Source organism: Arachis ipaensis, chromosome B6 (genome assembly GCF_059453495.1).
Source record: "Arachis ipaensis isolate K30076 ecotype BB chromosome B6, ASM5945349v1, whole genome shotgun sequence".
NCBI classification, from domain to species: domain Eukaryota; kingdom Viridiplantae; phylum Streptophyta; class Magnoliopsida; order Fabales; family Fabaceae; genus Arachis; species Arachis ipaensis.
The window spans coordinates 7651877-7723965 of record NC_142441.1 but is presented as its reverse complement, the minus strand read 5'-3'; the positions used below and the strand labels follow the sequence as shown (position 1 = coordinate 7723965).

The window sequence follows — 72089 nt, the reverse complement described above, 5'->3', positions numbered from 1 at the left end:
TTGTAAGAAGTGGTAATGACGTACTACGGTGGTAAAGACAATCCTCAATGTTAATGACGTACCACAGTGGTAAGGACAATTTTCAATGCATGTAAAATTCTTATAATTTCTATTATTCTTATTACTTTATAACATAGCAAACTTTATGTCGTGCCATTTAAAATCATGAAATAACAGAATAGACGTACAAAAGGGGAGAAAAAGGGGAGGGAGAATGAGGAAGTAAGGGCACGTTCTACGTTTATGGAATTTCAATATTTTATTTGTACTATTACTTTTTATATTGTAGCCGCCAATAAAAGGATAAATACAATCCTTCAAAGGCAAAAATAAAATAAAAATTATATAAATTCCTTCTACTGTTCTACACATAAAAATTTGAGTTAAATAAAAAATCTTTTAATAATAATTTTTAATTTTAAATTAATTTTTCTGAAAATCAAAGTTGTTTCCAAGATTTTTTTGTAGGTTTTTGTATTCAATATGTAGTAACACAGAGATGAGAAAAATAAAGAAGATAGTAGCTGAGTAAATAAGTAAAAAATAGAAGGGATCAAAATTTTATAGGGGAATTTTTGGGGATGTATTGTACGAGTAGTGAGTGTGAGAGTGGCTGTATTTGAGATAGTGGTGGTGTTGTAGGAAGTGGTAATGACGTACCATGATGGTAAGGACAATTCTCAATGGTAATGACGTACCACGATGGTAAGGACAATCCTCAATGCATGCAAAATTCTTATAATTTCTGTTATTCTTATTAATTTATAACATAGCAAACTTTATGTCATGCCATTTAAAATCCTGAAATAACAGAAGAGACATAAAAAAAAGGAGAAAAAGAGGAGGAAAAATGAGGAAGTAAGGACACGTTCTACGTTCATGGAATTCCAATGTTTTATATGTATAGAAGGGATCAAAATTTTATACGAAAATTTTTGGGAATGTATTGTACAAGTATGTGAGTGTGGCTGTATTTGAGATAGTGGTGGTGTTGTAGGAAGTGGTAATGACGTACTACAGTGGTAAGGACAATCCTCAATGGTAATGACGTACCACGGTGGTAAGTACAATCTTCAATGCATGCAAAATTCTTATAATTTCTGTTATTCTTATTGCTTTATAACATAACAAACTTTATGTTGTGCCATTTAAAATCCTGAAATAACAGAATAGACGTACAAAAGGGGAGAAAAAAGGGAAGGAGAATGAGGAAGTAAGGGCACGTTCTACGTTTATGGAATTCCAATCTTTTATATGTTCTAATAATTTTTATCTTGTAGCCGCCAATAAAAGGATAAATACAATCCTTCAAAGATAAAAATAAAATAAAAATTATATAAATTTCTTATACTGTTCTACACATAAAAATTTGAGTTAAATAGAAAATCTTTTAATAATAATTTTTAATTTTAAATTAATTTTTGTGAAAATCAAAATCATTCCCAAGATTTTTTTGTAGGTTTTTGTATTCAATATGTAGTAACACAGTGAAGAGAAAAATAAAGAAGAGAGTAGCTGAGGAAATAAGTAAAAAACAGAAAGGATCAAAATTTTATAGGGGAATTTTTGGGAATGTATTGTACGATTAGTGAATGTGAGAGTGGTTGTATTTGAGATAGTGGTGGTGTTGTAGGAAGTGGTAATGACGTACCACGGTGATAAGGAAAATTCTCAATGGTAATGACGTACCACGATGGTAAGGACCATCCTCAATGCATGCAAAATTCTTATAATTTCTGTTATTCTTATTACTTTATAACATAGCAAACTTTATGTCGTGCCATTTAAAATTCTGAAATAACAGAATAGACGTACAAAAGGGGAGAAAAAGGGGAGGGGTAATGAGGAAGCAAGGGCACGTTCTACGTTTATGGAATTCCAATATTTTATATGTACAGAAGGGATCAAAATTTTATAGGAAAATTTTTGGGAATGTATTGTACGAGTATGTGAGTGTGGCTGTATTTGAGATAGTGGTGGTGTTATAGGAAGTGGTAATGACGTACTACGGTGGTAAGGACAATCCTCAATGGTAATGACGTACCACGGTGGTAAGGACAATCTTCAATGCATGCAAAATTCTTATAATTTCTGTTATTCTTATTACTTTATAACATAGCAAACTTTATGTCGTGCCATTTAAAATCCTGAAATAATAGAATAGACGTACAAAACGGGAGAAAAAGTGGAGGGGAATGAGGAAGTAAGGGCACGTTCTACGTTTATGGAATTCCAATCTTTTATATGTACTATTAATTTTTATCTTGTAGCCGCCAATAAAAGGATAAATACAATCCTTCAAAGACAATAATAAATTAAAAATTATATAAATTCCTTCTACTGTTCTACACATAAAAAATTGAGTCAAATAGAAAATCTTTTAATAATAGTTTTTAATTTTAAATTAAATTTTGTGAAAATCAAAATCCTTTCCAAGATTTTTTTGTAGGTTTTTGTATTCAATATGTAGTAACACAGTGAAGAGAAAAATAAAGAAGAGAGAAGTTGAGGAAATAAGTAAAAAAAGAAAGGATCAAAATTTTATAGGAGAATTTTTAGAAATGTATTGTACGAGTAGTGAGTGTGAGAGTGGTTGTATTTGAGATAGTGGTGGTGTTGTAGGAAGTGGTAATGACGTACCACGGTGATAAGGACAATTCTCAATGATAATGACGTACCACGATGGTAAGCACAATCCTAAATGCATGCAAAATTCTTATAATTTCTGTTATTCTTATTATTTTATAACATAGCAAACTTTATGTCGTGCCATTTAAAATCCTGAAATAACAGAATAGACGTACAAAATGGGAGAAAAAGGGGAGGGGAAATGAGGAAGCAAGGGCACGTTCTACGTTTATGGAATTCCAATGTTTTATATGTACAGAAGAGATCAAAATTTTATAGGAAAATTTTTAGGAATGTATTGTACGAGTATGTGAGTGTGGCTGTATTTGAGACAGTGGTGGTGTTGTAGGAAGTGGTAATGACGTACTACGGTGGTAAGGACAATCCTCAATGGTAATGACGTACCACGGTGGTAAGAACAATCTTCAATGCATACAAAATTCTTATAATTTCTGTTATTCTTATTGCTTTATAACATAACAAACTTTATGTCGTGCCATTTAAAATCCTGAAATAACAGAATAGACGTACAAAAAGGGAGAAAAAGGGGAGGGAGAATGAGGAAGTAAGGGCACGTTCTACGTTTATGGAATTTCAATCTTTTATATGTACTAATAATTTTTATCTTGTAACCGCTAATAAAAGGATAAATACAATCCTTCAAAGATAAAAATAAAATAAAAATTATATAAATTCCTTATACTGTTCTACACAAAAATTTGAGTTAAATAGAAAATCTTTTAATAATAATTTTTAATTTTAAATTAATTTTTGTGAAAATCAAAATCATTCCCAAAATTTTTTTTTGTAGGTTTTTGTATTCAATATGTAGTAACACAGTGAAGAGAAAAATAAAGATAGAGTAGCTGAGGAAATAAGTAAAAAACAGAAATGATCAAAATTTTATAGGAGAATTTTTGGAAATGTATTGTACGATTAGTGAGTGTGAGAGTGGTTGTATTTGAGATAGTGGTGGTGTTGTAGGAAGTGGTAATGACGTACCACGGTGATAAGGACAATTCTCAATGGTAATGACGTACCACGATGGTAAGGACAATCCTCAATGCATGCAAAATTCTTATAATTTCTGTTATTCTTATTACGTTATAACATAGCAAACTTTATGTCGTGCCATTTAAAATCCTGAAATAACAGAATAGACGTACAAAAGGGGAGAAAAAGGGGAGGGGTAATGAGGAAGCAAGGGCACGTTCTACGTTTATGGAATTCCAATATTTTATATGTACAGACGGGATCAAAATTTTATAGGAAAATTTTTGGGAATGTATTGTACGAGTATGTGAGTGTGGCTGTATTTGAGATAGTGGTGGTGTTGTAGGAAGTGGTAATGACGTACTACGGTGGTAAGGACAATCCTCAATAGTAATGACGTACCACGGTGGTAAGGACAATCTTCAATGCATGCAAAATTCTTATAATTTCTGTTATTCTTATTACTTTATAACATAGCAAACTTTATATTGTGCCATTTAAAATCCTGAAATAACAGAATAGACGTACAAAATGGGTGAAAAAGCGGAGGGAGAATGAGGAAGTAAGGGCACGTTCTACGTTTATGGAAATCCAATCTTTTATATGTACTATTACTTTTTATCTTGTAACCCCCAATAAAAGGATAAATACAATCCTTCGAAGACAATAATAAATTAAAAATTATATAAATTCCTTCTACTGTTCTACACATCAAAAATTGAGTTAAATAGAAAATCTTTTAATAATAGTTTTTAATTTTAAATTAAATTTTGTGAAAATCAAAATCCTTCCCAAGATTTTTTTTGTAGGTTTTTGTATTCAATATGTAGTAACACAGTTAAGAGAAAAATAAAGAAGATAGTAGCTGAGGAAATAAGTAAAAAACAGAAAGGATCAAAATTTTATAGGAGAATTTTTGGAAATGTATTGTACGAGTAGTGAGTGTGAGAGTGGTTGTATTTGAGATAGTGGTGGTGTTGTAGGAAGTGGTAATGACGTACCACGGTGATAAGGACAATTCTCAATGGTAATGACATACCACGATGGTAAGCACAATCCTAAATGCATGCAAAATTCTTATAATTTCTGTTATTCTTATTACTTTATAACAATGCAAACTTTATGTCGTGCCATTTAAAATCTTGAAATAACAAAATAGACGTACAAAATGAGAGAAAAAGGGGAGGGAGAATGAGAAAGCAAGGGCACGTTCTACGTTTATGGAATTCCAATGTTTTATATGTACAGAAGGGATCAAAATTTTATAGGAGAATTTTTGGGAATGTATTGTACGAGTATGCGAGTGTGGCTGTATTTGAGATAGTGGTGGTTTTGTAGGAAGTGGTAATGACGTACTACGGTGGTAAGGACAATCCTCAATGGTAATGACGTACCACGGTGGTAAGGACAATCTTCAATGCATGCAAAATTCTTATAATTTCTGTTATTCTTATTACTTTATAACATAGCAAACTTTATGTCGTGCCATTTAAAATCCTGAAATAACAGAATAGACGTACAAAACGGGAGAAAAAGGGGAGGAGGAATGAGGAAGTAAGGGCACGCTCTACGTTTATGAAATTCCAATCTTTTATATGTACTATTACTTTTTATCTTGTAGCCGCCAATAAAAGGATAAATACAATCCATCAAAGAAAATAATAAAATAAAAATTATATAAATTCCTTCTACTGTTTTACACATAAAAATTTGAATTAAATAAAAATCTGTTAATAATAATTTTTAATTTTAAATTAATTTTATGAAAATCAAAATCGTTCCCAAGATTTTTTTGTAGGTTTTTGTATTCAATATGTAGTAACACAATGATGAGAAAAATAAAGAAGAGAGTAGCTGAGGAAATAAGTAAAAAATAGAAGGGATCAAAATTTTATAGGGGAATTTTTTGGAATGTATTGTACGAGTAGTGAGTGTGAAAGTGGTTGTATTTGAGATAGTGGTGGTGTTGTAGGAAGTGGTAATGACGTACCACGGTGATAAGGACAATTCTCAATTGTAATGACGTACCACGATGGTAAGGACAATCCTCAATGCATGCAAAATTCTTATAATTTCTGTTATTCTTATTAATTTATAACATAGCAAACTTTATGTCGTGCCATTTAAAATCCTGAAATAACAGAATAGACGTAAAAAAGGGGAGGGAAAACGAGGAAGCAAAGGCACGTTCTACGTTTATGGAATTCAAATATTTTATATGTACAGAAGGGATCAAAATTTTATAGGAGAATTTTTGGGGATGTATTGTACGAGTATATGAGTGTGGCTGTATTTGAGATAGTGGTGGTGTTGTAGGAAGTGGTAATGACGTATTACGGTGGTAAGGACAATCCTCAATGGTAATGACGTACCACGGTGGTAAGGACAATCTTCAATGCATGCAAAATTCTTATAATTTCTGTTATTCTTATTACTTTATAATATAGCAAACTTTATGTCGTGCCATTTAAAATCCTGAAATAACAGAATAGACGTACAAAACGGGAGAAAAAGGCGAGGGTGGATGAGGAAGTAAGGGCATGCTCTACGTTTATGGAATTCCAATCTTTTATATTTACTATTACTTTTTATCTTGTAGCTGCCAATAAAAGGATAAATACAATCCTTCAAAGACAATAATAAAATAAAAATTATATAAATTCCTTCTACTGTTCTACACATAAAAATTTGAGTTAAATAAAAATCTTTTATTAATAATTTTAAATTTTAAATTAATTTTATGAAAATAAAAAACGTTCCCAAGATTTTTTTGTAGGTTTTTGTATTCAATATGTAGTAATACAGTGATGAAAAAAATAAAGAAGAGAGAAGCTGAGGAAATAAGTAAAAGACAGAAGGGATCAAAATTTTATAGGAAAAATTTTGGGGATGTATTGTACGAGTAGTGAGTGTGAGAGTGGCTGTATTTGAGATAGTGGAGGTGTTGTAGGATGTGGTAATAACGTACCATGATGGTAAGGACAATTCTCAATGGTAACGACGTATCACGAGAGTAAGGACAATCCTAAATGCATGCAAAATTCTTATAATTTCTGTTATTCTTATTAATTTATAACATAGCAAACTTTATGTCGTGCCATTTAAAATCATGAAATAACAGAATGGACGTAAAAAAGGGGAGGGAAAATGAGGAAGCAAAGGCACGTTCTACGTTTATGGAATTCAAATATTTTATATGTACAGAAGGGATCAAAATTTTATAGGAGAATTTTTGGGGATGTATTGTACGAGTATGTGAGTGTGGCTGTATTTGAGATAGTGGTGGTGTTGTAGAAAGTGGTAATGATGTACTACGATGGTAAGGACAATCCTCAATGGTAATGACGTACCACGGTGGTAAGGACAATCTTCAATACATACAAAATTCTTATAATTTTTATTATTCTTATTACTTTATAACATAGCAAACTTTATGTCGTACTATTTAAAATCCTGAAATAACAGAATAGACGTACAAAAGGGGAGAAAAAGTGGAGGGGGAACGAGGAAGTAAGGGCACGTTCTACGTTTATGGAATTCTAATCTTTTATATGTATTATTACTTTTTATCTTGTAGCCGCCAATAAAAGGATAAATACAATCCTTCAAAGACAATAATAAAATAAAAATTATATAAATTCCTTCTAATGTTCAACACATAAAAATTTGAGTTAAATAGAAAATCTTTTAATAATAATTTTTAATTTTAAATTAATTTTTCTGAAAATCAAAATTGTTCCCAAGATTTTTTTGTAGGTTTTTATATTCAATATGTAGTAACACAGTGATGAGAAAAATAAAGAAGAGAGTAGCTGAGGAAATAAGTAAAAAATAGAAGGGATCAAAACTTTATAGGGGAATTTTTGGGGATGTATTGTACGAGTAGTGAGTGTGAGAGTGGCTGTATTTGAGATAGTGGTGGTGTTGTAGGAAGTGGTAATGACGTACCATGATATTAAGGACAGTTCTCAATGGTAATGACGTACCACGATGGTAAGGACAATCCTCAATGCATGCAAAATTCTTATAATTTCTGTTATTCTTATTAATTTATAACATAGCAAACTTTATGTCATGCCATTTAAAATCCTGAAATAATAGAATAGACGTAAAAAAGGGGAGAAAAAGTGGAGGGAAAATGAGGAAGTTAGGGCACGTTCTACGTTTATGGAATTTCAATATTTTATATGTACAGAAGGGATCAAAATTTTATAGGAGAATTTTTGGGGATGTATTGTACGAGTATGTGAGTGTGGCTGTATTTGAGATGGTGGTTGTGTTGTAGGAAGTGGTAATGACGTACTACAGTGGTATAGACAATCCTCAATGGTGATGACGTACCACAGTGGTAAAGACAATCTTCAATGCATGCAAAATTCTTATAATTTCTGTTATTCTTATTGCTTTATAACATAACAAGCTTTATGTCGTGCCATTTAAAATCTTGAAATAACAGAATAGACGTACAAAAGGGGAGAAAAAGGGGAGGGGAAATGAGGAAGTAAGGGCACGTTTTATGTTTATGGAATTCCAATTTTTTATATGTACTATTACTTTTTATCTTGTAGCCGCCAATAAAAGGATAAATACAATCCTTCAAAGATAAAAATAAAATAAAAATTATATAAATTTCTTATACTGTTGTTCTACACATAAAAATTTGAGTTAAGTAGAAAATCTTTTAATAGTAATTTTTAATTTTAAATTAATTTTTGTGAAAATCAAAATCATTCCCAAGATTTTTTGTAGGTTTTTGTAATTAATATGTAGTAACACGGTGAAGAGAAAAATAAAGAAGAGAGTAGCTGAGGAAATAAGTAAAAAACAGAAAGGATCAAAATTTTATAGGGAAATTTTTGGGAATGTATTGTACGATTAGTGAATGTGAGAGTGGTTGTATTTGAGATAGTGGTGGTGTTGTAGGAAGTGGTAATGACGTACCACGGTGATAAGGACAATTCTGAATGGTAATGACGTACCACGATGGTAAGGACAATCTTCAATGCATGCAAAATTCTTATAATTTCTGTTATTCTTATTACTTTATAACATAGCAAACTTTATGTCGTGCCATTTAAAATCCTGAAATAACAGAATAGACGTACAAAAGGGGAGAAAAATGGGAGGGCTAATGAGGAAGCAAGGGCACGTTCTACGTTTATGGAATTCCAATGTTTTATATGTACAAAAGGGATCAAATTTTTATAGGGGAATTTTTGGGAATGTATTGTACGAGTATGTGAGTGTGGCTGTATTTGAGATAGTGGTGGTGTTGTAGGAAGTGGTAATAACGTACTACGGTGGTAAGGACAATCCTCAATGGTAATGACGTACCACGGTGGTAAGGACAATCTTCAATGCATGCAAAATTCTTATAATTTCTGTTATTCTTATTGCTTTATAACATAACAAACTTTATGTCGTGCCATTTAAAATCCTGAAATAACAGAATAGACGTACAAAAGGGGAGAAAAAGGGGAGGGGGAATGAGGAAGTAAGGGCACGTTCTACGTTTATGGAATTCCAATCTTTTATATGTACTAATAATTTTTATCTTGTAGCCGCCAATAAAAGGATAAATACAATCCTTCAAAGATAAAAATAAAATAAAAATTATATAAATTTCTTATACTGTTCTACACATAAAAATTTGAGTTAAGTAGAAAATCTTTTAATAGTAATTTTTAATTTTAAATTAATTTTTGTGAAAATCAAAATCATTCCCAAGATTTTTTTGTAGGTTTTTGTATTCAATATGTAGTAACACAGTGAAGAGAAAAATAAAGAAGAGAGTAGCTGAGGAAATAAGTAAAAAATAGAAAGGATCAAAATTTTATAGGGAAATTTTTGGGAATGTATTGTACGATTAGTAAGTGTGAGAGTGGTTGTATTTGAGATAGTGGTGGTGTTTTAGGAAGTGGTAATGACGTACCACGGTGATAAGGACAATTCTCAATACATGCAAAATTCTTATAATTTCTGTTATTCTTATTACTTTATAACATAGCAAACTTTATGTCGTGCCATTTAAAATCCTGAAATAACAGAATAGATGTACAAAAGGGGAGAAAAAGGGGAGGGCTAATGAGGAAGCAAGGGCACGTTCTACGTTTACAGAATTCCAATATTTTATATGTTCAGAAGGGATCAAAATTTTATAGAAGAATTTTTGGGGATGTATTGTACGAGTATGTGAGTGTGGCTGTATTTGAGATAGTGGTGGTGTTGTAGGAAGTGGTAATGACGTACCACGGTGGTAAGGCCAATCCTCAATGGTAATGACGTACCATGGTGGTAAGGACAATCCTCAATGCATGTAAAATTCTTATAATTTTTGTTATTCTTATTACTTTATAACATAGCAAACTTTATGTCGTGCTTTTTAAAATCTTGAAATAACAGAATAGACATACAAAAGGAGAGAAAAAGGGGAGGGGAAATGAGGAAGCAAGGGCACGTTCTACGTTTATAGAATTCCAATATTTTTTATGTGCAAAAGGGATCAAAATTTTATCGGAAAATTTTTGGGGATGTATTGTACGAGTAGTGAGTGTGAGTGTGACTATATTTGAGATAGTGGTGGTGTTGTAGGAAGTGGTAATAACGTACCACGGTGGTAAGGACAATCCTCAAGGCATGCAAAATTCTTCTAATTTCTGTTATTCTTATTACTTTATAACATAGCAAACTTTATGTCGTGTCATTTAAAATCCTGAAATAACAGAATAGACGAACAAAAGGGGAGAAAAAGGGGAGGGGGAATGAGGAAGCAAGGCCACGTTCTACGTTTATAAAATTTCAATGTTTTATATGTACTATTACTTTTTATCTTGTAGCCGCCAATAAAAGGATAAATACAATCCTTCAAAGACAAAAATAATATAAAAATTATATAAATTCCTTCTACTGTTCTACACATAAAAATTTGAGTTAAATAGAAAATCTTTTAATAATAATTTTAAATTTTAAATTAATTTTTGTGAAAATCAAAATCGTTCCCAAGATTTTTTTGTAGGTTTTTGTATTCAATATGTAGTAACACAGTGATGAGAAAAATAAAGAAGAGAGTAGCTGAGAAAATAAATAAAAAATAGAAGGGATCAAAATTTTGTAGGGGAATTTTTGGAGATGTATTGTACGAGTAGTGAGTGTGAGAGTGGCTGTATTTGAGATAGTGGTGGTGTTGTAGGAAGTGATAATGATGTACCACGGTGGTAAGGACAATTCTCAATGGTAATGACGTACCACGATGGTATGGACAATCCTCAATGCATGCAAAATTCTTATAATTTCTGTTAGTCTTATTAATTTATAACATAGCAAACTTTATATCGTGCCATTTAAAATTCTGAAATAATAGAATAGACGTATAAAAGGGGAGAAAAAGGGGAGGGGGAATGAGGAAGCAAGGGCACGTTCTACGTTTATGAAATTCTAATGTTTTATACGTACAGAAGGGATCAAAATTTTATCAGGGAATTTTTGGGGATGAATTGTACGAGTATGTTAGTGTGGCTGTATTTGAGATAGTGGTAGTGTTGTAGGAAGTGGTAATGACGTACCACGGTGGTAAGGACAATCCTCAATGGTAACGACGTACCACGGTGGTAAGGACAATCTTCAATACATGCAAAATTCTTATAATTTCTGTTATTCTTATTACTTTATAACATAGCAAACTTTATGTCGTGCCATTTAAAATCCTGAAATAACAGAATAGACGTACAAAAGTGGAGAAAAAGAGAAGGAGGGAATGAGGAAGCAAGGGCATGTTCTACGTTTATGGAATTTCAATGTTTTATATGTACTATTACTTTTTATCTTGTAGCCGCCAATAAAAGGATGAATACAATCCTTCAAAGACAAAAATAAAATAAAAATTATATAAATTCCTTCTACTAAAAATTTGAGTTAAATAGAAAATTTTTTAATAATAATTTTTAATTTTAAATTAATTTTTGTGAAAACCAAAATCGTTCCCAAGATTTTTGTAGGTTTTTGTATTCAATATGTAGTAACACAGTGGTGAGAAAAATAAAGAAGAGAGTAGCTGAGGAAATAAGTAAAAAACAGAAGGAATCAAAATTTTATACGAGAATTTTTGGGGATGTATTGTACGAGTAGTGAGTGTGAGTAGTATTTGAGATAGTGGTGGTGTTGTAAGAAGTGGTAATGACGTACCACGGTGATAAGGACAATTCTCAATGGTAATGACGTACCATGATGGTAAGGACAATCCTCAATGCATGCAAAATTCTTATAATTTCTGTTATTCTTATTACTTTATAACATAGCAAACTTTATGTCGTGCCATTTAAAATCCTGAAATAACAGAATAGACGTACAAAATGGGAGAAAAGGGGGGGGGGGGGAGGTGGGGAATGAGGAAGCAAGGGCACGTTCTATGTTTATGGAATTCCAATGTTTTATATGTACTATTACTTTTTATCTTGTAGCCGCCAATAAAAGGATGAATACAATCCTTCAAAGACAAAAATAAAATAAAAATTATATAAATTCCTTCTACTGTTCTACACATAAAAATTTGAGTTAAATAGAAAATCTTTTAATAATAATTTTTAATTTTAAATTAAAGTCAATGTAAATATATTTTTTCTTTATTTAAAAATTTATGAAGCAGACATTTCATTGAGTTCCTGAGTTCTCGTGTCAGACACATTTCAAACACGACACTCATCGATACTCATCCGACACACGTGTTTGTCGTGTCCAACCATATATTAATAAAATATAAAAAATATTCTCCAAACATACTTGAACACAGCTAAATATTATCACATGTCAGCGTGTCCAGCTTTATTTTTAATATGTATTCTTGAAATGAGTTTAAAAATATTATATATTATTATTTATTAAAACAAAATTATTTAAATACTTTATACAATTGAAAAAACATATTAAAAATAGTTAAAAAAATTAATTTATATATATATTGATATCAATAAAATATCAAAATATCATTATAATTTATCTAAAAAATACTTTATATTTTATTTATATGTCGTATCCCCATGTCACATAAGATTTTTAATATGGTATGTCAGCGTGCCTCGTGTCATGTCGTGTCCTGTGTTCATGCATTATAGTTAATTTTTTTATTTAAGTGCTAGAATAAAATCTTTCCTAAAAGACTATATAATTAAAATAATTAATTTTGCATAAAATTTGTGAAATTAGCATGCAAAATTCTTATAATTTTGACTTACTGGCTACTAGTTTAAATTACATAAGCACAATAAAAAATGCTAGATGAACATATATATTGTATATTATAATTCTTTTGTTAACTGTTATTTTTAGGCATAGTTATCAAAATCGAATCGGTAATCGACCCGGTGAAGTTATTGAGTCACTGGGTTAGTGGTTCAACCGATGAGTCAGTAGTCAAACCGTTTAACTCGATAATAATTAAATAAATATATAAAATTATAATACAATATTTATTAAAAAATAAAATATTATTTAAATTTAAATAAATTATATATAAATTTCATTAGCTTATTACTTTAATATGATATATATATATATATATATATATATATATATATATATATATATATAAATTATTAGCCTTTAATTTAATGGGTTTAATATAAAAAAAAGTTACATATAAATAAAATTAATCTTACACATATGGACTAGTGTATGGTTGTAGGTTTAAGCATTCTCATGTGAACTTTGTTATTATATATTTAATTATTAGCCTATAATTTACAAGGAAGACTGTCTGGCTTAGTGGCAAAGTTCAGTCACTAGTGATGAGAAAAATAAAGAAGAGAGTAGCTGAGAAAATAAGTAAAAAACAGAAGGGATCAAAATTTTATAGGAGAATTTTTGGGGATATATTGTACGAGTAGTGAGTGTGAGTGTGACTGTATTTGAGAATTGAGATAGTGGTGGTGTTGTAGGAAGTGGTAATGACGTACCACGGTTGTAAGGATAATCCTCAATGCATGCAAAATTCTTATAATTTATGTTATTCTTGTTACTTTATAACATAGCAAACTTTATGTCGTGCCATTTAAAATTCTGAAATAACAAAATAGACGTACAAAAGGGGAGAAAAAGGGGAGGGAGAATGAGGAAGCAAGGGCACGTTCTACGTTTATGGAATTCTAATATTTTATATGTACTATTACTTTTTATCTTGTAGCCACCAATAAAAGGATGAATACAATCCTTCAAAGACAAAAATAAAATAAAAATTATATAAATTCCTTCTACTGTTCTACACATAAAAATTTGAGGAGTAAACACCCAACCTGGTCCCTGTCCATTTCTAATTAGGACAACGCGATCCCTCACAAAAAAACTAATCCACGCCGATCTCTGTCTATGCAAAAAATTACTCATCGCGCCCCCTCCCGTTTATCCCACGTCCAAAGACAGAAAAAGCTGATGTGTCACTTACTGCCGCTGATCTGGCAGTTAGGCCAAAGTTTAGTGCCAAGGTGGATAAGTGGAAATGGACAGGGGTCGATTTGTTGCTTGTCACATAAAAAAATGACGTCGTTGCTAAGTTAATAAGAAGCAAACGTTTTCTTCATCATTTCATAACCCCCAAGCCCTAACTCAAATTTACAGAATAACCAAAATCCCTCAACCTTCTTTGCGTGATAGGACAGAGAGTGGTGGAAGTGGCAATTGTTGGTGCTGACAAGGGTGCTGACAAGTCCGCCAGGAAGGACTCGGAGGACTCCTCTAACGCCGCAGTTGACGGAGTGATTGACATCGTGCAGTGGAGGCAGCTTGAGTCGGCATTCAGGTTAGTAATGAATCTGGGCATCAAAAACATCATTCTAATCCAATATTTGTTCCTAAATTGCATGTTGGTGTCTTAATGTTCAGTAGGTTGAAATGGGTTGCCTGGTTGTTTATTATTATAAATGTTGTGATACTGAATGGATTTTGAAGTTTTTTAGTTAATTTGTTAAATTATTCATGTTAATTTCAGTAGTTTAGATGATTAGCACAGTGATGTTAAACTCTCATGAAATGGATTTTGATTAGTAAAAATAATTTTCAGATGGATGAGTTTGAAGTAGTTCCTATTTTCCATCATGGAGGAATTTTAAGAGGAATGCACAGGACAAATTAGAATATGTTGATGGAAAAGTCAAGAAGTGGCCAGCTTTAGACATTGATTTGGTGAACTTCTTTGATTTTGAAACGTTGTTGAAGGAGCTAGGTTATAGGGAGTACAAGACGATGTTTTGGTTTGATAGCATGACACCTGACTTGGAATCTGGCTTACATGTAATGATGGGTGATACTGAGATAAATGACATGAGGAATAACAAGATTAAAAAAAACAAGGGGACAAACGATATTTATGTCTACTTTGATCACCCGGTTAGTGTGCCAAAAGTTGTGGATGGGGAGATGCAAGTTGAGGAGGTTATTATGAGTGCCTCATCTTCCTCAGGTGATGGGTATGAAACAACTAAGGACGAGCCATATAAGCCACCTCCTCCGGAATATGAAGAGACTCATAACAGTGATGATAGTGAGGTACAGAAAAAGAAGGAGAGATTGAAGAAAAAGAAGAAGAAAATGGTGTCACCAAGGAAGAGAGCTAGTCAGGGTCCAGCTGGGGAGGGGAAGAGTGGTCCAGCTGGTGAGGTGAAGGATGGACCAGATGGTGGGGTGAAGTTTGGCCCAAATAGGGATTTAAGCAAGGATGGCCCAAAAAATAGGGGATAAGCCTGGACCAAGTAAAGGTGGTCCATCTTATTCTCCAAAGATAGCCAAAAAATGGGCTTCCAAGAGGTATTCAGGTAGGAGGAGAAAACATATTCTGAGGGATGGAAAAATTGTGGCAGAAGGTGCAGTAGTTGATGGGCCTGAAGTAGGTGGTGGTGTAGATGCTAGACATGGATTGGCTGGGAATACAATGGCATCAAGTTCTGATATTGTTGGGGAAGAACTAGACTCAGATTATGACAAGCCTTATGAATATGAGAGTAAAGCATTTAACAGTCTGGTGTCTAATGATGATGAAAACAGGACTGCATTTGATGCTTTCAATGAGGAGACAGAATATGGGAAAGTTGAATTTAAGGTGGGGCAAACATTAATCACAATGGAAAGTTTTAAGAATGCACTAAAGGATTACTTTGTGTATGAAGGAAAGGATGTGATGTATCTAAAGAATGAAAAGAAGAGGGTGAGGGCTGCATGTGCAGGAGAGAACTGTCCTTGGTTGATTCTGACCTCTTGGAACAGTGCTGGAGGGTGTTATCAGGTAAAGACACTGGTTAATGAGCACAACTGTGCTAGAGATTTTGGCAGTAATCTAGCTAGCAGAGAATGTGTGACATCAAAGTTGGTCAAGAGGCTACTGACTCAGCCTGAGTTAAAGCCTAAACAGGCAAAGGAGTATATGATTGAGGAGTACAATGTACATCTTAGTGAGAAAATGATAAGCAGAGGACTGAAGGTTGCCAGAGAAATAGTCATAGGCAATGAACAAGCTCAGTATGGAAAGCTCCGTGACTATCTGATGGAACTTCACAGGAGTAATCCAGGGAGCACAGCTATGATTGATGTCATACCTCAGACAGAGTCGCTGCCACTGTTCGATAAGTTGTATATAAGTTTGGATGCATGTAAAAGGGGTTTTAGAGATGGGTGCAGGCCTCTAATCGGGTTGGACGGGTGCTTCCTCAAAGGTTACTATGGTGGACAGCTATTATCTACAGTGGGCAAGATTCTAACAACCATTTTTTTGTCATTGCGTATGCTGTGGTTTCGAACGAATGTAAAGACACTTGGGGCTGGTTTTTGTCAGTACTAAAGCAGGATCTGGGGGATTGCACTGAGTTGGGGCTGAATTTTATTTCCGATCAACAAAAGGTCAACTCTAAACCCTGGTACTTAGTTACTTGTGTTGACAACTTGTGTATGATATACTCTGTTTTGGATTTGATCATAGACTTGTACTACTCTGCTATGGATTTGATCATAAATATATATAATTCTACGCTCTGATTTGGTTGATAATCTCTGTTCCATTGACATAAAACTTTTTTATTTTTTAGTTTATTAGTTGATGAATTAATTCTTATGTTAGGGAGAAGAATTTGGTTCATTCACCATCAATTGATAATTAAATTTGTTGTATTGCAGCTCCCTGATTATATATTGTATTTAATTTGAGTTACTTTAACTTGAGTCTTAGCATTTGAAGCCATTTTAATTGATTAGTTGATGAATTGATTCTTATGTACTTTGAAGCTACTTTAGTTGGTCTCTTTCAAAGTAGAGTCATGACTCATTAAGTAGCATATACCATTGCCTTTTGAGTGACTTCAAATAAGTAAAAGAAAAAATGATCTGCGTTTTTAGCGCTTAAGCAATACAATAGTCCAAAGTGATATATATATATATATATATATATATATATATATATATATATATATATATATATATATATATATCATTTTATGAAACAGATTGATATGATAATTTTTAGATTTCTTATGAAATGAATGAAGCATTAGTGACTATGCCAAAAAAGAGTTACAATTTTTTTAAGTCTTTCTTATGTTTTTTCATAGCATTAAAAAAAATAGGAGTTACCATAGGAGTTTTAATTAAATATGTTGTATTGCAGCTCCTTAATTAGATATTGTATATAATTTGAGTTACTTTAATTTGAATCACAGCATTTAATATTTTCCATCATTGCTAATTAGAATTTTCTAATCATATCATGTCCTTGGACTGATACAGGGGTTGACATTGGCCTTGAAGGAGATATTTTCGAGAGCTCACCACAGAAATTGTGTACTATATATCTGGAAGAACTTCATCAAGTACTTCAAAGATGAAGAGACGAAGCAATTGGTTTGGGAATGTGCAAGGTACACCACACACACTGAATTAGCTACTGCGATGGAGAAGTTAAAGCGAGTAAGTGCACCAGCATGGGAGTATATGCAAAAATTTGATCTGGCTGTGTGGTGTAAGGCGTACTTTAGTCATGGACCGAAAGTGGACAACATAACTAATAATATGTGTGAAGTATGGAATGCAAAGATTGTGGAGCATAGGAAAAAGCCTATTCTAACCATGTGTGAAGGGCTGTGGTGCTACATAATGAGAAAAATGGCAACGCACAAGAAGAAGTTGGAGGCTCACATTGGACCACTTGCACCAGTCCAACATAAGAAGTTGGATCAATTTATCAAGCCTAAGAGTCATAAATGGAGAGCTATATGGGCTGGTGATTCGGAAAGAGTCCTCTTTGAGGTTCATTCTCAAAACCATAAAGTGGGTGTGAATCTACACAAGAGGACATGTACATGCAATGTATGGCAGTTGCCTGGTAAGTCTGGCTATATAGTTATTGATAATTATTTAGTTGTTATAATTTTTGGTTTATCACTATATGTCCATTGTCTTTTTTTTATTCTACATCAATTTGTTATTGTACATAGGAATGCCTTGTAGACATGCCGTTGCAGCACTAGCTAAAATGGGTTTTAAAGCTGAGGATTTCGTGCATAAGTGGCTAACTATGGAAGCCATCAGAGCAACTTATTCACATTGCATTAAACCAGTCAACAGTGAAGAGTACTGGACACCTACTAATGCACCAAGGCCACTGCCTCCCACTATCAAGAGAGCTGCTCATAGACCTAAGATGAAGAGAAGAGCCGATCCAGTTGAGAGAGAGATGAGCACCACCAAGGCGAAGAAGATATTCGTTGTTACTTGCTCTAAGTGTGGCCAAAAGGGCCATTACTACAAGACATGTCCGAATGCAGCACAAGATCCCAACTGGAAGCCTATGACTAAAAAGGAGAGACGAGCACAGAAGAAGACAACAACCCACAAATCATCAACTGATCTAGCAACAAGCACTGATCCAGCTTCAAACACTGCTCCAGCCCCAAACACTGATCAGGTATAATGTGTTAGCTTTAAGAATTGACTTGTCCTAAACAATAACTTCTTTACTCTATGTTTGAGAATTGAGGTACAATGGCTGTGTTATGTATTGATTAGGTTTATATGTTGCTTGGTTGAGTATGGCTATGTTATGTACTGATTAGGTTTATATGTTGCTTGCTTGAGAAAGGCTGTGTTATGTACTGATTAGGTTTATATGTTGCTTGATTGAGAATGGCTGTGTTATGTATAATGGCTATGTTTGAGAATTGTCTTTTGTTGCTTGCTTTCTATAATATATTGAATTTTGTCACAGAGCAAAGCCAGAAAAGCTAAGAAGAAACTACCCAAAAATCAGAGAGAAGAAATTTTAGTTTCGCAATCTGCACCACCAGCTGAGGAGGTACTTTTTTTTCTATTATTTAAAAAAACAAAGCCTGTTTCATCCAAAAAATTATTACATCTCAATCCCTTAAAGTTTTCATTCATATAGCTGCTAAACCTACATTGTTACAGGCTGCAGGAAAAAATTCCAATGACAACCCTCTAACAGTTAGGGAGAAGCAGCAGATTGTTAGGCCTCTAGCTCCATCTTTTGTGCCTCCACCCATACCAGCACCGGGGCCAACCTTATGGTCAAATCTCAACCTTCCCAAGCCCTAAACCTGATGCCTCGCAGCTCACAGCTCCAATCAAATGACTCAATAGCTGGGAATACTACTCCAGGAACCAGTCATGATGTGATTTCTGAAGAGACGATAGCAGCTGCAAATTCAACTACAGCATCACGACTTTTGAAATTTGTGCCAACACCCGGCTACCGGCCTCCAGGACTTAGGCCTCCTAAGCAGGGGGTGACACTTATAATAGGAATTTAGATATGTGATACTGAGATATGTGATACTGTTATTTTGGTATTTTGAGACTTTAGTTTGAAGGATACAATTATGTCAGCAAATATTTTGCTGTTATTTTGGTATTTTGGTATTTACAAATGTCTAAGTTTTGATTAGGGCCATGTTGCCTCTGCAATGATATTATCACTGTGAACATATGAGTTACATCTTTCTTGACAATATGAATATAATAGTACTTTTTTCTATGCTTTACAAGGTTTACTTCAATCTATGTTACATGCACAAATATTTGCTGCTCTAATTTGCATTAAGTTCAGGTAACAAACTTTAAACACTCATCATAATAATTCATCTTCATATAACTTACATCCAAAATGTTTACATTTCCAATCTCATCTTGCCACACAGTTCTTAGATACCCTAAAGTTATTCATTAGGTTGCATACATAGTTGTCCTAAATAAACAGGCAACCATAACCCCAATCAAAATTGCAAAAATACTACAACTTAACCCCAAGCATCTACTTTCACCCATTTTTTCCTGCTCTTTTTCAATTGATTTTCTAATCCAATCAACCTCATTTCTAACTCTTCCACTTTGTCATCCACCGCATCACTAAGGCCTTCAAATCGCTGCTGGTTCTTTTGCAATACCCCTTTTGATGTTGTCTTCGAAAAATGCTCATTAAAGGAAGAGACATAATCATCTAGCCATACAAAAAATGAGCAACATCCTTCTGCAGCCTACATATAGACAGATACAAAAAGGTTAAAACCATGAACAGACCTGGAACTAAATATAGAATTTTTGTACATTCAACACAAAATTTTACATAAACATACCTTGAATTTAGGGCACCGTAAGAATAACTTATTCGGATTACTTTTGGTCCCAGACATGAACAGAACAGCATCAGACCCGCAACAGTATTTTGGGAAGACCCATCTCTTCTTCCTTCTACCTACAATACTTTCATTAGAGTTCATGCTATAACTCCAACTATCACCAGCTCGCAGGTTGGAGGATGCACAACGTTCTCCACTTCCAACCATGGTCCCCTAGGGTTTCTTGTTTAGACTATGAATACTTTGTGCAAAGGTTGGGGAATGAAATGATGAATGAAACGTTTGCTTCTTATTAACCTAGCAACGACATCATTTTTTAATGTGACAGGGGGACAAATCGACCCCTGTCCATTTCCACTTATCCACCTTGGCACTTAACTTTGGCCTAACTGCCAGATCAGCGCCAGTAAGTAACACATCAGCTTTTTCCGTCAACTATGGACGGGGGATAAACGGGGGGAGGCGCGATGAGTGATTTTTTGCATAGACAGGGACCGGCGTGGGTTAGTTTTTTGGTGAGGGATCGCGTTGTCCTAATTAGAAATGGACAGGGATTGGGTTTGGTGTTTACTCAAAATTTGAGTTAAATAGAAAATCTTTTAATAATAATTTTTAATTTTAAATTAAAGTCAATGTAAATATATTTTTTCTTTATTTAAAAATTTACGAAGCAGACATTTCGTTGAGTTGCTGAGTTCTCGTGTCAGACACATTTCGAACACGACACTCATCGATACTCGTCCGACATACGTGTCTGTCGTGTCCAACCATGTATTAATAAAAAATAAAAAAATATTTTCCAAACATATTTGAACACACCTAAATATTATCACATGTCAGCGTGTCCAGCCTTATTTTTAATATGTATTCTTGAAATGAGTTTAAAAACATTATATATTATTATTTATTAAAACAAAATTATTTAAATACTTTATACAATTGAAAAAACATATTAAAAATAGTTAAAAAATTAATTTATATATATTTTGATATCAATAAAATATCAAAATATCATTATAATTTATCTAAAAAATACTTTATATTTTATATATATGTCGTATTCCCACGTCACATAAGATTTTTAATATGGTATGTCAGCGTGTCTCGTGTCATGTCGTGTCCTGTGTTCGTACATCATAGTTAATTTTTTTATTTAAGTGCTAGAATAAAATCTTTCCTAAAAAGTATATAATTATAAAATAAAATAATTAATTTTGCATAAAATTTGTGAAATTAGCATGCAAAATTCTTATAATTTTGACTAACTGGCTACTAGTTTAAATTACATAAGCACAATAAAAAATGCTAGATGAAGATATATATTGTATATTATAATTCTTTTGTTAACTGTTATTTTTAGGTATAGTTATCAAAATCGAACCGATAATTGACCCGATAAAGTTATTGTGTCACTGGGCTAGTGGTTCAACCGATGGATCAGTGGTCGAACCGTTTAACTCGGTAATAATTAAATAAATATATAAAATTATAATACAATATTTATTAAAAAATAAAATATTATTTAAATTTAAATAAATTATATATAAATTTCATTAACTTAATACTTTAATATATATATATATATATAAATTATTAGCCTTTAATTTAATGAGTTTAATCTAAAAAAAAATTACATATAAATAAAATTAATCTTACACATATGAACTAGTGTATGATTGTAAATTTAAGCATTCTCATGTGAACTTTGTTATTATATATTTTATTATTAGCCTATAGTTTTCAAAGAAGACTGTCTGGCTTAGTGGCATGGGTACAGAGGCTTTTACAGGAGGTTCCTAGGTCCTAGGTGCTGCGTTTTTGTGAATTAATTCACAAGTTTCTATGGATTAGTTTGAAAACTAAAATCGTTCCCAAGATTTTTTTGTATTTAAATTCATCTCCAAATGTTCAATTAAGTCTTAAAAACATTCTTTGAACTAGGGGTGTGCATGAGTCGGGTGAAATCGGGTTTGATGTGATCCAGACCTGATCCGAAATATATACCGGGCCTATTTATTAGATCCGAATCCAACCCTAAACCCGATGAAACTTATACACTTTCGGACCACGATTATACCGGGTAAAAACCGGGTGAAAATCGGGCCGTTAACATTATATTACCTTGATACCTTCTTATAAGTTAGCATATGAAAATATCAAAATTTTCAAGGCTCCAACCATTATTTGACATGGTAAAATTCACTTAGAAAAATATAATAAGAACCAACTCTTCTCTAAAATTAAAGCATAACCATAATCAATACTAATATTGTTTAATAACACCAAATATTTAAATCAATACAAATAACACAATATTATGCATTAGTCTAAAATCTTATGTATTTTAAACATAAAACATTAACTTATAGTCTTATAATAACTAATAACACAAAATATTAAGGTTTATAATACTTAAATTCCACATAAGAATAGCCATCATCCATCACTAATAACACAAAATATTAATTGTGTACGATGACCGGGCCACCTGACCCGAGCCATGACCCGGATCCGACCCGAAATAATGACCGAGTCTATTTTTAAGACCCTTACCCGGCCTTAGACCTGGTGAAATCACACCAAAATAGACTCTAAAGTGTTCGGGTCTTCGGGCCGGACTGGGCCATGCACACCCCTACTTTGAACCAAAATACCAACCTTCTCTAATAACCCTTCTCCAACAATCTTAATTGCTCTCATCACCCCCATTCAGTGCTTCACACTTAACACAGCCTTCACCCCGCCACTCACTTCCTCTGGTCTCTGCCTCCTTTAGCAATTAGTAGCCACAATCTCTCATAAATGCCATTGTCCGTCGAGTTGCAGTGCGCTGTTCGATTTATGCCATTTAGCATGTTGCCATGTCACAATGCCTCTGTCTACTCTAAGTTGTGTTGCTCTCCACCGTGTATCACATACTTCGCAATCTTCCATTGTCGTCGTTCTTCCCCTTCGTCCTTCGCTGTTGTTGTGCTACTCTCTGCAAGATCTGTCACTACTAGCTCTCTACGAGATCCACCTTAGCCAGTCTCTGTCGTCTCCTTCTTCCTCATGCTTTGCCACCATGTCTCGGGACCTCTACCAATAAAATTTTCAAATCCATCATAAACCCTAATTGCGTCACCAATAGAATGTTGGAGAAGTTTTTCTCTAAGGATGGAACCGGTTTCGCTTCGGTGGTAGTTGGAAGCTTTGCGAGGAATTTGGTTTTGGGTCTTTAGAGTGCTGAATTTGATGTTCCAAGTGCCAATCCAAAACACCAAGAACAAGATGTGGGTGCCACTGTTGCCTTCTCCGAAACAGCAGTGCAGACAGTAGTGAACTAGTGATGGAGCAGATTGGTGACTACTCTCTGTATATTGCTCGTCTCTCTCTCTCCCTAATTGATGGATTTTTTTCTTTTTTTTTTTTCAAAAGAATCCGAATGCTTTTTTATTGTTATTGTTGTTGTTAGAATTTGATGTTGTTGAACTTGAAAGAAAGAAAAAAAGAAGCAATTCTGAGGTGGTGGTGGTGGTGCTGCCCATAGAGAAAAAGACAGTATAGTGGCGAGTATATTTTTGTCATTTAAAAATTATTGTTTTCAAAAAGGTGATTTTAATATTAAATTCCACGTTGGGGCTCATTTTAAATAAAAAAAGATTAAAAACGATTTCCATTTTCAAACTAAACCATAAGATCAAAACCATATTTAACCCATTTTTTTTATTATGACGTACCATATACTTATGTTATCTATTACCGATTTTTACTATTGTACTCTTAAAAGAAAAAAAAAAGAAAATAATATTTATTTAATTTAACAGTATTAGTGATAATAAATTTGAATAATATTAAATTTATACTTAATAAATTGTTAATTTAGGTGTAAAGAAAGAAAGGTAATTTAAGATAATTAAGCAATATTTTATTAATTAAGGTGTGATAATAGTCCCTCTCCTCGTATAATAATAGACAAATATTCAAATAAAAATTACACCAATAAAAACAACAAAAAACTACACTTATAAAAGAAATAATTTGTCCTTCTTATCTGAAATAAACTGTCATGTTTGCTAACTAACTGAACTAAGTAAGTGGTTCGAGTTGACTTTAAATAATTATAGCTAATTTTTTTTTTAAAAAAAATATTATTCATACACCAAATATTATTGATATTTGTATAAAAATATAATAATTATCAATTAATTATATATTTATGTAAATTAATTTTTAATTAATAAAATAAAAAATACATATATAACTATTAAAAAAATATTAATATCAACATGATGTTTATTATAAAAGATATATACCAGCAAAATTGTTTCTTTTTTTACTTAATTGATAGTTTGAGTGGCTTATGAGCTTGAAATCTTTTAAATTAATTTGTTTTCAAACGTAATTACTATTGGCAAGCTTATTTCTCAAACAAAAGCTTAAAAAGATTTATAACAAGATTCTACTTATCTGAACCCCTATATTTTTATCGAACTGAAATATAACTAAGTTTTATCTCTTCAGTAATAGTGAATATGCCATTTAGTTCAATTATAAAAAAAGAACATCATAAAATAATTTTAGGTTAAAAAGCAAAAGATAACTAAATAATTAATAGATTAAGTTAGGATTATTAAATATCATCTAAAATAATATCTAGTGACCTTTGATCCAAAAGCAATACACAAAATAAAAACAATTATGATAGATATATACTAAAATTAGACACTAATATAAAATACATATATACTTCTTGTCATATTAACAACCTAGTCTCTTGCCTTAATTAAAAAAATAACATAACATAAGACTAAAGTAAAGTATAAGAAAAAATAGTACAAGACTACAGTAATGTAACTAAGGGTTCAATTATTGGCTATTTTAAATCAAACTCATTTAATTAGCTTAATTGTTTATATAGGTTTTCCTTCACATCTCTATTTATTGCTAAAGATCCCATTAAGTTTAAATGATACCTTCATCTCTTGCCAACCGGTAATTAAGGACTATAAAAGAGTCTTGAACCTTGTTAATTTGTTATACGATACATACATAATACATTTCTTGTTAACAACACTCCTCACTCACAATTTATTGAAGATATATTACTTTAGCTTATAATCCAATCAAATAATCAAATGCATCCATAGAAAATTTCACCTCATTTGAGGAGTTAACACCATAATATATGGAATTATGGACTATAGCTTGAACATATGTGTCACGTAAAGTTGACCTGACCAAGACAAATTTCAGTGGTAACGTGAATGAATTACTCATCACCAATCATTAGTTATCAGCATGAAAGAGATATACAGAGGAGACAAGTTTAAAATACATACATAATCTAACATAATTTGGAATATAAGTTAACATACCGAAAACAATTACATGATCTTAGGTCTTAGCTGATGTACATAGACTCAATTAATTGTAAGTGAAGCTAATTAATTATTAGTAATAAGGGTAATGATGAACGACAACCCTGCTAGGAGGAGAGGAACATATGAGCATGAGAGTTAGAGCAATAACCAACGCCATTAGAACCCCCATCATATCAATTGACAATATGCACAGAGCCATCCTCAATCTATCTCTTTCTCTGAAAATAAATAAATAAATAATAATACACTAAAAATTAGTTTGTGAGTGCACAATGCAGCCATTCATATAAGTTAATCTCGTTATTTATAATTTGTTTTAGGGAAACAATGAGGAGCCAATGAAATATTTATACAATGTGTACAATGCTAGTTTAGAGAGTATTAGAGATATAATCATTAGTAATATATCATTTGCATTAATTACTTCATTCCTAAAAGATGAAGCTAATACTACTAATCATATAATCATATCATCTTCAAATTGATCCTAATCGTTAGCTAAGTCGAGTCTGACGTGTAGTTTCTTAATTTAATTAAGTCAAAGAAAGAAAGATAGTTTCTTAATTTGATCTATGTCGTTAAGTATATTAGGATGGTGATTGGCGTGGTTTAGTCACGGCAATTAATGTGATAAAAGCTGCGGTAGTTCCATATCTAATGTATGAGACGGACCAGATTGTTAAAGTAATGAGAGAAATAGCATTCAGATGTGCGCATAAAGTTTATAAGATGTGATTATGTCAAGAAAGAATATATGTATAGCCCAAGTGGGAGATTGTTAGGAAATTATTTAATTTCCTAACTTATTTGTGGGCAATACATATATTAATTATAATCACAAATTATGCTATTTCAAATTAAATGACTTATATAATGATGATCTCATTTATTACTAATGAATAGGTCATTATTACTTTTGATTTGGAATTAAATGAGAATAAAACCGGATATTATCTTTTGTTCCTTAGATAATTATCTTTTTGGATTTTAAATATATTATCTTTTGGGTTTTAGATACTATTTTATTTGGGCTTAAGGATTTAATGGGTGCCATGCTCAAATATAAATAGGCCTACAGGGTTTCGGTCCCCAATATGCCAAAGCCGCCTTTGTTACTCTTTCCCCATCAAAAGAGTTGCAGTTCAGCCTCCTAGGAATACAGAAGGCTTTGGTTGAGGAAGATCGAAAGAACCACAAGATCCAAATTCTTCCATCAATTTCTAACTCTTATGAGTAAAGGTACGCTTCCGCATTATGAGATATTTTTAGTGATTCAATATGGATGATCTGGGATATTAAAATTAATTTATTCCAACAAGTGGTATCAGAGCCATTTATAATTGAATCATTAAAAATATTAAATTTTAATCTCATTGGATCAATATATATTTGCGTCGTTGCTTTTTTTTTGGATCAACTTAATTTTATGGATCTGATGAGTTTATTATTTATTTTTTATGTGCATACATGGACTCTGAGTGTTTTCATTTTACATTGGTTTATTTGTTCATTAAAGTAATGTGTTTATATATATGAATGCACTGCGTCCTAACACATGATCAAGTAATATATATATATATATATGGATAATAATCATGCAGATATAGATATTTTTTTATTGTTTGTTCATGGATTCGGTTTTTTTTTAATAAAGAAACAAAAAAAACAATTGATAATAAATTGTTAAATATATGGAATTTGGTTTTGGATCGAAAACTAACCTCTTTGAATTTAATGTGGATTTAACTTTTATACATATATAATTTCGGTACGCCTAAGTATAAAATTAAAGAACATTAAGGATTAACTTTTTTTTTTATTATTGTTATTGTTTTGGTGTTATACATATTTATTTTATAAAAAATTTAATTTTTTTATGATATATTGTGAATTTAATTTTGTTTCACAATAATATTAACAATTTTTGTATTTAAATATGTGTATAACTAAGGAGGTCACACAATATTATATGATTATTTTATATTGTGTCTATTAATTTTATGCTATTTAAGCATTTTAATTTTGTTACATAAAGTATTTTTTTATTGTTACATAAATAAACTAGTAACAATTTGGATCAGTATACCCATCTATTTTATAAAGATTTGGTTTTGAAATAAATTGATTGAACATTATGCTGCCAAAGTAGCCTCTTTTGTGAAAATTGATTTATTTAAAATATTAGGAATATGGTGATATGTAATTCATGCGAATATTAGTCGGCCCAAAGGAAGGCCTATATTTGGCCGAATTACATACACATATTGATGGTAAATAAATATTTAGGTAACTAATTAAGAATAAAGTAATGTTTATTTTTTATGCAAACAATAATCGGCCCAAAGGAAGTTTATTGTTTGGCCAAATAATAAGTATTGCATACTTCTGTTTATTTTCTATTAATTATGCGATCAATAATCGGCCCAAAGGAAGGTTATTGTTTGGCCAATTAATAGAAAATATATGCGGTAATAAATAGGTTGCGAAGTTTAAGTTTCCATGTGCGCATTAAGTCGGTCCAAAGAAAGGCTTAATGTGTGACAGGAATTTTGACAATATTTGATTACTGCAATGAGAGTATCACTTACAGTTAATTTTTCTATCCAAAGATTGAAAATTAATGTTGTGCTAGATATCTCAATATGGATTTTTACCCATTAATAACTAATATTTACTGCATGTTCCTTTTGTTCTAATCCAGAAACTATGGCTTTAGCTACCAATGTTTCTGCGCAAATTAGCAGTATTCCTATGCTGAATGGTTCAAACTTTAAAGTTTGGAAGGATACCGTGGAGATTGTCCTCGGTTGTATGGATCTAGATATAGCTCTGCGAGAGGAGAAACCCACTTCCACTCCGGAAAACCTCAATGAGGTTAAAATAGAGAAGTGGGAGAGATCTAATCGAATGAGCATTATGATCATGAAACGCTCAATTCCTGAGGCGTTTCGGGGCTCAATTACTGAGGATAAAGATGCCAAACAGTTCCTGAAAGATGTTGAAAAATTCTTTACTAAGAATAAAAAGGCGGAGGCAAGTAGCCTTTTGAGCAAACTTGTCTCCATGAGGTATAAAGATAAAGGGAACATAAGGGAGTACATTATGGAAATGTCTCATCTTGCTTCAAAATTGAAAGCACTAAAGTTAGAGTTATCTGAAGATTTACTCGTGCATTTCATTTTGATTTCCTTTCCTGCACACTTTGGGCAATTTAAAGTGAGTTATAACACTCTAAAAGACATTTGGTCCTTAAATGAGCTTATATCTCACTGTGTGCAAGAAGAAGAGATGCTACAGCAAGATAAGACTGAAAGTGCTCACATAGCTTCATCTTCTCAGTATAAAAGAAAGCGTAATACCACTGCGGATGTGCCTTCTCAGCAGAAAAAGGCTAAGAAATAAGATCAAGTTTCAACCTGTTTCTTCTGTAAGAAGGTGGGACACATGAAGAAGGATTGTACCAAATATGCCACATGGCGTGTAAAGAAAGGTATAATTCTTACTTTCGTTTGTTCTGAGGCTAGTTTAAGTTATGCACCTGTTGATACTTGGTGGGTAGATTCTGTTACTACTACTCATGTAAGTGTTATTATGCAGGGTTGCCTGTGAAGCCGACCGCCAAGTGATGCTGAAAGATACATCTATGTGGCAGACGGCAATATAGTTGCAGTCGAAGCTATAGGAATCTTTAGATTATGTTCCACGAGTGGATTTTACTTGGATTTATTAGAGACATTTTATGTACCGTCATTTAGACGGAATTTGGTTTCTATTTCTCGTTTGGACAAATCAGGTTATTTTTGTTCGTTCGGAGAAAATAAAGTCAATCTCTTCTATAATTCGAATAATATTTGCTCTGGTCATTTGGTGGATAATCTATATAGGCTTGACTTAAATTCCTATAATAATGAAATACTACAAATAGGTACAAAACGAAAACTAAATGAGAATTCGGCATCATTATGGCACAAACGCCTAGGTCACATCTCTAAACAGAGAATTCAGAGGCTCGTGTCGGATAGAATTCTTGGACACCTAAATTTGGCGGACTTTGAAGTCTGCATTGAGTGCATAAAGGAAAAAAGGACAAACGAAAGGAAATTAGGTGCCGAGAGAGCTAAAGATGTCTTAGAACCGATACATACCGATATATGTGGTCCATTCCCTACTGTCTCTTGGAATGGACAACGGTACTTTATTACGTTCATAGATGATTACTCTCGTTATGGATATCTATATTTAATTCATGAAAAGTGTCAAGTCTTGGATGTTTTCAAGTCTTTCAAAGCTGAAGTTGAACTTCAACTTAAAAAGAAAATTAAAACTGTCAAATCTGATCGTGGTGGTGAATACTACGGAAGATATGACGGTTCAGGTGAGCAACGTCCTGGCCTTTTGCTCTTTTCCTAGAGGACTGTGGTATTGTTCCGCAATACACCATGTCAGGCAAACCTAGCATGAATGGTGTTGCAGAGCGAAGGAACTGAACTCTTAAGGACATGGTGAGAAGTATGATTAGTCATTCTTCCTTGCCTGAATCACTCTGGGGAGAAGCCTTAAAGACCGCAGTGTACATCCTTAATAGGGTGCCAAGCAAAGCAGTTAACAAAATCCCATATGAAATTTGGACTGAAAAAAGGCCCAGTATAAAGCATCTGCATATTTGGGGATGTCCAGCTGAGGCGCAACCTTATAGGCCGCATGAAAGAAAATTGGACTCAAGGACAATTAGTTGCTACTTTGTTGGTTACGCTGAGTGTTCATGGGGGTACAAGTTTTACAATCCTGCATCAAGGTCTATTTTGAGACAGAAAATGCGAGATTTCTTGAGGATGTTGAGTTTGGGGGGAAGAAAATATTAGGAATGTTGCTTTTGATGAGGATTCTATAACTGACAATGATTAGGACCTTGTGCCTATTATTGTTTAAGATACAGTTATAGTACAAGAGCACAATGAGAATCCTGCTGTAAATCCAGCTATAGTACAAGAGAATAATGAGAATATTGTTGTTGCTCAAGATACTGCTACAGTACAGGAAAATAATGAGAATCCTCCTCAACCCCAACCCATACAGCAAGCTCAACAACCTCAAGAAGTGTCATTAAGGAGATCCAATAGAGAAAGGAGAAAATTCATCTATGATCTCAAACAAGCTTTCCGTCAATGGTATCACAAGTTTCATCAAGTCATTACCTCATGGTTTTGAGGTAAATATTATAGATGAATGTGTATACCGCAAGTTCAGTGGGAGTAAATACTTTTTTTGGGTCTTATATGTTGATGACATTCTACTTGCCAGCAACGATATAGGCTTGTTGCATGAAACTAAGAAATTTCTATCGAACAAATTCGAAATGAAAGATCTTGGTGATGCCTCTTTTGTATTAGGAATTGAGATACTAAGAGATTACTCTCAAGGTATTCTTAGATTGTCACAAAAGAACTATATCGAAAAGATTTTAAGTAGATATGTCATAGAAAGTTATAGACCAATGGACACACCCGTAGTTAAAGGAGACAAGTTTAGTCTCAAGTAATGCCCCAAAATGATCTTAAGAAGACAACAATGCATGATAAACCTTATGCATCAGCACTAGGGAATTTAATGTATGCTCAAGTCTACATACATCTCGATATATCATTTATAGTGGGAGTGTTGGGTAGATACTTGAACAATCCGGATATGGATCATTGGATAGCTGTTAAACGCGTAATGCGTTGTTTAAAGAGAACAAAGGATTACATGCTTGTTTATCGGAGATCAGAAAATTTGGAGATCATTAGGTACTCTGATTCCGATTTCATGGCATATGGTTGCGAAACTTTGTCACTGAGCTTCATATAGTAGATGACATTGAAAGGCCATTAAAGATATTTTGTGACAATAAGTCAGCAGTACTATACTCCAATAACAATAAGAGCTTGACAGAATCGAAGCATATAGACATCAAGCTCTTAGTTGTCAAGGAGAAAGGTTAAGAAAAACAGATTTCCATAGAATATATAGGAACAGAGTATATGCTAGCAGACTCATTAACCAAGGGATTGATCCCTAAAGTTTTTCATGAGCACACTGCTCGGATGGGTGTCAATATTTGTGATGCCTTGGTTTAGTGGGAGTTTATTTTATGCTATATGTCCTATGACAGATATTGAGTTATTTTTCTGCAGAATTAAGTTGATGGTTTATTTCATGTTATGTGAAATGTTCATTTTGCAATATTTGTATTGTGTTTGATCTCAATAAAGTTGGACCAGCTGGAAATAGACATGCATGAGATCACTTGGCATGTAATTTTCATATTACTCATCCAAATTTGATCTATGTCGTTAAGTATATTAGGATGGTGATTGACGTGGTTTAGTCACGGCAATTAATGTGATAAAAGCTGCGGTAGTTCCATATCTAATGTATGAGACGGACCAAATTGTTAAAGTAATGAGAGAAATAGCATTCAGATGCGCGCATAAAGTTTATAAGATGTGATTATGTCAAGAAAGAATATATGTATAGCCCAAGTGGGAGATTGTTAGGAAATTATTTAATTTTCTAACTTATTTGTGGGCAATACATATATTAATTATAATCACAAATTATGTTATTTCAAAGGAAAAGTATAGGTAACTAACAAGATTTTTGAACAATGTGTAAATAATGTGAATTAATAAGGTTAAAAGAGTAAATTTGATTATTAGCATTAAATTAAGGTGTAATGTATTTTCATTTGATTGGTGGTTGTTCATGTTGTTCAAAAATTTCATTGTTCCCCTAGCACTCCCCTATTTCAAATTAAATGACTTATATAATGATGATCTCATTTATTACTAATGAATAGGTCATTATTACTTTTGATTTGGAATTAAATGAGAATAAAACTGGATATTATCTTTTGTTCCTTAGATAATTATCTTTTTAGATTTTAGATATATTATCTTTTAGGTTTTAGATACTATTTTATTTGGGCTTAAGGGTTTAATGGGTGCCATGCTCAAATATAAATAGGCCTACAGGATTTCGGTCTCCAATATGCCAAAGCCGCCTTTGTTACTCTTTCCCCATCAAAAGAGTTGCAATTCAGCCTCCTAGGAATACAGAAGGCTTTGATTGAGGAAGATCGAAAGAACCATAAGATCCAAATTCTTCTATTAATTTCTAACTCTTATGAGTAAAGGTACGCTTCCGCATTATGAGATATTTTTTATAATTTAATATGGATGATCTGGGATATTAAAATTAATTTATTCCAACATAAAGCTCAACAGAGGGTGATTCCAACTGAATTTGGTAGGAAATTGTTGATATTGCGCTTTGAGGGTAATTACTTTAATTTCATTTGCTACTAGAACTAATGTTATCCATGTCATTGTTTCAAAATAACCTTCATACATAGTTCATCTATCATTATCATCATCATCATCAATATTTGAGATGATGATTCATACATACAATGAACATTATACAAAGTCTAATTAGTGTTGGACATAAACAAAGGGATATTGCAGCCGTTATAAAAAAAATTAGAAGCATTATAATAGATTTAAGTTATCATCATTATTCTAAATTTTATTTTGATTTTTTAATATGTATTTAATTTTCACAAATTATTAGTCTAAAGTTATTTTGCATGCATATGCATTTAATTATATATTATTAAATCAGAAAAAATTATTTTACACATTCATAATATAAATAATTTTAAAAACAATAGATATAAGAGTTTAATTTTGATACAATATAAAAAAATTTACACAATTAAATTCATAATTTAAGATTATGTTTTAGATAATAAAATTTAAAATTAATTATTTGAGATCAGTCTCTTTACAAAGAAAAACTAAAAAGGAAAAGTCTAGGGGGCTAGCAATTTGATTGAATTTTGGCCAGCATGTAACCAGCAGAGAAATATGAGTCATTGGATGAAATCTCACACCAATCTCACACCATTAGATCATCATTGATGGCTACCAATAATAAAAGTTGCTGTCCCCTAGCATTGCTCAACTAAAAAACCTTGTCCTCATGTGACTTGATCCGAAAAGTTTCAAGATGATTTCAAATTGCGATAAACACTCCTTCTAATATTCCAATGCCAAAACCCTTCTTTAACATCCTCTTCCTCTAATATCACCAAGTCCTCCTCCACATTAATAGGTGGATTCAAATCTCTCTCTTCCTTTCTTTCTCACGTAGACATTGTGTAATCACTCACAAAGTTGACTTTTCATGCACTCGGATTCACAGTTTCACACACACTCTCGTACAAAATTCTCACAAAACATAATTCTATTTGTATTTGTATTACTATTATTATTATTATTACTATAAAGATAAAAATATAATTAAATATTAGAAATAAAAAAGTACAAGAGAGATTAAAGAATTCTAAATTTATTTATTGTTCACTTTATAACAAAATAAAAACTAATAAAAATAACAAAACTAATAAAAATATTAGTTTGTTATCCAATTCATATTTTAAGAATTTTTTTCACAAGAATTGAATTAATATTTTATATTATATTAGTTCACAATATCTATAATATATGGAGTATGAAACTTTTGAAAATTCTGAGATAAATATGTTTATTTTTTTAAATTTTGATTTGTCATTTTTGTTTATTTTAATTTTTGTTAATTATAAAATTTGATGGCTGAAATAATTTGTTAATTTTTAACTATAGTTTTAAATTTTATTAACCTAAAATTTATTAAATTTAAATATTTAAAATTATATATTTAATTAAACTAATTAAATTTCAGTTAAATCTCGATTAAACCTTTAAATTATTGAACTAGTTATTCTGTCAGTTCATTAAACGGTTCGATTTTTATAATTTTGAGGGGGACTATGAGGCACTGAGCAAGTATAAGTAGCACATGGAGGATAACGACTCTGTTAAGATTTAGGTATAGAGATTATATGTAGTGTGAATGAATTTAACTAATCTTAATTTTTTAAATTTAAAATTCTGAATTTAAGTAATTATTGAATAATTAATTAAAAATCTCTTTTTTAATTTTTGAAATACATTCCTTTTTAAGCCGATTAAAATCATTAGTTCCACATACTTTCTCTTAAAGTAGTAGCTGATTTTTACATTCATCTAGGTTATAAAAATCAGTAAACTTCCCTTTGAAAGCATCAATTTCACTTGGATGCCTAACTTCTCCCAACAATCATTGCCACGCGCGAGTACGGGTAAAATGATCAAATTCCTCTTCCAATCCTTCTTTGTGCGGTGGATGAGGTAAGTCATATTTTATTTTTTCATGGAGTAACATAAAACAACACCGTGAATTTTTTATTTCTCTTCTTCTAAATTATTCTGTACTTAATTGTTAGGAAACTCCAAATACGAAAGTCTTATTTTGCCGGTCTTCCAGCTGATATAATTACTGATATTTTTGTTAGACTTCCCATAAAATCTGTTCTGATTTGTAGATGTGTTTGCAAGCATTGGAACACATTGATTTCTAATCCAAACTTTGGCAAGTTACTCCTTACTTATACACTTCCTGCCGTGATAATCCGACGCAAGCATTCAAGATTCTTTCACCTTGTTGAATATGACCGAATTGAATGGCATGAAAGGAAAAACAATCCATTCTTCAGCGGTGTGTTTGAGGTCCTAAAACCCAATAATAGCAGTATAAAACTTGATCCTAAATTTAAAATTCCTCTCCTTGGTACAAAAGTTCATGCTAATGTGCATGTGCGTGTTTGTAATGGCCTTTTTTACTTGAGTTGGTCAAATGATAGAGGCATTTCACTTGTTTGTAACCCAATAACAGGTGAGTTCATAAGACTTCCAGAACACCCTCCAATCCTAAATTCCTGCGAGTGCGAAATATCTCGAGGTTTTGGTTTTCACCCAAAAACAAACCAATACAAGGTAATGAGAATCCTTATCTTTAAATATGATCATCCTATGGTTGTTGAAATGCTCAGAGTTGGAATATCGACAACATGGATAAATATTGAGGTGGATTATCCCAAGAATTTGATATCTATATCGAGATTTTCTGTTTATTTAAATGGGACACTTCATTGGATTGGTAAGGATGTTGATGGCAATGTGTCTATATGGGCTTTTAATTTCGACACGGAGAGGTTCCAATCCTTTTCTATACCGAGCAATGAGGGTCCAAGAGTCGGCATATATGAATTCAGGGGTTTTCTTTGCATGATATATTTTAATGAGCCGATCACAATATGGATGATGAAAAGATATGGAGTTGGAGAATCTTGGACTCCCATTTTCGTAAGTTCTGACAGAAATATTAATTCTTCCATAACCACGTCTCATGATTACCTTGCCTTCCATGATCGTGAAAACAAAGAATATAGCATTTTTCGGATTCACTATAATGACAACATTCACATTCTTCGTCTTGTTCCTACTCTTATCCCACTAAAGGATATTATTATTGGAGATAATATGGAGGTGCATAATATTTACTCACTGAATTATCCAAAATTGAGGTTCTATTAGTTTTAGGAAATCATTTCATTTGATATTTTTTATTAATAGCAAATTTCTACTTAATTGTTTTAGATTCACATTATAATGCTCACATCTTATTTGATTGTTTAATTATTGTTTCTAGTTATTCAATTGTGTTTGCAAAATTTCTTTTTTTAAACTATTATAATTTGAAATATAATTTAAATTAATTCAATTTATAATCCCTGTTGTAATTTTATTGGTTTAATCACCTTTGACGAAACAAAATTTTAAATTTTGAATATTAAAAAATAAAGAACTAATTTAAATTCACAAACTAATTTTTTTTGAAAAAGCAGTTTAATGTTTTTACAAAATATTTTTTATAACAGTGTACTCTCTACACTAAAAATTAATTCTTATATATTTGTATATGTAGATGTATTTTTTTTTATTAAATAATCAGTTATCCAAATAATCAAATTTATTTACGGACATTATAATAAATTTATTTTATAAAATATAAAATTTGTATTTCTATATAAGATAGTTAATTAAGGATTGATTTTTAGTATATTTATAGCATGATTGTATAATTTTTCCTATATTTTAATAAATATAGAAAAATTCATGAATTTTATTTTAATTTTTTTTGTTTAATATTAAATTTGATTAGATTATTTTAATAATTTGTATGTAAAATTTTATATTTAAATAAAAATAATTATATTCAACCTATATTCAAGTATTTTGTTAAAATTAATTTATATTTTAAATTTGTATTTATAAATAAATATTAAAATATATCACAAAAAATTTTTTATTCAGCACCATAGCATATCTCATACTCTAATTATTTTCGTCATAGCCATAAGTCTATAAGAGAGTAAGGGAACATGTAAATTTAATATTTATTCATTAACATGACAATTTTGTGCATAAACTACTGAATCAAAAGTATATAAAAATGTAAAACCGAATTATAATATAAAATATATCAAACGAAGAAATTAAAGGAATAATAATAATAGTGAAGAATAACGTTATTGCTTTAGCCTCTGCCTATGGCGATCATATATATTTTTTTTTTGCTTTTTTTTTTAAATTGTCAAATTATAAACAAATAAAAAATAATTAAAAAAATAAAAATAACGAGATAAGTAATAATTATACAAATTAAAATACATAGAAAAAAATAGACTAATATATAAACAAAGTGAGAAAAAAATATAAAAAGATTGAAATAACAAAAAAAATGATGTTTACAATTTTGTTCTGTCATTTATATATATAAAAAAACTGAAAAATAATAAATTTTTAACTAAATTAATTTATATTTATTGTATTCAATTTAAATAAGTAATAAATTATCTTATTTTATTTAGTTCATAAATTTACATATCATAAAAATCAAATTAATTAATTGATATACATAATTTTAAGGACAATTTACGAAAATAAAATATTTAGCTTTTAAAATTACAGAAATGCCATTTTTACAATTTGGATACGAAAATACAACTTTCTACAAATCTATGGGGTGTCACGGATTTGAAATACACGTAAATCGGTGGAGAATTCCACAGTTTATGTTAATGAAGCATTTGGGAAGAAACCGTGGTAGAGATTCCATGATTTCTGTGAGGATGCAAAACATGTATAAACCGTTGAAAGAGTCCAACAGTTTATACACGAGTTTCACTATATATGCCAACCTAGAGTGAGTGGGATATATTTACATCTATCATTTGTATTGTCAATGAAATAAGACTATATTTTGTAGTACATTTTAAATTTATTCCAATTGTAAAAATGATATAATTTTAAACGATTTGGATAATATTGATTTGATTTATACTTTTCAATCTAATTCAATTTTATACAAATAATTGATTTGTACCGTGCTAATTTAAATTTATTTTTCAAACTATTTTGATTTAATTTAATATCATTTGAATTAAATAGAATTATATTCTATTTAAATTTAAATTTTTTAATTTAAGTAACTCATTCAAATTTTTAGTATATATATTTAAATAATATTTTAAATTTTTAATACGTATATTTATATATTTATTTAAATAATATTCTCAAATTTTTATTAATAATAACATATTTTACTCTAAAATATTTAAAATTTAAATAAATATAATTTAAATTTTTAAAATTTTAAATCTTATAATTTGGATGATATATAATTTCATATATTTGCTAATAATTTTTTTGGTGACTTCATAAGGATAAATTTAAAAAAAAAAAAAATAAGCCTCAAGAGAACAACATCACTAGGGACGAGCATTTCGAAGGTTTGGCCATGTTAATAACTATTTAGGGTTTGTTTGGGTGAATTTCTAAAAAAAAATATTTTTTTGAGTTATTTTTTTTTTAAAAGATTTTATGGGAAAGTAAAAGTAATTTTATGTTTTAGTATCTCATGGAAAAAGATCTTTTTATTTATCAATTATGTTTGGGTATAACAATATAAAAGTAATTTTTTATTTATTTATTGCATGAAAAATATTTTTTTTAAGGAATTTTTTTTTTAAAAAAATGTAAATTACAACTTCTCAAAAAAGATGTTTTTTTTTTTAATTTTTCTAGTGCTTTTACTTTTACAATTAGAAATTTGCCAAACACATTAGAAAATAAAAAGATTTTTTTTTATTGAAAAAATATCTTTTTTTTATCAAAATAATGGTGCCAAACGTGCACTTAGGACTTGTTTGGACGAGCTTTTAAAAAAAATCTTTTTTTGAGTTATCTTTTTTTAAAAGATCTTATAGAGAGTAAAAGTAATTTTATTTTTGGATATCTTATGTAAAAAGGTCTTTTTATCAATTATGTTTCGGTATAACAATATAAAAGTACTTTTTTGTTTATTTATTACATGAAAAACATCTTTTTTTTTTAAGGAAAAAAGATATTTTAAAAAAAATGTAAATTACACCTTCTCAAAAAAGATCTTTTTTTTTTTTATTTTACTAGTGCTTTTATTTTTACTACTAGAAATTTGCCAAACACGTTAAAAAATAAAAAAAAAGATTTTTTTTTCAACAAAATAATGGCGCCCAAACATGCACCTAGTGTACTCAATTTTTTCTTTTAACTAAGTTCAAATGTACTCCCTATTTTGGACTATTATTTTAGAATCTTTTCAATTTTTTAAGCGTAAAACAAATAAAAGGACAAATCTACTTAATATACTAAAACTGTGTTTTCCCCCAACTACTGGAAGTGAGGTGTCAATTCCTCATGAATTCATTCTCCCGCCAAAATAAATACACTATTTTCTTTTTTAAGTTTATTTTATAAAAATATCTTTATTATAATTATACTATAATTAGCATTTAAGTAATAATGCATAATTATACTAATTTAAAAAAAATATCTTTATTATAGTTATATAAAATTAATATTTAATGCATTATTAAACTACTTATCAATTATCAATCGAAAATATTTTTAATCATTTTAATAATAATAATAATAATAATAATAATAATAATAATAATAATATGATAATTATATGATAATGGCACCGATTATTAATAACTAATTTATATTTTTCTAAATAAATTTATTTTAAAAAAATATCTTTATTAGAATTATATTACAATATTACAATTAATATTTAATGAATAATACATAATTATACTAATTTAAGAAAATATATTTATTATCTATCTATTCTATTTATTCTATTATATAAAAATCGAATTTTTACACTTAATGATGGAACTGATATGGCATGCTTTTGAGGTGTTTCCTTATTTATTTCATTTAATTCGTTAAAGCAAATTAATTATAATTAATTAATTATATCAATTAATTAGTTTGATTACACATTCAAATCTTACCATTTATTATAATTTATATGAATTGATTAATTATAATTAATTATATCAATTAATTAATTTAGTTAATTATATTAGTTATTTGATTTGATTAGAGTAAATATCAAATTATTTAATAAATAATAAATATGATAACAAAATATATGAATTAATTTAATTAGTTTATTTTTTCAATACCATCTATTTAATTAGTTTATTTGATAAGTAAACCCTTCTACGAATGAAAAACAGTGCAATTTTATAGATTTATAAGTGTTAATAGCCTTTATATTTAATTTATTTTATAGTGTGATAATAGCCAATATATTTGTTGGTGGATTTGACTATTACTATATTATTTATGATCACATTCAGTATATATGTCTGATTTATTGAAGAAAGTTGATTACTAAAACCGATTAATAACTATTTTAGAGTTAATCCAATTAACACTAGATTAAAAAATCAAACAATGCATAACATATTATTTTTTTATTAATAAAATTATTATAATTTAAATTAATTTAAAAAAAATAATTTAAAATTATAATTTCAATCTTATCACGTGCATGGCACGGATAATTACACTTGTTACTAAAATAAAAATGACATTCTACTATCACACCACTCACTTACTTTTTTGCATCTTTACAGAAACCGTGAAATTCCTGCCACGATTTCTTCCCAAATGCTACTGTAAACCTCTCCAGCGGTTTACGTGTATTTTAAATCCGTAGCACTTTTTTCACTGTTTACATAAATTTATATAAAGTTGCATTTTCGTATCCAAACTGCAAAAGTTGCATTTCCGTAATTTTGGAAGCTAAATATTTTATTTTGGTAAATTGTCCTAATTTTAAATTGTATAATACTTTAATATCTAATCAAATTAATTAGTTGATATAATTAATTTATCGTAATAAATTGTATTTAATGAGTTAAAAAAAATAAATTAAAAAATACTATAAAAAATATGCCACATCAGTTCCATTATCAAATATAGAAATTCGATTTTTATATAATAGAATAGATAGATATAATTGTATTTAATATAATCGTGTATGCTTAATTAATAATTCATCAATATTATTAGCATTTGCATTCTAGTTATATATCATTTGCAGTAATTACTTCATTCCTAAAAGATGAAGTTAATACTACTAATCATATAATTATATTATGTTCAAATTGATCTTAATCGTTAGCTAAATCGAGTCTTACATGTAGTTTCTTAATTTAATTAAGTCAAAGAAAGAAAGAAAGAAAAAATCTTCAATTTCAAAAAGATTATAGTTAACAATAATAATGGTTGAACTGAACGTGGCGGCAAGCTTCAAAATAATTAAAGAAAATTAATAAAGATGTATCTTGATAATTGAATATTAGTATTGTACTAGTGCTAATAAGATATGGCTTAGAACCAAGTTGGGTTGGTCTAGTGGTTAGCTCACTAGTCCGCTTAAGCAAGTGTCGGGGGTTCGAATCCCGCTTTGTGCATGCAGCAACCCTTTGGCCAGCGGCAAACCCTTAAATGGAGCTCAGTACTGCGACGGATTAGTCCTTGACCTTTCGGGTTGGGGGATACCGTGGAAAACCAAAAAAAAAAATAAGATATGGCTTAGAGTCAATTTTTTTTGTTTTAATAATCTTGATGTAGGTAGCAAGAAAAAAGGCTGGTTGTTGGCATAAAAAAGTTGATTAATTGCTGTTTAATTAATTTAGGATTTATTTTATGGTGTCTAATCTAATAAAAATATCTAAAATATTTTTTTATGATAATATTTATTTAGCCTCATTTTAAAAACGTGATTTACAAGAAAAAATGTAACAATTTAAAAAAATAGTAATATTTTTAAATAAAAATAATATTTTTATAATATATTAAAATTAAATTCTATAATTTATCATCTAATAATTAAAAAAAAACACTTTCATATAAAAAAGAATGATAAAATTTTATTGAAGTATTTAGGATATTTTATATGCTAGTATTGTAGCATGGATCACACAATGTAACTTTCTAGTTCTTAGTGTATATATATTGTTATTATTGAATTATATTAGGTGTATATTAAAATTAGTCACTAAAATTAGCTACTAATATAAAATATATGATAAAATATAAATATATATTAAAAATAAATTAAATAATATATATATTTATATACCAATACATTAGTAGCTGATTTTAGTAGATAAATAACATTTTTGGTTACGATTAAATTATCTTGTGTTGGTTTAATTTGTAGGTGGAGGAGGATGAGAATAAAGCTCAACAGAGGGTGATTTCAACTGAATTTGGTAGGAAATTGTTGATATTGCGCTTTGAGGGTAATTACTTTAATTTAATTTGCTACTAGAACCAATGTTATCCATGTCATTGTTTCAAAATAACCTTCATACATAGTTCATCTATCGTTATCATCATCATCATCAATATTTGAGATGATGATTCATACATACAATGAACATTATACAAAGTCTAATTAGTGTTGGACATAAACAAAGGGATATTGCAGCCGTTATAAAAAAAAATTAGAAGCATTATAATAGATTTAAGTTATCATCATTATTCTAAATTTTATTTTGATTTTTTAATATGTATTTAATTTTCACAAATTATTAGTCTAAAGTTATTTTGCATGCATATGCATTTAATTATATATTATTAAATCAGAAAAAATTATTTTACACATTCATAATATAAATAATTTTAAAAACAATAGATATAAGAGTTTAATTTTGATGCAATATAAAAAAATTTACACAATTAAATTCATAATTTAAGATTATTTTTTAGGTAATAAAATTTAAAATTAATTATTTGAGATCAGCCTCTTTACAAAGAAAAACTGAAAAACCTTGTCCTCATGTGACTTGATCCGAAAAGTTTCAGGATGATTTCAAATTGCGATAAACACTCCTTCTAATATTCCAATGCCAAAACCCTTCTTTAACATCCTCTTCCTCTAATATCACCAAGTCCTCCTCCACATTAATAGGTGGATTCAAATCTCTCTCTTCCTTTCTTTCTCACGTAGACATTGTGTAATCACTCACAAAGTTGACTTTTCATGCACTCGGATTCACAGTTTCACACACACTCTCGTACAAAATTCTCACAGAACATAATTCTATTTGTATTTGTATTACTATTATTATTATTATTACTATAAAGATAAAAATATAATTACATATTAGAAATAAAAAAGTACAAGAGAGATTAAAGAATTCGAAATTTATTTATTGTTCACTTTATAACAAAATAAAAACTAATAAAAATAACAAAACTAATAAAAATATTAGTTTGTTATCCAATTCATATTTTAAGAAATTTTTTTTCACAAGAATTGAATTAATATTTTATATTATATTAGTTCACAATATCTATAATATATATTTTATCTATTTATCATTTCTGAATTAATGTGCTGTGGTGGAGTATGAAATTTTTGAAAATTCTGAGATAAATATGTTTATTTTTCTAAATTTTGATTTGTCATTTTTGTTTATTTTAATTTTTGTTAGTTATAAAATTTGATGGCCGAAGTAATTTGTTAATTTTTAATTATAGTTTTAAATTTTATTAACTTAAAATTTATTAAATTTAAATATTTAAAATTATATATTAAATTTTTAATAATTTTATTATATATTTAATTAAACTAATTAAATTTCAGTTAAATCTCGATTAAACCTTTAAATTATTGAACCAGTTACTCTATCAGTTCATTGAATGGTTCGGTTTTTGCAATCTTGAGGGGGACTATGAGATGCAGAGCAAGTATAAATAGCAGACGGAGGATGACGTCTCTGTTAAGATTTGAGTATAGAAATTATATGTAGTGTGAATGAGTTTAACTACTAATTTTAATTTTTTAAATTTCAAAATCTGAATTTAAGTAATTATTGAATAATTAATTAAAAATCTCTTTTTTAATTTTTGAAATACATTCCTTTTTAAGCCGATTAAAATCATTAGCTCCACGTACTTTCTCTAAAAGTAGTAGCTGATTTTCACATTCATTTAGGTTATAAAAATCAGTAAACTTCCCTTTGAAAGCATCAATTTCACTTGGGTGCCTAACTTCTCCCAACAATCATTGCCGCGAGAGTACGGGTAAAATGATCAAATTCCTCTTCCAATCCTTCTTTGTGCAGTGGATGAGGTAAGTCATATTTTATTTTTTCATGGAGTAACACAAAACAACACTGTGAATTTTTTATTTCTCTTCTTCTAAATTATTCTGTACTTAATTGTCAGGAAACTCCAACTACGAAAGTCTTATTTTGCCGGTCTTCCAGCCGATATAATTACCGATATTTTTGTTAGACTTCCCATAAAGTCTGTTCTGATTTGTAGATGTGTTTGCAAGCATCGGAACACATTGATTTCTAATCCAAACTTTGCTAAGTTACTCCTTACTTATACACTTCCTGCCCTGATGATCCGACGCAAGCATTCAAGATTCTTTCACCTTGTTGAATATGACCGAATTGAATGGCATGAAAGGAAAAACAATCCATTCTTCAGCGGTGTGTTTGAGGTCCTAAAACCCAATAGTAGCAGTATAAAACTTGATCCTAAATTTGAAATTCCTCTCCTTGGTACAAAAGTTTATGCTAATGTGAACATGCCTCTCATTGATACAAAAGTTTATGCTAATGTGCATGTGCATGTGCGTATTTGTAATGGTCTTTTTTACTTGAGTTGGTCAAATAATATAGACATTTCACTTGTTTGCAACCCCAATAGCAGGTGAGTTCATAAGACTTCCAAAACACCCTCCAATCCTAAAACCCTGCGAGTGCGAAATATCTCGAGGTTTTGGTTTTCACCCAAAAACAAACCAATACAAGGTAATGAGAATCCTTATCTTTAAACATGATCATCCTATGGTTGTTGAAATGCTCATAGTTGGAATATCGACAACATGGATAAATATTGAGGTGGATTATCCCAAGAATTTGATATCTATGGATTATCCCAAGAATTTGATATCTATATCGACATTTTCTGTTTATTTAAATGGGACACTTAATTAGATTGGTAACGATGTTGATGGCAATGTGTCGATATGGGCTTTCGATTTCGACACGGAGAGGTTCCAATCCTTTTCTATACCGAGCGATGAGGGTCCAACAGTCGGCATATATGAATTCAGGAGTTTTCTTTGCATGATATATTTTAATGAGCCGATCACAGTATGGATGATGAAAAGATATGGAGTTGGAGAATCTTGAACTCCCATTTTCGTAAGTTCTGACAGAAATATTAATTATTCCTTGACCACGTCTCATGATTACCTTGCCTCCCATGATCGTAAAAACAAAGAATATAGCATTCTTCGGATTCACTATTGATACGTCACCTTTATCCTCGGTCGTCCGAAATACTCGGCACACAAATATCCGCGGTTAACGTCACGTTAAACAAGCTCGGAACAAAAGCAGATAAGCTCGGCCTCAACCATTCAAATAAAAAGACACGTGCATCATAAAACTCGGTCCCGTATCAGCCGTCCGAAAATCCCGGCACGTGATCAGGACCAAAACAGCATCACTCAACTGAAAATAGGAAACGTGCTCAACTAGTTTATAGCACCAAAACAGAATATCTCAACTAACCTATAAACTAGGACTTATCCACTAATGGGCAGAAGACAACTTCTATAAAACCTAGCTAACATGCTTGGCTAGGGCTCAGGTTCTATCACTCTTATTCTCTCACTCTTTTCTCTTAACTCACTCACTGTGAATCAATACTGACTTGAGCGTCGGAGTATCTTGTGCAGGTATTCCCGCCGCGGTGTTTGACTTCCGGCCGACGTCAAGCTCTTCCTTCTCGGTGTCAACCCACTCGGAAGCGCTTAAGCTCGGCCTCCCCAGTGTTCGGACGAACCACTTGGCGCCCACCGTGGGGCCAGAGTACATCTAACCCCACTGTTTCCTTCGTTTGGTCTTTTACCTTATTTTGCAGGATCCCCGATCCTCGGACATGGCTGACAAGGAAAATCCACAACTTTCACAGGATGACCTCCTGGCTCAGATCGCTGAGCTTCAGGCGGAGGTACGAAGGATAGCCGAATTCTCAACACAAAATAATGGAGAAAACTCCAAAGGCTTGGCTCAAAGTACGGCGGACCCTTTAAACATCGTCCCGCCAAAGGAAAAGCTCACCCTCGACAACCCCTTCTCCGAGGAGATCACGAATTACCAGATGCCAAAAAACTTTACGCTGCCCACCGCGCTGGAGCCGTACAAGGGATTCGGCGACCCCCGAGCCCATGTGAAGAAGTTCCAATCGATGATGTTCTTCAACGGCCCGAACAATGAGCCCGTCCTCTGTCGAGCATTTCCCACTTACCTAGATGGTGCAGCGTTACTCTGGTTTTCTAAACTTTCTGCAGGTTCGATCTCCTCCTTTGAAGACCTCGCCAGATCATTTATTGATTACTTCGCTGCATCAAGAATATATGTACACGGCTCGGACTTTCTCGGCACCATCAAACAAGGTCAGCACGAGAGTCTGAAAGACTACATGACCAGATTCGCTGACGCCACTATGGAGATCCAAGACTTGGACCCGGCCGTTCACCTGCACGCTCTCAAGGCCGGCCTCAGGCCTGGCAAATTTCGGGAGACCATTGCCATAACAAAACCAAAGACGCTAGAGGAATTCCGAGAAAGGGCGGCTGGGCAAATGGAGATTGAAGAACTCCGAGAAGCCCAGAAATCAGACAAACAGCCACATCGGAGAGATGAGGAAAGGATTTTCAGATCGCCAGGCAATCGGGACACCAAGAAACCTCCCAAGCCCGCGTCAAAGTACAACACATACACCAAATTCAACACCAGAAGAGAGAACATTATCAGAGAAATCCTCAACGCCAAAATCATAAAGCCACCAACCCGAGCAGGAAACTACCATGATCAACGGCTCGTGGACAAGACAAAGCATTGTGCCTTCCACCGGAAGTTCGGTCATACTACGGATGACTGCATCGTTGCAAAAGACCTCCTGGAAAGGCTAGCACGCCAAGGGCTCCTGGACAAATACATTGAGACCCGGAAGGGCAGAAACTCGGACAGAGTAGAATATGAGCGAGCAGTCACTGACGACAAAAAAGAGAAGGCGGCTCCTGATCCACCAAGAGGAGTCATCAACCACATATCGGGAGGATTCGCAGGCGGAGGAGGAACAAGCTCGGCCAGGAAGCGAAGCTATAGAGCAATGCTGGCAATCGAAGGAACCATACAACCAAGGAAGGACAAAGAACCAGACGTCACAATATCCTTCAACCAAACAGACTTCAAATCGGCAAGCCCTAACCTCGACGACCCCGTGGTAATTTCCATCCAGGTCGGGGAGCTGTTGGTAAGAAAAACATTGTTAGATCCAGGTAGTAGTGCTGACGTTTTATTTTACTCTACTTTTACAAAAATGAAATTATCAGAGAAATTGATACAACCCTCCTCTGGAGAGCTAATTGGGTTCTCCGGAGAGAGAGTCCCCATCATGGGGCACATATGGCTAAAGACCACAATGGGAGAGATCCCTATGTCAAAATCAATTGATATTCAATATTTAATAGTAAACTGCTACAGCCCTTATAATATTATACTTGGGAGACCCGCACTGAACATATTCAGGGCAGTGGTGTCCACATTACATCTGTGTGTCAAGTTTCCAGTGCAGGAAAACAAGATCGCTACGGTGCATGCTGACCATCAAGAAGCTCGGCAATGCTATAACGCTGGTCTAAAACCAGACCAAACAAAACAGGAAGCTCGGCCCCAGGTCCAAGCCATCCAAACGTCTGCCAACACAGCAACACTAGCCGATCTTGACCCAAGGGAAGACCTCGGCGAAAGACCTCGGCCAGCGGACAATCTCCAACAAGTAGCACTAACAGCAGACGACAACCAATACACATATGTTGGAGAAGCCTTAGAAGGGGCAGACCGAGCAAAGCTCATTCACATACTGCGTCAGAACGCCGACCTTTTCGCATGGACGCCAGACGACATGCCCGGAATAAATCCAGAGGTCATTTGCCACAAGCTAGCAATCGACAAAACAGTCCGACCAGTTGCACAGAAGAAAAGGAACCTCGGAGAAGAGAAAAAACAAGCAGCACTCGAAGAAACCCAGAAGCTCCTCAACGCAGGCTTCATCAGAGAGATTCGCTTCACCACATGGCTGTCTAACGTGGTAATGGTAAGGAAGAGCTCAGGTAAATGGCGCATGTGCGTCGACTTTACAAACTTAAATAAAGCTTGCCCCAAAGATGCATATCCACTGCCTTGTATTGATAAATTAGTTGATAACGCCTCTGGTTTCAAAGCTTTGAGTTTTATGGATGCATACTCTGGCTATAACCAGATCCTAATGCACCCAGAAGACCAAAGCAAAACAGCTTTTATAACAGAACATGGGAATTTTTGTTACAAGGTAATGCCATTTGGCCTAAAGAATGCAGGTGCGACATATCAAAGGCTAATGGACAAGGTGTTCCAACAGCAGATAGGCCGCAATATGGAGGTCTATGTAGATGACATGGTCGCAAAAACACCTATGCAGAGGTCCCACTGTGACGACTTAGTAGAAATCTTCAGACAACTCCGAGCATATAACATGAGACTCAATCCAGACAAATGTGCGTTCGGAGTACAAGGAGGGAAGTTCCTGGGATTTATGTTAACATCTCGAGGCATCGAGGCCAACCCAGAAAAGTGCAAGGCCGTACTGAACATGGCAAGCCCAAAAACAGTAAAGGAAGTCCAGCAACTCGCAGGACGAATAGCCGCCCTATCACGTTTCCTACCTGCAGTGGCAAACCGATCTTATCACTTTTTCCAGACATTCTCTAAAGGCAAGAAGTACAACTGGACGGACGAATGTGAGAACGCTTTTTCCGAACTTAAACAACACCTCACATCGCCACCAATCCTCCAAAGACCAGAGACAGGTAAGCCGCTGTATTTATACCTATCAGTATCCAACCATGCTGTAAGCTCGGTTTTAGTAACAGAAACAGGAAGAAAGCAAAGCCCAGTATACTTCATCAGTAGGGTGCTACAACCAACAGAAACAAAGTACCCGAAGATAGAACAACTGGCGCTAGCACTAGTCACCACAGCAAGAAGACTGCGGCACTATTTTCAGAGCCACACAATCATAGTACGAACGGACCAACCGCTAAGGCAGATATTGACCAGACCCGAGCTCGCCGGCAGATTGATAAAGTGGTCGGTCGAGCTCTCCGAGTTCGACATCCAGTACGAATCAAGGAAAACACTAAAGTCACAGGTGCTAGCCGACTTTATATCGGAGATGACTAATGATACACATAATACAGAAGTCAGTTGGAGCATACATGTAGATGGAGCGTCAAACAAAGAAGGCAGTGGGGCAGGGATACTATTAAAAGAAGGAGACAAAGTGGTGGCCGAGCAGTCACTACAGTTCCGCTTTAACGCAAGCAACAATCAGGCAGAATATGAGGCCCTACTTGCTGGACTAAAGCTCGCCCTACAACTACAAATACCTCGAATAACAGCCTACTGCGACTCCTCCTTAGTGGTACATCAAATAAAGGGCGAATTTCAGGTAAAAGATCCTTTGTTAGAGAAATATTGGCTCATAACAAAGGATCTAATTTCAAAATTTAAAGAATTTGATATTATCCATGTAAACCGAGAACAAAACACCAGGGCCGATGTGTTATCTAAGTTAGCCACAACTCGGCAAGCCAAAAACACATCGGCACTGTCCCAGCTAACACTTGACAAACCAAGTTTTGAGCAGGATACGATTCTAAGTATTACACAGGTCCCAGATTGGCGAACACCTTTTCTCGATTACATCAATACAGGCACCATTCCAAAAGGTGAGCCAAACTTGCCGCTCTTCAGAAGAAGAGCAAGCTTCTATACAACGCTCGGAAACACCTTATATAGGCGAGGACATTCACAACCCCTGCTCAAGTGCATCAGCAAAGAGGAAGCCGAGGAGGTTATGGCTGAAACGCATGAAGGAGTCTGTGGCAACCATATCGGCGGCCGAGCATTAGCAGCAAAGATCTTGCGAACAGGATACTATTGGCCGACGATAAAGCGGGACTGCATCACAAAAGTCAAAACATGTGATAATTGTCAAAAGCATGCCACCCTCTCAGAGACCCCAGCCGAAGAGCTCCATACCATAGAGGTAAGCTGGCCTTTCGATAGGTGGGGATTGGATATCCTCGGACCCTTTCCGAAAGCGCCAGGCCAGGTAAAGTTCCTCTTAGTGTCAATTGACTATTTCTCTAAGTGGATAGAAGCACAACCACTAGCACACATAACGGCAGAAAAAGTGCGATCTTTTCTATGGAAAAATATCATATGCAGATACGGAATACCAAGAGAAATAATCTCGGATAACGGGAGACAATTTACAGATCACAAGCTCGCCACTTTTTTGAAAAATTTTAACATTACACACCACTTCAGCTCAGTAGAGCACCCGCAGACTAATGGACAAGTTGAATCAGCTAACAGAATTATATTACAGGGATTAAAGAAAAAGCTCGGCGAAGCTAAAGGAGAGTGGGCCGACCTCATCCCAGAAATCCTATGGGGTTACAACACCACCATCCAATCTGCCACAGGGGAAACTCCCTTCAAGTTGGTATATGGCGCAGAAGCTCTCATTCCAATAGAGGTCAGCGTCCCAACATTAAGGGCGGAGCTCTATAATCAAGCAAACAATCAACAAGCTCGGATGGCCGAATTGGACCTTGTAGAAGAAGACAGAGACATCTCCGCCATAAAGCAGCGAGCCAGAAAGCGCTACCTAGAGCAGAGACACCATAAAAGAGTAATTCGCAGATCTTTCAACAATGGAGACCTTGTACTCAGACGAACAGAAGATGCACGGAAACCTTCCTCACATGGCAAATTAGCGGCAAATTGGGAAGGACCTTTCCGAGTCCTTCAAAACCTCGGAAAGGGGGCTTACAAATTAGAAACCCTTAGAGGAGAACAACTTCCAGGAACATGGAACGTCTCCTCTCTAAGGAAATATCAGTCATGACATAGCCTGAACAATAGCGAATGATGGTACTCTTTTTCCCTCCGAAGGTTTTTTCCCAAAACACAAGGGTTTTACTCGAAAAGGGTTTTAACGAGGCCGGACGCAACAAATCATTATACCCATACTACTCAATGTGCAATCAAAACAGTTCTCATTTTGACAGTTAGCATACGTTTTAGTCAGTAAACACTTCAAATTATCCGAGCATACTCCTCGGAACCCTAACATCACGAGCCGAGCATATTCCTCAGAAAACTGCCAACATAAGAATAAGTCAAAGTTTATCTAATTAAACTGACCCGAGCTTCATACTCGGAAAACAACATGCGCATGCCGAGCATACTGCTCGGAAGAAGTACAAACAAACAATATCATCACATCGCTTAAACAAATCCTAACGCGCTTCCATTCAAAAATACAAGTTCTACACTAGAACGTCTACTCTCATTTCCAAACAAGCTCACTTAAACAGAATGGCTTCGGCCATCTTCGATTTATATATACACGACTACTTCTAACACACAATCATAAGTTTATCCAAAATATCAAATTTTATAAATCATCATCAAGCCGAGCCATATGCTCGGAAAACAAAAAGTGTCACAACCAAGATTATATACTTGGTACCCAAAACATTTCCACCAAATATTCATAAACAAAGTTCAAGATAGACAGCCACAAAGTTCAAAAGAGGCTACACATATACAAAATAAACAAATACTAAAGGCCTAGTCTGCCTTATCGCCAATACTAGACTCCCCGCTATCATCTGAAGCAGCAGCACCATCACCCACAAGCTGCCCGTTCACAACCACTTTAGTTGCATCAAGCATATCCGCATCTGATCCAGGAAACAGCACCCGCACTTGAGAAACAGCGCACTCAAAGCCTTGTGCATATGACTCATAAACTTCAGTCTGCAACTCCTTCACCCTTGACCCCAAGCAATCATTGTCAGCCTTAACAGTCTTCACCTCCTCTGCACAAGAAAGATGAAGACGTTTTTCATCAGCAAGCTCGGACTCTTTCAACTTCAGCGAGGAGGACAATTCCATACTAGTCTTATCCTTTTTTTTCCAAAGCCGAAGACAGCTCGGCAACATCCACAGCAGACTTATGCTCTCTCTCAAAAACTAGCTCTTGAGCACGACCAACAGCTACCATACGTGCACCAATGACCTAACACCAAAACAAAGAACATCAACAAAATATAACAAATGCACACTAAGACAAAATACAATCCTCACCTGCATAAAACGGCTCACTCCTACATGACCAACATCCTCGATCATCTTCATATCATCTGGGAAGCAACACAGCTCATCAGCCATGACAGAAAAAGGGTACAGTTTTCCCCACAACGAGCGACAATGAACATCTTCCGAATAGCCATGCAGTCTTTTTTGAGACTCATAGGCAGACTCTACTCGCTGAAGCTCCACAGAAGACTCCCCTTCCTTCAGGAAAGTCTCGGCAATCTTTTCTTTCGCGAAACCCCTCTTTCGTTTAGACTTAAGAGCGGCCTCGGACTGAATCACAAGGTCTCTATCAGCATTGGTAGCCGAGCTCCCCTTCTCAGCCTTCTTCCGCTGATTGAAGAATGACTTCAAACCAGCAGTAGTAATAGTAGGCACCTTTTCACCTGCACCAAAAAGCCAACAAGGTAAGAACAGACAAGGACAAAAACGACAAACTAAGCAAAACACAACTATTTTACCTAGATATCTCAGAACCGCCTCTCTATCAGAATCCCATTTTAACAATTCGGACACAGATAGCAAACCCTTCGGACCCAACTCTTCAAACAGAAACTCCATCACAAGTTGATCATCAACCGACCTATCATCCACATCTAAAGCTTGCACAAGCTCGGAACACCAAGACAAAGGGAACTTCTCAACAAGGAACTCATTTAAATAAAAAGGAAACACCTCGGGTACACTCCTCACTTTAACATACATGGTTTTAAAGTCCTTAAAAGAAGATTTGTAGAGACCAAAAATAGCGCGACGAGGGTAACTACTTAGATTAACCCAGAGACCTCGATTAACCCCTTTAGCTTGAAACAAGGAGAAAAACAACCGAAGAGAGGGCGGCTGCTCAAGGAATTCCATCAACACCTCAAAAGCCCTAACGAACCCCCAGGAGTTCGGGTGAAGTTGACTCGGAGCACAATTCAACCAATAAAGCACACCACATTCAAAATCAGTAAAAGGGACCCTAACTCCCAATTCAGTAAAAAGGTAGCTGTACATATAAAAGTAAGCCCAGTCATCACGAGAATGAAAAACCCGGTCATCAACACCACAGGGAAGTATCTCTATCCTTATATCACTACCACTCCTAACCCAAACATTCGAACCCAGCATATCAACAGACTCTTTATCACTAAACTGAGACACATACTCCTTAACCCTAGAATCAACCCAACCATATAAACCCCCCTCACCCTCACTAGACATTTTACCTTCCATAAGAACAGGAATCAGAAAATCAAAACTAAGAGAAGAAGAGAGAAGCAGCAAGAAGATGAATCAACACTCACCTTTCTTACTCATTTTCTCCGAAAACGCAGAAGCACCCAGCACAAAAGGAAAAAATATTAGGGAAAGGGAGCACGTTCATTACATAGTGGAAAGGAAGTTACATATGAAACGTTTTCCTCTGATCTACACCCTTAGAAAGCCCACGATCAACGCTCAGCAGATCAAACGGTCAGGGGCTCCTCGAAACTTACAATGCAATCAAATCAATCATTCATTACCGTACAAAGAACAACGCAGGCAATAAATGCCACAAACCATTTCAAAACACAATGCGCCAAAACTAAGACAAGCTCGGGGGCCGCAAGGAGCACACATAATAAACCAAGCGACCGAGGATTTTGCCACGAAGTATACAAAGCTCGCCTTAGTCTTGTCCAAACCAAGGCAAGCTTGGGGGCTATGATACGTCACCTTTATCCTCGGTCGTCCGAAATACTCGGCACACAAATATCCGCGGTTAACGTCACGTTAAACAAGCTCGGAACAAAAGCAGATAAGCTCGGCCTCAACCATTCAAATAAAAAGACACGTGCATCATAAAACTCGGTCCCGTATCAGCCGTCCGAAAATCCCGGCACGTGATCAGGACCAAAACAGCATCACTCAACTGAAAATAGGAAACGTGCTCAACTAGTTTATAGCACCAAAACAGAATATCTCAACTAACCTATAAACTAGGACTTATCCACTAACGGGCAGAAGACAACTTCTATAAAACCTAGCTAACATGCTTGGCTAGGGCTCAGGTTCTATCACTCTTATTCTCTCACTCTTTTCTCTTAACTCACTCACTGTGAATCAATACTGACTTGAGCGTCGGAGTATCTTGTGCAGGTATTCCCGCCGCGGTGTTTGACTTCCGGCCGATGTCAAGCTCTTCCTTCTCGGTGTCAACCCACTCGGAAGCGCTTAAGCTCGGCCTCCCCAGTGTTCGGACGAACCAACTATAATGACAACATTCAAATTTTTGATCTCGTTCCTACTCTTATCCCACTAAAGGATATTATCATTGGAGATAATGTGGAGGTACATAATATTTACTCACTGAATTACCTAAAATTGAGGTTCTATTAGTTTTAGGAAATCATTTCATTTGATATTTTTTAATTAATAGCATATTTCTACTTAATTGTTTTAGATTCACATTATAATACTCGCATCTTATTTGATTGTTTAATTATTGTTTCAATTACTCAATAGTGTTTGCAAAATTTCTTTTCTTAAACTATTATAATTTGAAATATAATTTAAATTAATTCAATTTATAATCCCTGTTGTAATTTTATTGGTTTAATCACCTTTGACAAAACAAAATTTTAAATTTTGAATATTAAAAAATAAAGAACTAATTTAAATTCACAAACTAATTTTTTTTGAAAAAACAATTTAATGTTTTTACAAAATATTTTTTATAACAGTGTACTCTCTACACTAAAAATCAATTCTTATATATTTGTATATGTAGATGTATTTTTTTTATTAAATAATCAGTTCTCCGAATAATCAAATTTATTTATAGACATTATAATAAATTATTTTATAAAATGTAAAATTTGTATTTCTATATAAGATAGTTAATTAGGGATTGATTTTTAGTATATTTATAGCATGATTGTATAATTATATGTTAACCGCTATTATTATAAAATTAAAATATAAATTATAAAAATGTTAGATGAACAATAAAATTCGATCACTAAATTAATTACCATATATTTATCTATCTATATATATATATATATAATTGATTTAAATTGATTTTTTATAAACATATTATATGATTGTATTTAATATAATCGTGTATGATTAATTAATAATTCATCAATATTACTAGCATTCCCGTTCTAGTTATATATCATTTGCAGTAATTACTTGATTCCTAAAAGAAGATGAAGCTAACACTACTAATCATATAATCATATCATCTTCAAATTGATCCTAATCGTTAGCTAAGTCAAGTTTTACATGTAGTTTTTTAATTCAATTCAAGTCAAAGAAGGAAAGAAAGAAAGAATCTTCAATTCCAAAAAGATCATAGGTAGCGTTTGTTTTGAGGTACTGAGACAGAGACTGAGAGACTGAGACTCAATATCGTGTTTGTTAGTTCAGAGACTGGTACTAAAATTTCTGTCTCTGTTTCTAAAATTTCAGTATTTCAGTACCTCCAAAAAGTAGGGACACAGGGGACTGAAATTTTTAGAGATGGAGACTGAAACTTTAATAACATTTTATACCTAAAATACTTTCATTTCTATTAATTAATTCCAATGAACATTATACAAAATTGTGGATGTGACCCAGACCCAAAAATTAAGGAACCATAGCTAATTAAGCTAGTGTTATAAATAACCCGAGTACGTTTTTTTCTTTTTTTTTTTGTTTAATTAAACAAGGATTACCAATCACTAACGAAAACGTGGTACGCAAACTAGGTTTTAGTGTCACTGTAAATTTTAGAATGTTAGATTTAATGGTGTTTGTATAACTTTTTAGAGCGTTTGAGAATGTTATAAATGGTTTCGGAACGTTCTAAAATATCCTAGAAGATACTCTAAAAAGTTTTAAAAGACTCTGGAAGGTCATAGAGTACTCTAGAAGAGTGTGGATGTATATAAAAATATGAATAGTAGTATGGAATAATTTAGAAGTATTTAGAAAGTTGTGGTATGATAAATATTTATAATGAAAGTTCTAGATAGTTAATCTGGACTGTTGATTAGATTTAATCCTAACCATCCATTGAGGAAGTGGATGACTATAAATAGAAGGTGAGAGTTAGTGTGAGTCGTGTGTGCGAGTCATTTGTAAAAAAAAAAACACTCGAGTAATAAAGTGTTCTTTCCACCAAAGCTTCCTTTCTCTTGTATTCTCTTGTGTACTTAGCTTTCTTGCTAAGTATTGAGGGTAAGGCTGACTTGGTCTTAGCTTAAGAGGTTGAGTAAGTCCGAGTGCTGGTACGGTAGCGTTGGAGTGTGTGTCCAAGGCCGTGACAATTTGGCATCAGAGCAAGGTTCGAGAGGGAGCACAAATGGTTTGTGGGTATGGCTTCTAGTGTAACCGTGGAGCATGTTGAGTCTCAAAGGGGAAGGAATACTATTCCTTCTCAATGGGGAAGCAAGATGGTGCGCTCTTCAAGTGAGGCTAGAGGTAAGAACTCTAACTTCTTAGAAGAGAGAGTTTCTATGTTGGAGAATGTTCTATCCTCTATGGATGAGCGCTTCCAAAGGAAGAACATGACAAGGAGACTCTTGAGGCTCATGTGTTAGGAGAACTAGAAGCTTTCAAAGAAAGCATGCTCCAAATTGAAGAAAAGCTTGAGAATTCCTTGAAGTTATTTGAGGAAGTTCGAGTTTGGTTTGAGGAGGCGAAATCTCGACCAATCATTATAAGGGAGACGACAAAGATTGATCTCGCAAAGCCAAAGGAGTTCAAGGGTGCGAGGGACGCTCGAGAGGTGGAGAACTTCCTATGGCAAATGGAGAGGTACTTTGAAGGCCAAGGGGTGGTCGAAGAAACAATAAAGGTACACACTGCAGCCCCCTATCTTTTTGATAATACTACTTTGTGGTGGAGGAGAAAGTGTGTTGATATGAAAAAGGGTACTTGCAACATAGCCATATCGGAAGATTTCAAAAGGGAGTTGAAAAGACAATTCTTCCCTGAGAATGTGGTTTATGAAGCAAGGAAGAAGTTGAGGGAGTTGAAACACAAGAGTACGATTAGCGACTACGTAAAGGACTTCACTACTCTCACGCTTCAAATCTCCAACGTAGCATCAGAGGATGCATTGTTCTTCTTCATTGATGGACTCCAACCTTGGACAAAGTAAGAACTACAAAGAAGGAATGTTAAGGATGTTGATGAAGCCATCGTGGTGGCCGAATCACTCACTAGGTATCATTAGGGGGACTCGAATCCCAAGTCTTCCTCTAACCCTAGTTCTACTAAAGGTGGGGGAGACAAAGGGAAGATTTTCTCAACTAAGAAGGAAGGAAAATACTCTTCAAAGAAAGAGTACAAGGAAAATAAAAAAGGCTTTTGTGCCCAAAGGAGGATGCTTTGTGTGCTAGGGACCACACCAAATGAAGGACTGCCCTAAGTTAGGGACTCTGGCATCTATCGCTGAGGAACGAGAGGCTCAATATCAAGTAATTGAGTGTGTTGGATCTATCCAACACATGAATGCTGTGAAGGGAAAAGAGACAAAGACTACAGAAAAGAAAGGCTTGATGTATGTCAAAGCCTTTATCAATGAAAAACCCGTCATGGGTATGATCGATACTGGCACTACACACAACTTCATCACGCCTGATGAAGCAAGGAGGCTTGGGTTGAAGATCACCAAAAAGAATGGCTGGTTCAAACCCGTGAATACCAAGGGTGAACCCCTTAAGGGAGTAGTAGCAAAAGGGGTCGAGATGACTCTTGGTTCTTGGAAGGTCTTGTGGATTTCTCAGTAGCACTCATGGACGATTTTAAAATAGTCATCAGGCTCGATTTGCAAAGGAAGGCAAATATAATACCTATGCCATACTACGACATAGTATGCGTCATGGAGAAAGGGTCTCCATGCATGGTCCCTATAGTCTCTAAAGTTGGAGGACTACCGATACTCTTTGCTATGCAACTCAAGAAAGGGTTCAAGAAGGGAGAGATTACATATTTGGCTCTATTACAAGAGGAGTCAACATCTGAAAGAGAAGACGTTCCTCCCGAAATTAAGGAAGTTCTTGAAGAAAATAAGGATGTGATGCCTCCCGAGTTACTAAAACAACTACCACCTAGGAGGAAGGTGGACCACAAGATTGAATTTGAGTCCAGAGTAAAGCTGCCTGCCTCAGCACCTTATAGGATGGCACCGCCAGAACTTGAGGATTTGAAGAAGCAACTCAAGAATTTGCTAGATGTTGGGTTCATCCGTCCATCGAAGGCACCTTATGGCGCACTAGTCTTGTTCCAAAAGAAGCATGATGGTTCATTGAGGCTATGCATCGACTATGAAGCACTTAACAAAGTAATCATCAAGAACAAATACCATATTCCTTTGATAGCCGATTTGTTTGATCAACTTGGTAGAGCCAAGTGGTTCTCAAAGCTGGATTTGAAGTCAGGATATCACCAAGTGAGGATTGCCGATGGTGATGAGTCTAAGACCACGTGTGTCACGAGGTATGGATCATATGAGTGGTTGGTGATGCCTTTTGGCTTGACCAATGCTCCTGTGACCTTCTGTACCTTGATGAAAGAGATCTTTCTACCTTATCTTGATCGGTTTGTAGTGGTTTACTTGGATGACATCGTTGTCTATAGTAATACCTTGGAGGAACATGTAAAACACTTACGAACCATGTTCAAGATCTTGTGAGAGAATAACCTATATGTGAAGAAGGAAAAGTGTTCCTTTGCAAGAGACGAAGTCCACTTTTTGGGACACATCATTAGAGATAAAACTCTATGCATGGATCAAGAAAAAGGTGAAGGCTATTAAAGAGTGGGAGCCGCTAAACAAGGTATCTGAATTGAGGTCATTCCTTGGGTTGGCTAATTACTATCAGAGATTTATCAAGGGATACTTTGCTAAAGCTTCACCATTAACTGATCTTCTCAAGAAAAATCACTCTTGGAAATGGTCAAAGGAGTGTCAAAAAGCCTTTGATTTGTTGAAGGCTGCTATCACAGAAGGAGCAGTACTAGCACTGCCCAACTACTAAAAGGTATTTGAAGTCCACACTGATGCTTCTGACTATGCTATTGGAGGGATTCTGATGCAAGAAGGACATCCTATTGCCTTTGAGAGTTGCAAGTTGAATGATACAGAGAGGCGATACACCGTTCAAGAGAAATTGATGACTACGTGGTGCATTGTCTAAGAACTTGGCGTCACTACTTACTTGGTTCACACTTTATTGTCAAGACAGACAATGTGGCTACAAGCTACTTCCAAACTCAGAAGAAATTAAGCCCCAAACAAGCTAGGTGGCAAGATTTCTTAGCTGAGTTTGATTTCGAATTTTAATACAAGCCTGGCAAGACTAATGTGGTAGCAGATGCGCTGAGTCGCAAGGCTGAGTTGGTAGCCATTTCCATGGTCGAAGGAGATATTGTGCATACCATCAAGGAAGGGTTGTATCATGATCCATTAGCCAAGAAGTTGGTGGAGTTGGCTAGAGAAGGTAAGACCAAAAGATTTTGGCTAGAAGATGACCTTCTCTACACCAAAGGAAGAAGACTATACGTCCCTAAATGGAAAAATCTAAGAAGAAAATTAGTGAGAGAATACCACGATACCAAGTGAGATGGTCACCAAGGTCAGCGAAGGACCTTGGCACTCATTGAATCTTCTTATTATTGGCCTCAAATGAGAGATGAAGTGAAAAGCTATGTGAAGACTTATCTTGTGTGCCAACAAGATAAAATTGAAAACAAGATACCAAGTGGATTGTTGGAACCTCTGCCTCCATCAGGGCAACCGTGAAAAAGTGTCTCTCCAGATTTCATCTCTGCCTTATCGAAGTCTGAGGGGTTTGGATCTATTCTTGTGATAGTGGATTGATTTTTGAAGTATGCTACCTTTATTCCTGCTCCTACTGACTGCACTGCAGAGAAAGCAGCACGACTATTCTTCAAGAATGTGGTGAAGTACTAGGGATTGTTTGAGAGCATCATTAGTGATCGAGATCCACGTTTCACAGGACGACTATAGACAGAGCTGTTCAAACTCCTTGGGTCAGAGCTTCATTTTTCAACAAGATTTCATCCTCAAACCAATGGGCAGATTGAGAAAGTGAATGCCTTACTTGAGGCATTTTGTAAGCGCTAATAAGAAGGACTGGACAAAACTCTTCGACATTGCTCAATTCTCATACAATTTGCAAAGGAGCGAGTCCACGGGGAAGAGTCCATTCGAGATTGTGACTGGACAACAACTGCTTACACCACACTCTCTTTCTTCCTCTTACTCAGGAAGAGCCCTGGAGCTTATCATATGATTAAGTCTTGGGAAGAATAAGCAGATGTCACTCATTTTTACCTTGACAAAGCTGCAAAGAGGATGAAGAAATGGGCAAATAAGAAGAGGAGGCATGCAAGCTATCAAGTGGGAGACAAGTTAATGATTAAACTTCTTTCACAACAATTAAAAGCCTTTCGCAAGGTTCATAAGGGATTAATCCGCAAATACAAAGGGCTATTTGAGATCATTAGACGTGTAAGGGAGGTTACTTACAAAGTACAACTCCCTCCCTCTATGAAGATCCACCCGGTCTTCCATGTGAGTATGCTTAAACCATATCACAAAGAGCAAGATGAACCAAGTAGAGGTGACTCGAGTCCTGCTCCGCCTGTGGTGATTAAATCCTTTGATAAAGAAATCGAAGATATCTTAGCTAATCACGTCGTGCAACGAATAGGGATACCACAAAGTATCCAATACTTGATCAAGTGGAAAGGGCTCCTAATAACTAAAACTAGTTGGGAAGCTCGTGAAGATCTGTGACAATTCCAAGAACACCTAGAGCGCTATCATGAACAGAACGCAACGAGGATGTCTGCGCATTAGGTGGGGGAGAATGTCACGGTAAATTTTAGAAGGTTAGATTTAACCGTGTTTGTATAATTTTCTGAAGTGTTTGAGAATGCTCTAGATGGTTCCGGGATGTTCTAGAATATCCTAGAAGGTCTTGGAATACTCTAAAAAGTTTTAGAAGACTCTGAAAAGTCATAGAATATTCTAGAAGATTGTGGATGTATATAGAAATATGAATAGTAGTATGGAATAATCTAGAAGTATTTAAAAAGTTGTGGTAGGATAGATATTTGTAATGAAGGTTTTAGATGGTTAATCTGGACCGTTGATTAGAGAATAAAATACTAATAAATTTAGATTTATTAAAATTTTAATGTAAATATATTTTGGTGAGTTTAATTCTTTTTTTTTCTTCAAATAAAAACTCCCATGCTCTAAAAAGTCCCACATTTTGCTGAAAAAATAGTAATTTTTTTAATTATTATGGTTTTTTTTAAGCAATCTTTACTGTAAATGTATGATTGTTGAAGTAACCAAATTTTACCAATTATTATACAGGCCTGTGTAACAGGAGATAATGTTATTACTGACCTTTTGTACAAGCTTTTCAGTATTAGCAGGTTTATTTTATATTTTTGTTTATCAAATTTGAACTATATGTCCATTTATGTTTATTTTTAATAAATACAGTTGACTTAATAATCTTTGTTTTTATATGAATTTTATTTGTATATACACCAAAATGATCTCAAATATGTACACCAAATAAAATGACTCGAAAAAGAAAAGATATTTTAGCGTTCCAAAAAATAATGTCAATTTGATAAAATGCACCAAATATAGTAATACATATTCAAAAAAGAACTCTAGACTCTAGAGTTTAGATAAAAATGCATCAAATAGTAATACATAAACCAAAAGATAAATCATCTAGGACTAAAACCAAAATGGTAATTTAACCCTATAATATTACTTTCATGGTGTGTTATTGCTGCATAATTGATTAGTTTTCTTGAGGCAAGTGATCATAAATTCCAAATTCGGAAAGAAGAGCAATAAAACTATCCTGTTTTTTGAAGAATGCCTAAGGTTTGTAATTATTAAAATTTATTTTCTTAGTTTCCCTGTTTGATTTTGTTGATTGATAATATTAATAATGGAGGGGAAAATGAGAAAGTGAGAGAAAAGTAGAAAACTATAAGCGAAAATTTAATATAGAATGCGAATAATTTGTCAAAGTAAAAAACATTTAAGCAATTAGAATTATTTGTCATAATTTAAAATACATTATAGAATTTTATCTTCAATTGGGCAAGCCTACTAAAAAAGTAAAAAGTATTGAATGGTTCGCGTTTTATTTCTGTGCTCTAACATTTATTTCTTATTGTAATTTATTAAGCAAGTATTGGGGTCATAGTTGCAAGTCATACTATATCCACATCAGTTGGGATAGTTTTTACCAATTTAAGAGATCTTAGGAAATGTTACACTGATAATATTGCCTTTAAGATGTCTTATTTGCTACATAATTTAATACTTTTCTTCAGGCCGGTGATTCTGACTCCTAAACTCGAGAAGAGTAACAAGATTGTCTAATTTTATGAAGGATGCTTATTTTTTGCAATTTTTTTTATACATTTTGATATCTATTTGTAAATTTTTTTGGAGGGTGTTAGAAACGAACTTAACTGCTTAAACTTATATTGTTTGGAGTGGAATAAAGTCTAAGTTGTTATTGTCTAATATCAAATGCCAGTTACATGAAACTGCAAACCTGTTGCTTATTTAAAAACGTAATTTATAAAAATTGTCCAAGATGACTTTATTCTTTTTTACAAAGAATTGTGTTCGAAATTACTTTTTATTTTTAGTTTTTTTCGAAATGAATTTTACAAGTTTACATTGTGTTAGAGTCTTTCCATTTGGTTATTTTGTTCAGGTACTTAATGAGACCAAGTAAGTGATACATATTCACAACTCACTAAGAATTTGTTTCATTTTTAATATTGCATAGAACTCCTACAGTAAAATAATAAAAAGTTCCTCTATACCAAGCATAGTTATAGACAAACATAAATAATTGTAGGCAATCATTATTCGTTAATAATTTGTGCATTTCCAACAACAGAAAAGCTCCGTGGCTTGTATGCTTTACAAGTTCATTAACCAATAAATCCGTAAAACGCCCTGCACACTTTACGTCTAATACACGCGCTATATAAAGATCCCACGTATATATAACTAACAAATTTAAAAGATTTGTTTCCTTTTTCGTTCTTCTTATTTTTCTAGATTTGTTTCCTTCTTCGTTCTTCTTCTCGTTCTTTTTCTTCTCGTTCTTCTCTCTTTGTAACTCCAGCTTCGTTTTCTATCGATTTTTTGTTTTCTGAAATCAAAGTTTGAACTCGTTTTGAAGATAATAGATGATTCAACCTCAGATTCGCAGCTGAATCAGGGCGAAGTGGATTATGAATTTGAATCTAACGAAGTTCCTGAGGTTTGATTTATGTACGATTACTCTGAATTTTGTTGCAGTAATTTGTATAGCTTTGTGTAGCTGAATAATTCGTGAACATTGAGTGTGAGACTAACGCGTCAACATAAATCTCTGGATTGAATGTAATGTATTAGTTTTGATTGATTATCTGGAATTTATAGCAGACGCTCGGGTGTAGATCAGAACTTTTTTGGGTGTATTTTTTCCGGAAGTATGGGTGTATTTACAATTTATGGCTTTTTCTGTTATTTTAGTTGATTTGTTGTTGTTCGGGTGTATTATATCAGACATGATTGGGTGTGTTTTTAGTTTTTGTCATGGTGTATTCTGCAGGCTGTGTATTTACAGCTTATGACTTTTATTGTCATTTTAGTTGAGTTGTTGCCATTCGGGTGTATTATATCAGACATGATTAGGTGTGTTTTTAGTTTTTGTCATGGTGTATTCTGCAGCCTGTGTATTTACAGCTTATGGCTTTTATTATCATTTTAGTTGAGTTGGTGCCGTTCGGGTGTATTATATTAGCAATGATTGGGTGTATTTATAGTTTTTGACATGGTGTATTCTGTAGCCTCTCTCTGTTGTTGATGACCAGTTTGTTCCGAAGGTTGGAATGACCTTTACCACCCTTGAAGATGCTGAAAAATTTTACAGGAACTACGCCAAGGCTGCAGGTTTTTCTACAAGAGTTCGGAGCACAAATAGGAAGAGAAACGAGATTAAGAATCAATTGATTACATGAAGCAGAGAGAGAAAATAGAAATCTAAAATATCTCCGACCGAGAAGACAAATCCGACAGTCGGTTTAAACTGTCCTGCAAGAATTTAGATACACACATTGAAGGATGTTGGTGCTTGGATCATTTCAAAGGTTGTGCTGGATCATTCACACCCTTGCTGTCCAAGTAAAGCAGAGATGCTCAAACAACACAGGGAACTAAGCATGTCCATTCGTCGTACAATAGAGAATAACGAGGAGGCTGGTATCAGACCAAGCAAAACTTACCAATCATTTGTTGCGACTGCCGGGGGTCACCGCGAGTTAAATTTTATTGAAAAGGATGTGAGGAATTACATTACCAGGAAAGTGCGGAATGTTTCCGAATAAGAATATGCAAAGGAATTCGGGAAATATTTGTTAAGAATGAAAGAGAAGAATCAGAATTTCTTTTTTGAGCTTGAACTCGAGGAGGATCAATCGATTAAGTTGGCTTTTTGGGCCGATGCAAGAAATAGAGCTACCTTTGAGTATTTCGGAGATGTTATTTCATTTGACACCACCTACAATACAAACAGGTAACAAACTGTCCCTGTTTATGATGCTAAATTAATGTATTTTTATGAATCCGCAGTAGAGGTGTATATTGGCTGTTTTTGGGTGTATACAAAGCACTTTGTTGGGTGTACCTAATGATTTTCCATTCTGCACTATGGTAATTTGTTTCAGGTATAATTTGGTTTGTGGTTCTTTTGTCGGGGTGAATCACCACGGTCAGTCAACACTTCTCGGATGTTCTTTGATGAAAAACGAAGAAATTGAATCATTCAAATGGTTATTTTAATGTTGGCTTCATTGCATGGGAGGAAATGCTCCGAAAGGGTTTCTCACCGATCAATGCGCATCAATGAAAAGGGCTTTAGAGGCCTGTATGCCAACAACAATTCACCGTTGGTGTATTTGACACATCATGAAGAAGATTCCAAGCAAATTAAACGGGTACAAGGGACATGCAGATATTGAACAAGAAATGAGCCAAGTTGTTTGGAACTCTCATAGCAAAGACTCATTTGATAGGAATTGGAATGATTTTCTGCTAAATTTTGGTCTTGTGGACAACAAGTGGCTTTCAGGTAGTGTTGGGTTAAAATATGCAGCAGAGGTGTAAATTTAATTTTTATCGGGTGTATTTATTGTCTGTGTTTGGGTGTATTATTCAGATCTCTATGAAGACTGTCATATATGGGTTCCAATCTATCTGGATCACCACTTTTGGGCAGGGATGAGAAGCACACAAAGGAGCGAGAGCATGCTTCATTTTTTAACAAGTTTATTACCCGGAACAGCTCGCTTATTCAATTCGTCAAACAATACGATAATTGCCTCGGAAGCAGGGAGCAAGCAGAGAGAGAATCAGATGCTGCAGATTTTCATACGGTCATACCATGTGCAACCAAATCCTGCATTGAAGCTCAGTTTCAAGATGTGTACACTCATCAAAAGTTTAGGGAAGTCCAAGCGCAATTCAGAGGAAAGGTGAATTGCATCACTAGATTAACGAATTCTGCTCTAGGCTATTCAGTATACGAGGTTGGAGAACAAGTTTCCAGCTCAATATTCAACAAGTTTGTGGTTACTTACGACTCAGTTGCAGCCGAGGTAAAATGCCAATGCTTATTATTCGAGTCGAGAGGGATACTATGTCGTCACGCACTAAGCGTGTTAAGCTTTGAACAATTAAGCCAAGTATCACCTAGATATATACTGGAACGATGGAGCAAGAAGGTAAAGAGGCGACACACACATCAAGAGCAGCCATGACGAGCCACTGTTGGAGCCAAGAAGCAAGAGGTTTGACCAATTGGTTTTCGTTCACAAAATATTTGTGAATTTGCATCCGAATCGGAGGAGCTGACTACAATTCTGCACCGTGCGTACGATAACGTCATGGCTGGGATGGAATCACTGAAAGCCAAAAGAAAGGGCACATCTTCTTTATCTCACGAAGACGCCAACGTGGAATCCATTAACGAGCTTCAAAGCCCCCAAGGATTCGAACAAGAGGACGTCCAAAAAATAGGCTAGGTTCAAAGTTGGACAAACAGATTGCAAATACCACAAAGAAGAAGAAAACGAAAGTTTTAAGCGAGGTAAAAGTGATGTTCTTTAAATTTGAGTTTATTTTTCTCGTTAATAGTTTAGCTAATATGTGAGTTTGTTATATTCAGATAAACCTGTTTGATGCTGCATTAGTGGTGCATTCAAATTCCAGCCAATATTAAGGACATGTTATGAATTATCAGTTCAGGGTACCAGCAGCAGGGGACAACTCTTTGGGTGTATAGTTACAGAATATGGGTGTAAAAATACTGTTCTTTTGGGTGTATTTCTGAATTTTCTTGTGATTCATTTTTTACATATAGATACATATATATACTTCAGAATCTTGTTTTTTTGTTATAAAATATTGTTTGTTTTTTTTTACAATGGTTTAAGGGTTTTAGGTATTAGGATTTAGGGTTTTAGGGTTTACAGGTTAGGGGGTAAGGGTTTAGGTTTTAAGTGTTTAGGGTTCACGGTTGTATGCACAAAGCATCAAGGGGGATAGATTTAAGGGTGTATATTCAACTTTCTTTGGGTGTAAAAAATGCAGGTTATGAGTGTATTTTTTGATTTTATGTTTTCCTTCATATTATAGTATCTGTAATTCATACATTTTGAATACAGCACACGAAGTTTAATTATTGAAAGAAATTTCACAATAAACTGCATTATAATTGCCAAGCGCATCACCTATTTTTTGGTGTTATTTTAAAAGAACCTTATCCGATTTCCAGTCTGTTCTCCCCTAATTTGAAGTTGTTAGCCAACTCCCTTAATACTTGGTGATGCACCCTTAGTGGCGGGATGTGCATCAAGCAACTGAATCCCAAATCCCTCACAATCGTTTTCTTCTCCTCACTCATGTTTCTGAATTTATCACTTAACAAATGTGTTGCACACTTAAGGTCTTTGGTTTGCTGTAAACAAAAACAAAATTATAGTCAGATATATTTCTATTATATAAAACTGATTTCATCTAAGACATATATTTGTTCTTACATTTTTTCCAGCTTGGTTTCTCGCTGCCATTTTTTCTGAAATGAAAAATACACCCATAGATATCAGTAAGATACACCCATAGATACACCCATATATATCAGTCAGATATCACTCAAACATGCATTAATATACAAGGTCAAGCAACATTACAATGTCAAGCAATATACACCCATGGACAAGCAAATATAAGAACAGTTGCAACTGCTAACTATTACAGTATATCAGTTCAGAAATATACACCCAACAATTTATGCCATATACACCCAACAGATTACTCCATATACACCCATTTAACTACGGAATATACCCCCAAAAATTAGTTACCAGAATAACTACAACAACAAGAACAGTAACAATTAGAAGAACTAAGAAGAACAGTGTAACATAGAACCAAGAATAACAGTAAAATCTAGAACAAGTAGAACATTATAAATTGTAAAATGAGACGTAGAACAAGAAGAACAGTAAAACGTACAACAACGTAGAAGAACAGTAAAACCTAGTTCTTCGATTTCGAAATGTGAAAAATATACAGAATGACTAAAATAGTAACGTAACGTACCTTGAATATTATAACTTTGTTTTTTCTGGAGATTCTTGATCGAGAATTCTATGTTGTGTTGATGGAGAGTTTGAACCTTAGTGACGAGTTGTATATCTTCAGTTTCGAAAGTTGCTTGAAAATGGAACGGTTGTTTTTTCTTTGAATGGCTTTGAGAAGTGGAAGAGTGCGCCATTAACGAGCGATTTACGCGAAGTGCAACCGTTCGAGTGGAGCGCGTGTAAATGACGCGCCATTCAATGTATTTCACTGCGCGTGTGGAAGGATTGTGGGCTGGGAGCTTGTATCACTTGTAAGGCCTTTTTGCTTGTATGTGTAGCAGACCCGTTCCAACAAACCCTTGTCTTTGAATGAACAAAGAACCCTAAAATTTATATTCCTTTGGCCACTAAACTATTTTTAAAAAATAGTGAAAGAGAATAAAAAAAAAAGAGGTAGTTGCTACTTGCTAAAATTGAAATCACCGAATCAGTAACTTAATAGTTCATACTGGTTTGTCTTAATTGGTTGAGCTTTGACAATTCTTTTTGTGTTTGTATTGAAGCATTGACTCCAATGGTTTTTACAAGATAATTTTATATTATCATGTTAGCCAGAAAAGAATGTGTGATAATATACGGTTTTAATACAGTATCTACAAAGTCAGATACCCCATGGCGACGATGAATCGATGATGTTGGTCTCGCTTCAAATGAAAGATGCAATAAGAGACAATGTCAACCAATATATTTGGTACTAAACATCACCAACAACTTATTAGCATTGATTTTTATATTATATCATTCATCAATAATGTTACTTTTTGCCTTTTAATCCCACTGAGCCAACCCCAATAATTAGAATCGTCACCATATATTGTCTTGTGGCTCTAACAAAAATGAATATGACAAAACAGTCGGTCATAAAATGTGAGCTCATATTGTAAACAGCAGCAAACAATTTTAGCATATTGTTCTCTCCAAACCCAACCACATAGCTCATCTTCTCTGGATTCTTCCCAAGTATGTAATCTACCTGAGTCCAATACTTCTGAACGGTAGAATTTTACCTACCTTGCACACAACAACGTGAGCACTATGATACTATCACATATTTGAAATGGTCAAAATATAGTGTAGTAGAATATAGTAGCACTTACCCATGTAATCACTATATATATAGCTTAGTCAAGAATGCTGCATTCGCCACGTACCCAAGAGGGCGTGGATTTCCATGGTTTAACATGATCAACCCTCCTTTTGCTTTGATAAATTTTCAATACTTGTTCGTACGGTTAGCCATAATCCAAGGACATTCTGAAGCGAGCAAAAAGCAACACAGCACCGGGAAGCTTATTGTCCCAAGAAAACATACTCTGCCACATGGAACCAACTTTCTCATCCAATTCAGGACTAATAATGAGATTGAGGTAGGAAGAATTTCCGGTTGCCAAGTACATACATGTTCTGCCCCACAAGAACTCATCCCAGAAAGCGAAGGTGGATCGCCTCCGTCGGAGTACTCGTCTCCCAATCCTTGGATGGCAAACTCGAAGACCATGTCTGCTCCATGGATCAGTTTCTTGGAATAGGCCTCGTTATCATGGAAGATGATGGATGCAGCGGCTGCAGTTTCAGCAGCCAGAGCAGGGCAAGTGGTGCAATGCGATGCAGAACGAGGGGATTGGATTTCCTCGGGGCAGATCCAACACTTGTTTTTGTGTTTGGTCGTTGCTAATGGTGGTTGTGGAGTTTGCGGAAGAGGTGAATCTTTTGAGAAGGTAATCGGTACCCCGTTTGATGGCGTGTTTGACACGATCGAGCTCAAGAGCTGATTCGTATTTCCGGTTGTATTCCAGTATGCTCCAACTTAGCATGGTCATGGCGAATGCCGCCGTCGTAGTAGCCACCAACCTGCTCGTCTTTCAAACACGAGTCACCCCTCCATGAAACATTGTTGTTTAGAGGCAGTTTTCCAGCTGCATCAAATCAAATCATAACTGTTCCTGTCTGATGCTCAAGTCGAGGTATTGATCAGAGATGGCTATGATGGTACTTGCGCAGCTGCTCCTGCTGAGCGTCGTGCCTCCGGTGCAAGCCTCATCCGAGTAGTGGGAAGTACCTGCAAAAAGAACTCTGATGCTTAAGTTAGTTTCTGCATAGGAAATAACTAAGGAACAATTATTACGAGCAGTGAGTTTTTTGTTTTAGGAGATTGAGAATGAGTTGAATCGTATATCTTTGATCGGACTTTGATCTCTTATTTAAGGAGGTAGTGTAACGGTTTTACTGAGCCTGTATCCTGAAGATCAGGATGTGGTGGTTAGTTCCAAAATATGGCTCGCTGATTTATCGCTTTAGTGCTGCTGGTCAAACTGAGTTTACAGGAACGGATTACTTCGATGTCGTTGGTCAAACCGAGCTTATAGGGACGGATCAATAACAAAACAAAACAAAAATCACCTCATTTTATTATAACTATGTCATACCTATACCAAAAATACCAATTCAATCACTAATACCAAAATATATTGTTCCATATCCCACAATGCTCGGTCAAAAGAGTAAAAACTTCGGTCAGTTATTTAACGTTACGAAACCACAAATATACCACTACGTAAGCTACCGCCCAGAATCTCAGACTTAATAAAAAATTGGTTATACAAAATTAACATAAATAACAACGCTTAGATATTTCACTGACTTAAACGTTAGAGTCCTTTTTGCAGGTTTCACGTCCGAATCCGAATTCTAAGAGCTACTTCCTTACTGATCAAGAGGCTTCAAAGACTTGCTGAGTGTCACAGAGCTGATCTATAGCACGGAAGAGTATCATTGACAGAATATTTGGCACCCACCGTGGGCCCAAGAAACTAAGTAACCCCACGCCAATTTTTGACTTAACTTTTTTGCAGGACCATGGCTGATGATGTTGCACATCAACCCACTCCCCTGACTCATGATGAGTTGATTGTCAATGCTGCACTTCAAGCCAAAGTTAAGAAAATGGCTGACTTGTTAGCCCAAAATGGGAAGCTCGAGGCGGGGACCCCAAGAATGAGCTTTTGAATGATGTGCGACCTCGAGATGCAGATCCTCAAGAGATCACCCCTCCAAAGAAAAAGCTGACAATATTCAATCCCTTTTCGGAGGATATTGTGAAATTTCAAATTCCGAAGAACTTCGTACTATCTACTACACTAAAGTTTTATGAAGGGTTTGGAGACCGTCGCATTCATGTTACCAAGTTTCAGCCAATGATATTTTTTAACGGTGTTTCTGACTTTATACTTTACTGATCTCTTTCGACTTTTTTAGATGATGCTGCCTTACTTTGGTTTTTCAAGTTGCTTGCAGGTTCAATTTCTTGCTTTGAGGAGTTAGCAAGGTCCTTCATTGACTACTTTGCCACCTCAAAAATATACGTACACAGATCGGACTACTTTAGCAGTATTAAACAAGGACAGCACGAGAGCCTAAAGAACTACATGACACGATTCGCCAAGGCGATTATGGAGATCCCGGACCTCAGTCCCGATGTACACCTATATGCACTCAAAAGTGGCCTTCGCTCTGGAAAGTTTCAAGAAACTATAGCCGTGACCAAGTCGAAGACATTGGCAGAATTTCGAGAAAAGGCCTCGGGACAAATGGAGATTGAAAAGTTTTGTGAAGCTCAGCGTATGGAAAAACAACAACCGTGCCGAGATGAGGAAAGGCAGCTAGATCTCAAAACCACAAAGACCTCAAAAAGCCCTTCAAACTGGCACCAAAGTTTGACTCATACACCAAGTTTAACACAAAGAGAGAGGACATAATCAAAGAAATCCTTCACAATAAGCTCATAAAGCCGCCGACTAAAGCAGGAACTTATCAGGATCAGAAATTTGTGGACAAAAGCAAACATTCTGTATTTCATCAGAAGTACAGTCATACCACTGATGAATGCATAGTGGCCAAAGACTTATTGGAGAGATTGGCGAGATAGTGATTACTAGACAAATATTTTACTAACAGAGGCTAGAAAGAAACGGCAACTGCAATTACAGACCAACCGAATTACAATCCAACTTCCAAAGACAAGGGAACTTGGCATGAAACAGCAGAGTTTCCCACTTCAAAGGGAGTTATAAATCATATCTCGGGAGGTTTCGTAGGAATGATCTTCCCAAGGGACACATGCTTTTCTTCCAACTC

General features: G+C 33.9%; 2 protein-coding genes across 2 annotated transcripts; both read left to right on the top strand.

The window, feature by feature from the left end:
• The first annotated feature begins 34810 nt into the window (after positions 1-34810).
• On the top strand, positions 34811-36099 carry LOC148554525 (F-box protein At2g23160-like). Its single transcript, XM_088489777.1, has 2 exons — positions 34811-34854; positions 34950-36099. Exons 1-2 carry the CDS (start codon positions 34811-34813, stop codon positions 36097-36099), a joined length of 1194 nt encoding a protein of 397 aa, XP_088345903.1.
• Positions 36100-44009: 7910 nt separating this feature from the next.
• On the top strand, positions 44010-50964 carry LOC148554524 (uncharacterized). The gene is made up of 6 exons (XM_088490360.1): positions 44010-44053; positions 44248-44563; positions 44931-45051; positions 45680-45774; positions 45865-48105; positions 48340-50964. The coding sequence occupies exons 1-6, from the start codon at positions 44010-44012 to the stop codon at positions 50962-50964; spliced, it is 5442 nt and encodes a 1813-aa protein (XP_088346486.1).
• The last annotated feature ends 21125 nt before the right edge of the window (positions 50965-72089 follow it).

Excerpts from the sequence above, each read along its gene's own strand:
- LOC148554525 (XM_088489777.1), top strand. The coding sequence starts at position 34,811 with ATGATCAAATTCCTCTTCCAATCCTTCTTTGTGCGGTGGATGAG. Across the intron at positions 34,855-34,949 it reads TTCTTTGTGCGGTGGATGAG|GAAACTCCAAATACGAAAGT; the intron begins GTAAGTCATATT and ends CTTAATTGTTAG.
- LOC148554524 (XM_088490360.1), top strand. The coding sequence starts at position 44,010 with ATGATCAAATTCCTCTTCCAATCCTTCTTTGTGCAGTGGATGAG. Across the intron at positions 44,564-44,930 it reads ATGCTAATGTGCATGTGCAT|ATTGGTAACGATGTTGATGG; the intron begins GTGCGTATTTGT and ends ACACTTAATTAG. Across the intron at positions 48,106-48,339 it reads GGCTGTCTAACGTGGTAATG|GTAATGCCATTTGGCCTAAA; the intron begins GTAAGGAAGAGC and ends TTTTGTTACAAG.